General features: G+C 50.1%; 1 protein-coding gene across 1 annotated transcript; it reads left to right on the top strand.

Moving 5' to 3' along the window:
* Positions 1-24,148: 24,148 nt before the first annotated feature.
* Positions 24,149-55,255, top strand: LOC119449292 (galactose-3-O-sulfotransferase 3). The gene is made up of 2 exons (XM_037712465.2): positions 24,149-24,462; positions 54,751-55,255. Exons 1-2 carry the CDS (start codon positions 24,166-24,168, stop codon positions 55,249-55,251), a joined length of 798 nt encoding a protein of 265 aa, XP_037568393.1. The 5' UTR covers positions 24,149-24,165; the 3' UTR covers positions 55,252-55,255.
* The last annotated feature ends 16,834 nt before the right edge of the window (positions 55,256-72,089 follow it).

Below are 72,089 nucleotides of genomic sequence, written 5' to 3'. Positions count from 1 at the left end.
GTAGTCACCCCACTTGGTATATGCACACTCCGAGTTAGCATTCGTGGAAGTACGTTTCTCTCCAGTTGCCCTGTACTTCGCGAATGTTCCCTTGACATAATCCTGGGAATTGACTTTCTACGGGAATATGGCGCTATTATCGACCTGCGGGAGCGCACCGTGACCTTCTCGACAGAGAGAGCAGCAGACAAAACCGACGACAGCCATCTCAGCACGTTTCGCGTTTATGCCGACAATGTCGCGTTACCTCCGCGTTCGAGTGTCCTCGTTGATGTCGTGTGTGACAAGTTACGTGACGGTGAGGCTGTCGCTGAAGGCAGCATGTCGCTCTTGCTCACACTAGGTCTCTGTGCCACTCGCAGCCTCGTCACGCTTCGTGACGGACGTTCTACGCTGCTTGTGACGCATTTTACTAATGAGCACCGTCACCTTTTTCGTCGCACTTCCATCGCTGTCGCCTTCCCCATAATAGAGACTGCTGAATGTTTTACGTCTGCATTACTGGAAAATGCTCTCCAATCGACACCGGGGGCTGCGACGGCATCACTAGGCAAAGTAGACATTAATTCGACTCTACCGGAGGAACCACAAATAGCGCTGCATGAATTACTCCTTCAATTCCAAGAATGTTTCGCCTCGTCCTCTAAGGTGCGTCGGACGCCCATCACGAAACACCGAATCATTACGTATACCGACGTCTCGCCCATAAAACAACAGCCTTACCGAGTTTCGGCCAAAGAAAAGGACGCGGTACATACGCAAGTCGAAGAGATGCTTCAGGACGATGTTATACAGCCTTCCCAAAGTCCCTGGTCATCGCCGGTCGTCCTCGTGAAGAAGAAGGACGGAACGCTACGTTTCTGCGTTGACTGCAGGCGGCTAAACAGCGTGACTAAAAAAGATGTCTATCCACTGCCCCGCATAGATGCTTCACTCGACAGACTGCGACGCGCCAAGTATTTTTCATCTATAGACTTGAAAAGCGGATGCTGGCAGATTGAAGTTGATGAACGAGATGGCGAGAAAATTGTCTTTGTTACACCGGATGGCCTTTATGAATTCAAAGTGCTCCCTTTCGGCTTGTGTTCTGCACCTGCGACATTCCAGAGAATGATGGGCACTGTTCTCACCGGTTTGAAGTGGCATACTTGCCTCGTTTATCTTGATGACGTCGTCGTATTTTCGGCGACCTTTGAGCAACACCTGAATCGTATGAAGACTGTGCTGGACGCCCTCCGCGCCACTAACCTCACGCTGAAGCCAGAGGAATGCAACTTCGGTTATAAAGAACTTAAGTTTCTCGGCCATGTGGTGAGCGCGGATGGCGTTCGGCCTGACCCTGACAAGACCACCACCGTGGCCTCGTTTCCTGTTCCCCGTGACAAGAAAGCAGTCCGTCGCTTTCTGGGGCTCTGCGCATACTATCGCCGCTTCATCGCCAATTTTTCTAGGATTGCCGAACCTCTGACTCGCCTCACACGAGAAGATGTACCATTTGTATAGAATGAAGAGCAGGACGCGGCTTTCACCGAGCTGGGGGACCGTTTGCAGACACCACCAGTGCTTGCTCACTTTGACGAGGACGCTGATACTGAAGTCCATGCCGACGCCAGCAACGTGGGTCTTGGCGCCATCCTGGTCCAACCCCAAGAGGGCACAGAGCGCGTGATAGCTTACGCCAGCCGTACTCTTTCACGCGCAGAAGCAAACTATTCCACCTCAGAAAAAGAGTGCCTTGCAGTGGTATGGGCGACCATGAAGTTTCGGCCTTACCTCTACGGTCGCCCCTTCAAAGTAGCGACTGACCACCATTCATTGTGCTGGTTGACCAATATACGAGACCCCGCTGGACGACTCGCACTATGGAGCCTTCGTCTGCAAGAATTCGATCTGACCATCGTATACAGATCAGGCCGCAAGAACGAAGATGCGGATTCGTTGTCGCGTGCACCCACCGATGTTTGTGATCCGGCCGCTGAGGTTGACAGCGGATTCCTTGGGGCCCTCACCGCAACGGACCTGATTGCACGACAGCGCGAGGATGCCGAAATCCGCGCAGTCATCGAAGACCTCGAAGGACGCAGCTCTCCCATACCTCGACGCCTTTCTCGCAGTCTCTCGTCCTTCTGCCTATCGAAGTGGTGTCCTGTATAAGAAAAACTCGAACAGCAACGGCAAACCCTACCTTTTCGTCATACCTACTGACATGCGCGATGACCACCACCGTGGCCTCGTTTCCTGTTCCCCGTGACAAGAAAGCAGTCCGTCGCTTTCTGGGGCTCTGCGCATACTATCGCCGCTTCATCGCCAATTTTTCTAGGATTGCCGACATTCTTCTTGCCTGTCATGACGAGCCCACATCTGGTCACTTAGACTCCTCACGAACTCTCGCCAGAGTTCGACAGGCGTACTACTGGCCCATACTTTCTACATCTGTAAAGCGCTACGTCAAGAGTTGTCGTGAATGTCAACGCCGCAGATCCCCGCCATTGAAGCCCGCGGGGCTGCTGCAACCGATCGCACCACCCAGGGCACCATTCGATCAAATAGGAATGGATTTACTCGGGCCTTTTCCACTATCATCAGCCGGGAACAAGCGGATCGTAGTCGCCACAGACTACTTAACCAGATACGCCGAGACAAGGGCTCTACAACGCGCTACGGCTGCCGATGTTGCCCAGTTCTTTATAGACCAGGTCGTTCTTCGACATGGAGCCCCGTCTTACGTGATCACTGACAGAGGCACAGCTTTCACGGCCCAGCTGATTGATGACGTATTCAAGCTAAGCTACACGAGCCATCCCAAGACCACTGCATATCATCCGCAGACCAACGGGTTGACGGAACGATTGAACAAATGCATCGCCGACATGTTATCCTTGTACGCCGATGTACAACACAAGACATGGGATCAGGTTCTACCGTACGTAACATTTGCGTACAACTCTGCCATCCAGGAGACAACGCGATTCACGCTGTTTCGTCTTGTCTATGGACGTGAGGTTCAGACCATGGTGGATGCGATGCTTCCACACGATTACGACGCGTTGCTCACCCCTGACGCTGAGCAATTTACGCAGTACGCCGAAGAAGCTCGCCACATCACGCAATAGCAGAGTGTAGATGCACGCCGATACAATCTTCGCCATCGCCAAGTGGAATACCACCCGGGAGATCAAGTTTGGTTGTGGACGCCGGTGCGCCGCCAGGGGTTGTCAGAGAAACTGCTCAGTCGCTACTTTGGACCCTACAAAGTGCTGCGTCGCGTTAGTGACGTGAACTACGAGGTTCTCCCGCATAGTGACATATCGCACCAGCGTCGAAGGCACCACTCGGACATTGTGCACGTTGTACGACTCAAGCCTTATTTCGCGCGATAGTGCGACAGCATCTCAACTTTATGACGTACTTTATTTTTCTCTCCCTCACACCGCACTTGTGCATACTTTATGTTCGTTCCCTCTTTTTTCTTTCCCTCTACCTACATCGACTAGCGCTAGCATGGAGATGATGCCCGTTTTTTTTTTTCACAGGGGGAAAATGCCACCAGGTCACGAGCTGCGGCGAGCGCGAGCCAGTATTCAGGCAAGGAGAGAAGAAGAGGTTTTTGCGTTTTTGGGGTAAGCCATCTTCCTGGCTAGTACTCGTCTCTGCCAGTGCAGTACTTCTTGCTCTGAAGGCCTTCTGTTGCACGTGACAATATATATATATATATATATATATATATATATATATACGGGACGATCTTTTCGAAGCCGTGCGGGAATTAATCGAGGATAACGGGACTGTTGCCTTTCAGAACAAATGCGGAATTGCACTCGAGGTCTTTTCTAGAGCGTCTGAGTGTGTATTTGAGGTCCACCATCGTACTGCATGGCGACAAGTATGTGGTGCAAGAACAAGGCATCTGTATTGGTTCCAGTGTCGCGCTCATTCTGTGTAACGTGTTTTTGGCCAAGTTTGATTTAGCATTACGTGAAGTATTTCGTGATACGCGTGTTGTCAGGGTGTACAGATATGTTGATTTTTTAATCATACTAAATATTTCTCCAACTGACCAGCTATAACATGTGGCAGATCAGATTTTGAATGCTTTAGTGCCGGTTCAAAGAACATCGTTTTTACCAATGACGTACCAGGTGACAGGACCATTCGGTTCCTAGATTTAGAACTTCTGCTTTCATGTGACGGACACGTGTGTTGGAAATATGCTCCCAGGTCTAAAAAGGCACTTTTGCTTTTCCGGTCTGCCCACTCGAAGTTGCTGAAATGCAGCATTGCGAATATGTGTTTTATGAACGCACTGAAGAAAAGTTGCCCGCACGTTATGCAGCAAAGTCTTGCGGAGCAGGTGGATCGGCTAAAAGCTTCCCGTTTTCCTTCGTCTGTTCTGTTGACGGTTGGTGAAACCTTGGCAAGAAAAATGAAGAAATCGTCTGAGAATTCAGATCGCCCGTTAGAAGAGAGAAGAATTATTGAGGTGATTCCCTACTTCCATAAAATTTCCCACGGGCTGAAAAGAGTATCCCAAAAATTCTGTGTCAAGTTAGTGTTTTCAGCCGCACGCAAGCTTTCTGACCTTTGCGCCCGCATCTCCGGCCGTGAGCGAGATTCAGCCAGCAAAACCAAGCACCGAACACAGTTCACTAAGTGCGCGGTGGGGGTGGTTTATTCAATCGCCATTGCTTGTGGCAAAGTATATATTGGCCAGACAGGGCAGTGCTGAAATGAACGCCTCAGAGAACACGACAACACGCTTCAATGGGGTACAGGGAGCAACTTGGCGTTGCATGTGAAAGATTGTAACCGCTGCTCGCCTTTGTTTTACAGCACTAGCATCATCCGCAGGGGATGATGTCCAAGCATGAGCGCGAACTGCTTGAAGCGTATTACATCAAAAAGAACGAGCGGGTTTGCCTACGCGACCCTTCCGTTCTTATCACAGAGAAAGAGTGCATGGCGGTTTTTATCGGGGTCTGTGTGAATTTTTAATGTCTGATTGGTTTCCTTCTTGTGCACGTGCGCTTGCGCAGGAAAATCGGTGTATAAAAGTACGTGGATGCTTTAAATAAATCAGTTGTAAGTCCAGCGACTGTGTGTGTGCCTCCTTCTTGTCCTGCGTCTTGGTTTGCGCTGGTTTTTTTCGCTTTGGAACATGAACCAACTAGCCCAGCAATTCACGCTTCTAAATTAAAGTTCGCGCGTACTTCCAGAAAATGCTGGACTACGATCGCCCGGCTTCGCTGTTTCAAGCGTTGCGCGGCCGAGTGAAAGGTTACGCGTCTTTTTTCGAAATGGTGCCGTAGTAGCGGAGTTACACGCGTTTGATGATCGGAACACGACCCTCGCTCGTTTTGGTCTTTGCTACTCTCCTCGTCGGCTGGTCTATCCTCCTCGCCGAGTGCTCCTCAAGATGTCACGTGACCTACGTCATCGCCAACGCGCTTCTGAAAACACTGTACACTTCGGGTTAAGGCATGTCCACGCTAGCGGCAAATATAACGACGGCGAACCAGCCTCCAGTGCCGTAGAACGTCTGCCGTACGAGAGGTGTCCAAAGTAGACGGCAGTTCGGCCGGCGCACTGCCCGCCGCACGATCGACGACCGCGAAGCTGCGCGGCTCCGCCATCGGCTGCAGCTTCTGTTCAAAGCGAGGTAGAGATAAATTGATGTATAAATTGTACATTTTATGAAAACCGATATCCACGGTCAAACGTAAAACATGAACGAGAGCTGTGATACTTGTCGAACTTAGTTACAGTGCACGGGTACCGACGGCAGACGACCGGCTAGGCTGTGCTCGCATCGCAGCCGACGGCGCCCCTAATATCAGCTTATTTTCTTCTTTGTGTACAATTATTGCGAAGAGCGACAACAACAGTAAGAAAATATAGCGGCTTTTGAGCGTCGGCGATTCGTTCCGAAGCGCCGTCCGCTTTAACTTTGAAGTCGACCGGAGAAGGCTATATATAGCGACGATATCGGCGCCATCGAGCGATCAGCGGCGGTGAGGCTGCCGCACAAACGGCTCCCGGTCTCATCCTCACTACGGCAAGGAAATCTCGCCGTTCGCGAGCGATCCCGCCGTCGAATGGTGGCCCGCGAATGGCAAACGGCGTGCGGCGAGTTACCGTGACGGTAACGTGCACTAGTCTTAGCTGCGACTCAGCGCTTCTCGGCTGTCCGCTGTTGCTGCCAAGCCGGCCCGTGCTCACGCGAAGCGTGCCGCTATGGACCCTGTTTGGCCCGCACGTCTAGAAAGGCCAACACTGTCGCACTCTGTTCGCGCAGCAAATCAGAACGCAAGCATGACTGTGTTGAAACGGGACCGACTTGGCACTTGCGTTGCGGGCTGTAATTACCGATTCCCAAGTGCTCACAAGCTCGCAACACGACGAGGAAGAGCAGGGAGCGCGCGTACCTGCTAGAAGACTAACCAATAGTCGTAGGTTCTTGCTCTACCAATCGAAAGCGTAGCCCCCGGTAACATCACCAGATGCACCCTGGTGACGTTTCTACGACCGCTGGAGATACCGGAAAGGCCCGAAGAGGAGCATGGCATTGTCTTTTTTATTTTGTAGCGCCCACGGCGCGTAGCGCTGCAGCGTTTGGCATCGTTGATCGTGACGGCATTCTGAACAAGATGTGCGTGTTTGCTTGAAATCTTTAAAAATGTATAGGAGGTGGTTTAGGGGCCCTTCAATGGAACATAAGACGCATAATCAGAATAGTTGCAAATCAATTAAACGAAAAGTCGCAGTTTCGCCTAAAAACCGTGGGATCGATTGCAAAAGCAAACTAGTGGACAGCTATAAAAAAGGGCGAAAGCTTGCACTATATATATATCTATAGGCTGCGCAAAGCTCAAGACACCGCGTTCCACCGCGTTGCAATCCAGACAACGCGTTACAGCAAACCCCCTCTGTGAATGTCTCTCTCTCTCTCTCGGACCTACGGCCGTCACTGCGCGTTGCATAGCGCAGCTTGCAGCACCGACAGCGCGTTCCAATGCCGACACCGCGTTCCACCGCATTGCAATGCCGACAACGCGTTACAACAGACCCGCTCCGTGAATGCGTCTCTCTCTCGCTCACATTTTCTTTATCTCTCTCCCGAGCATAGCGCGCAAAACCTCTTCTTCACCTCGCAGAACATTGGCACGAGCGCGTGCGAACGCGCTAGCTGTGGACGAATACGACGACGCTCGAACGCAATCATATGGTTCGCATAATTGCATGTTCTGCAAGCGTGGCTGTATAGCCTAGTGGTTTTATTTTATTTCTTGTATTTCTTCATTGCTGATGATAGTTTCTTGATACGAACCACAAATTACTCCTGGCTTAAACAGCTTTACTGTTAAAAGCAAGAATAGTAGTTTCATCGGCCATATAAACTTCTAAGCATCGGTCTACTAGCCATGGTGTCACGCGCGCACAAGCAAACATCAGCGCATCTTACACGATGACCGCAGAAACTCGCCGTCAGTACACTGGAGTGAGTCAGCGCAGCAGCAGCAGCGAGCGAATTGAGCTTCGTGCCGGCGATCGCATCAACGCGATCTTACCGCGAAAACACCGAGAGGGTGGACTCAGCCCCAGCTACTGATGACTTTCAAGTTACAGCCGCGCGGGCGGCCGCTCGGCGGCGCACAACGCGCCCTGCCCCTAAAGCCTCCCCCTGGCCCCAGAGCCTTCCATCCCGGCGGAACCACGTGGCCTCTCCCCCCCCCCCCCCCCCCGGAGACTTCCGTCCCGGCGGGAGCGCGAGGTCACAGCGCCGCCCCTCCACCTGCCTTCCCTTCCTCCGGAGTATTGTGCGTGACAGGGAGACTGCGCGCTTCCTATCTGCTTCCTGCCCTTGTGTACGCGAGCAGTGATGGCCGGCTCACCGTCGCGTGCTTTCACTCGCACATACAGCGTACGGCGCGCAGCGAAGGCTTTATCGCCCGTGGACTTTATACGGAACCTCACGGAGACGGCGACGAAAACGCCGACGGCAAAAATTCGCCTCGAGTGACCATATAATTGCTATCGCAATAGAGATATTATGCATAACAATGATAACATACGCAATGCGCAGCCCGGCAGGCTGTTCGTGGCGCGACTCATGGCGCGGATACATGGCCCGCGCGCCTTCACTTGCAAATACTTTCTGGGTGCAAAGCTTCTGCAAGCCGAAATGGCTGGTTGCTTCATGTGCGCTTAGTGGTGCAGATCGCGTAACCTCAAGTTCCTGAGTCGCGTCGAAGGGAGATGCAGCACACCTGAGCGAGATCTCTTCACGTTTGCTTGTGCGCGTTTGGTACCATGCTTTTATTGCGATAGCAATTATATGGACACTTCAACCGGATTTCTGCCGTCGGCGTCGCCGTCGTCGTCGCCGTCGACGCGAGGTTCCGTATAGATTCTAAGGGCGATAAAATCGTCACCGCGCGCCGTATGCGCCAGCGAAAGAGCGCGGGGGACGCGCGCTATCACGGAGGGCGAACTCCCCCGCGCGCTATCACGGAGAGCGAACGCACGGTGGAAAGCAAACGCAACCGTCGCCCGAAAGGCTGTGGGGGTATGGGAGGGAGGGGGGTGGGGCGGCGCTGTGCTCCGGCACCAAAGGCGTATCTTGCCACTCAATCTCCCACGCGAAAGCAAGAAACGGGAAGAGGGGGGGGGGGGGGGGGGCAGCTTCTCCTCTGTCAACAACTCCTTTGCCTGGCGGTGCCGGTCGCCCGCACCGTCTCTTATCTCCACACGGCTCTGACCTCTGTATGCTCTGTGCATTCGCCGCTCAGTTTCCGTTGAAGCGATAGACCGCGCGAACCTGCGCTTGCTGCCAGCGTTTTGACAGTCATTGGCTGCGATCATTCAGTGTGATCTATTCATGTTTGCTTGTGCGCGCTGACACCACGATTGTTAATTCAGTTAGTAAGCCAATATGTATAAGTTTATGCAGCCGATAAAACTACTATCCCTACTCCGAATTGCCCTCTACTAATTTGCTATCGCAATCGATGCTTGGCCTTTCGGGCGAAACTGCGACATTTTTTAGTTGATTTCTGAGCGAATGTTTGCTGAAATTTTTACGCTTGCTCAAAATATGAGTCTTACATCCTGTAGAATACTTTGTTATCGCTATCAATGTTTAGCCTATGGGGCAAAACAGCGACTTCCTTTAAATGAAATGTTTTTAGCTCCCGTTGTCGGCGACCTTCTGGTGACCTTGAGCCAAAAGCCAGAGCCGTTATGCGGGCATTCAAAACGAGAACTTGCCGCCAAGTTGCTAGAACAAAACGAGATCATCCGCGCAACCAGTCAAAACTTAAATGCGATCTCTGGCCCCCAGCCCTTTGTAAAGCACCGCACTATACACACGCTAGTTACTCTCCAAACAAGTTACTTTTTCCTTTTTTTATTTATTTGTTTCTTCTATCACCTTTTATTCCCTTTACCGCTTTCCCCAGTACAGGGTAGCCAGCCGGTATTTACACTGGCTAACCTCCTTGTCTGTCTTTCCCTTTCTTTCTCTCTCTCTCTCTCCAGACAAGTTACAAAAAATATTGTTTCCAAGTTCTTCCTAATGTTTCTTCATAATATCACTCAAGCTGTAACTTCTAGTACGCTGAAGTTTTATTTGTCACTTCCAATAGCGACGTTCAAAAGATACAGGGGACCTAATTAAGGCCGCACATTTGCAGCCGACCACTTCGATGCGACAAGAAGAACAGTGGCGACAGACGCTGAGCACGTTATGCTGTTGCAAAAAGAAACGCGGTTGAAGGCGGCGGCACCACAGGCAGCAAAAGACGCCATATGGTAGCCATTTTACGCTTACATCTACTCTCGATTACGAGAGAGCCAGCACTTAGTATATACCAAAATTGGAATGGAAGGGTGCGAATGTATGACTAACATGACTGATAAGTCATGACATCAGTAACATCACATGCTCGTCAGTTACGTTACGATAAACGATAACAAAATCACGTGTAGATATGCGGGCTTCCGCATTGGATACCCGCATATCCAATGGGGGCATGAGCTGGGGACAAGAATGAATGAAAGAAATAGAGAAAGAAAGGAAGAGAGAAAGAAGGAAAGAAAGGTAAGTAAGGCCCGCGTTGGATATGTGAGGGTACGAGCCGCCGAGGGCACGAGAGAATCTCGTCGGCGTCGCGCCAACGCCTGTGACGATGGGACGGACTTGGCGCTGCAAACGCACTACTTGGCGATCGCGCGGGGCGAAAACAAGACGCCGGTGTCCTTTCCTTTTGACGAACATGCCGAAGACGCTAACTATAGTCAACAATGATAATAATAAATGCACTATAGCAATATTCACTACAGCAGACCCACCAGTTCGCTGGCTTCCATCTTCACAGTAGTGGAAGGGCTCTGAATTTTTTCGTCAAATCTAACCTGGAATGAACACGTTCATAACACTTCAGGTAGGCCGCATTCTTAATGTCATTAAAAAAATTTAAGCATGCACCGCTTACGCTGAGGTAGTTCCTCTACTTTACCAGCGTCTACCCTATTCAGGAATACGCGTGTACTGTATAGAACTCCCATACCTAAATACTAATCAGCAGAATCGAAGTCATTCAAGATGGAGCGGCGCGTTTCGTGATTAGAACATATTCTATGCCAAGCTGCATTGCTGACAATAAACGTAGCCGGAATTGGGATGAGCTCGTTACACGTGGAAAACATTATCGCGTCGCATTCATTAGAAATATTTGACTGAAACGATCAATCCTCGATACAGATAAATATCTGTAGCCATCAACTTACTTGTCAAAATTAAAGTCCCTAGATTCTCTGCTCTTAAAAATAAAAATCACCAGACCTTCCCCTGTAGAGAAAATGGGGGTAAGCGAAGCTTGTGTGTGTGTATCTAACCTTAGTCAGGGTAACGAAAAGTTCGCGACATGTCACGATAATAAAACATAAACGTTTATAAATGTATACATCGACTGAAGGAAACGTACAACGCAACGGAAACGAAAGTTGCACGAAAGGGAAACAAAAGTAGAAGGGAACGAAAACTCTTTCTTTCCCTTTTTCTTTCTCTCTCTTTCTTTCTATCTTTCTCTTTCTCTCTGTCTTTCTCTCTCTCTTTCTCTCTATCTTTTTTTCGTTTCTGTCCATGGTATGTGCCATTGAGGTGGAACTCTTTCTGCCCTATGACCAGGATGCAACACTCCAATTGCTAGTAGATACAGCGTTCGACCGCTGGTGCCACGCTACGCCGCTCGCGCGTACCGCGTTTCTAGGTGGTTTCTTTCGCCGAGGGCGCTCGAACTCAATCATATGGTTCGTATGAATGCTACCCTTGCAAGCGTGGCTGCATCGCTGAGTGGTTACGCCGGTCGCTTCGGGATCATGCGTACGCGGGTTCGAATCCCGCCCTGGGTAGAATTTTTTTTATATCACGCTTTTCCTTTTATTGCGAAAGCAATTATATGGACACTTCAACCGGATTTCTGCCGTCGGCGTCGCCGTCGCCGCGAGGTTCCGTATAGATTCTAAGGGCGATAAAATCGTCACCGCGCGCCGTATGCGCCAGCGAAAGAGCGCGGGGGACGCGCGCTAAAACGGAGGGCGAACTCCCCCGCGCGCTATCACGGAGAGCGAACGCACGGTGGAAAGCAAACGCAACCGTCGCCCGCAAGGCTGTGGGGGTATGGGAGGGAGGGGGGTGGGGCGGCGCTGTGCTCCGGCACCAAAGGCGTATCTTAGGGATGGTCGATGAAATTTTTAATCGATTAACGATTAATCGTTCGTCGGTTTAGCGTATAATCGATTAATCGCTTTCGATGCGGGGTTTTTCGTCGATTAATCGATTAATCGACTTTTTTTCGGGCGCTTTAAAAAGGCTGAAACACAGTTACCTACTCACCTATTTTACCTATTTAACGTTTGAAAGGTGGAACCAGGATAAGAAATACAAGCGTATAAACTTTGATAAAGAATAATGTTCCATTTGTTAGAGGTCAACTATAATTGCCACTAGGGACTAGTGGCAGGGTGTTCATATTAACACGTGTACTTGTTTATCTTTCCCCGGTGACCACTTTTCACCGGCTAACAAATGTTAAACGTTATCGCTCGGCGCAGGGCGCAGGACGGAAGTTTCTCGAACGTTATCGATGCTTCTACCCGTTGTCTACTGTCACGGCCGCTTATGTAATCTGATTGTATGAGCGACGCAAATTGTCTAGCACTTTCTGGAAGACACGCGGGCACCAGGGCGACCCCAGTGCTTCGATGGGGTCGCCCTGGAACCTTCGATGACTTATGTATGTATGTATATGGATTGCGCTCTATCCGTTCACGTCTTTTTCCTGTGTTTGTCCGTTTGTACGCGCAACGCTTCCCGATACAGTTATGTATAAAAGCCGACGCGTTTCGCCGCTGATCAGATTTCGACGATCGCCGACTGTGTTCGCCGCTATCGTTGTGCTTCGAGTGCAACTTGCTTTTGTGGGCACAGGTTCGCCCAATAAAACATCTGTTTTGTCATTCACAGTTTTGCGACTGTTTCCTTCACCGTCACTACTACGTGACAATATTTAACTTTTACGGAATTTTTAAAAATCGCCTGTTGCAGGTAGCATTATTCTTACCGTTGAGTTGGGTTATTCGAAGAGGCGGACATCAGTAGCACGAGAAATCGAAAGACATAATCAACCAATTAACAAAAATTGACTAATGAACTTCTTAGTTAATTACTTTACGACACATATTGCAATTTACGAATTGTAGCGGTGAGTTCGCAAGACGCACCTACTTGAAATGAATTTGCAGGATGATACCAGTTTCGAGATATTATTTCTCAGAGGGTGGGACGAAATACATGGACGTTCCAGTTACTTTTGTGCTTCAATGTATTTTGGTAAAAAAGTAAGTGGCCCAACAGTGCATTTTTACGGCGAGTATATGATGCATATCACCAAGCTGGTGTCATTCGGTAAATTCATTCCAAGTGGATACGCCTGACAAGCTCACCGGCTACAATTCGTAAATTATTATATGTGTCGTAAAGTAAAAACTAAAGTTAATTAGTGATTTTTGTTAATTAGTTTAATATGTGTTTTGATTCTCGTGCTAATGTCCGCCTCATCGAATAACCCAGCTCAATGATAAAAATTACGCTACCTGTCACAGGCGATTTCTAAAAATTCCGTAAAACTTAAAAATGAACACCCTGCATGTTAAAAATGGCACTTACTGAGGAGGGTAGGCATGGAAGAAGGAGAAATTAGAAGAGAGCATCGCAGCACGACTGACATGTAGAAACGGCGCAACACGTGATCGCCACATCAGAGCGCGTGGTAGGTTTAATGCTGCCGGGTGCAGGGCAACAGCGCAGCTGAACGGGAGCGCACCCATTTGAAACTACTGCGAACCAAACATTATCGGCCAATACGCTGTCTCTCAGAGGTCACGTGCTGACTATATACTGCGAGGTAAAAGCGAAAGAAATGGCTTGACGGTGAGTTCGCTTGCCAAGACTTGCAGGCTCACGTAATGCTCTCTCCTAGTTCATTTCTTCCTCCACTGGGGCGGCTTCTCTCCGGCCTCAGGCACCTTGTGCGACGCGTGCGTAAAGCGGGGAAGCGCTTGGCCAGCTCGGCAGGACTCGGGAAAACAGTCAACAGTCGCTCTCAGTCTTCGCAGCCACGCTGCCGTTGCTCGTACTCCGCGTTCTATAGTACGATTTCAAAATTGTCACGCCACTTTAGTCAACTTCTGGAAAACGATTAATCGAACTGCTTTAATCGATTGAACCGATTAAATTAAAGGTAGACATCGATGACAATTAATCGTTTTGCGGCGTACTTTTAGTCGGTTAATCGATTAATCGTTCATCGATATTACCATCCCTAGCGTATCTTGCCACTCAATCTCCCACGCGAAAGCAAGAAACGGGAAGAGGGGGGGGGGCAGCTTCTCCTCTGCCAACAACTCCTTTGCCTGGCGGTGCCGGTCGCCCGCACCGTCTCTTATCTCCACACGGCTCTGACCTTTGTATGCTCTGTGCATTCGCCGCTCAGTTTCCGTTGAAGCGATAGACCGCGCGAACCTGCGCTTGCTGCCAGCGTTTTGACAGTCATTGGCTGCGATCATTCAGTGTGATCTATTCATGTTTGCTTGTGCGCGCTGACACCACGATTGTTAATTCAGTTAGTAAGCCAATATGTATAAGTTTATGCAGCCGATAAAACTACTATCCCTACTCCGAATTGCCCTCTACTAATTTGCGATCGCAATCGATGCTTCGCCTTTCGGGCGAAACTGCGACATTTTTTAGTTGATTTCTGAGCGAATGTTTGCTGAAATTTTTACGCTTGCTCAAAATATGAGTCTTACATCCTGTAGAATACTTTGTTATCGCTATCAATGTTTAGCCTATGGGGCAAGACAGCGACTTCCTTTAAATGAAATGTCTTTAGCTCCCGTTGTCGGCGACCTTCTGGTGACCTTGAGCCAAAAGCCAGAGCCGTTATGCGGGCATTCAAAACGAGAACTTACCGCCAAGTTGCTATAACAAAACGAGATCATCCGCGCAACCAGTCAAAACTTAAATGCGATCTCTGGCCCCCAGCCCTTTGTAAAGCACCGCACTACACACGCTGGTTACTCTCCAAACAAGTTACTTTTTCCTTTTTTTATTTATTTGTTTCTTCTATCACCTTTTATTCCCTTTACCGCTTTCCCCAGTACAGGGTAGCCAGCCGGTATTTACACTGGCTAACCTCCTTGTCTGTCTTTCCCTTTCTTTCTCTCTCTCTCTCTCCAAACAAGTTACAAAAAATATTGTTTCCAAGTTCTTCCTAATGTTTCTTCATAATATCACTCAAGCTGTAACTTCTAGTACGCTGAAGTTTTATTTGTCACTTCCAATAGCGACGTTCAAAAGATACAGGGGACCTAATTAAGGCCGCACATTTGCAGCCGACCGACCACTTCGATGCGACAAGAAGAACAGTGGCGACATACGCTAAGCACGTTATGCTGTTGCAAAAAGAAACGCGGTTGAAGGTGGCGGCACCACAGGCAGCAAAAGACGCCATATGGTAGCCATTTTACGCTTACATCTACTCTCGATTACGAGAGAGCCAGCACTTAGTATATACCAAAATTGGAATGGAAGGGTGGGAATGTATGACTAACATGACTGATAAGTCATGACATCAGTAACATCACATGCTCGTCAGTTACGTTACGATAAACGATAACAAAATCACGTGTAGATATGCGGGCTTCCGCATTGGATACCCGCATATCCAATGGGGGCATGAGCTGGGGACAAGAATGAATGAAAGAAATAGAGAAAGAAAGGAAGAGAGAAAGAAGGAAAGAAAGGTAAGTAAGGCCCGCGTTGGATATGTGAGGGTACGAGCCGCCGAGGGCACGAGAGAATCTCGTCGGCATCGCGCCAACGCCTGTGACGATGGGACGGACTCGGCGCTGCAAACGCACTACTTGGCGATCGCGCGGGGCGAAAACAAGACGCCGGTGTCCTTTCCTTTTGACGAACATGCCGAAGACGCTAACTATAGTCAACAATGATAATAATAAATGCACTATAGCAATATTCACTACAGCAGACCCACCAGTTCGCTGGCTTCCATCTTCACAGTAGTGGAAGGGCTCTGAATTTTTTCGTCAAATCTAACCTGGAATGAACACGTTCATAACACTTCAGGTAGGCCGCATTCTTAATGTCATTAAAAAAATTTAAGCATGCACCGCTTACGCTGAGGTAGTTCCTCTACTTTACCAGCGTCTACCCTATTCAGGAATACGCGTGTACTGTATAGAACTCCCATACCTAAATACTAATCAGCAGAATCGAAGTCATTCAAGATGGAGCGGCGCGTTTCGTGATTAGAACATATTCTATGCCAAGCTGCATTGCTGACAATAAACGTAGCCGGAATTGGGATGAGCTCGTTACACGTGGAAAACATTATCGCGTCGCATTCATTAGAAATATTTGACTGAAACGATCAATCCTCGATACAGATAAATATCTGTAGCCATCAACTTACTTGTCAAAATTAAAGTCCCTAGATTCTCTGCTCTTAAAAATAAAAATCACCAGACCTTCCCCTGTAGAGAAAATGGGGGTAAGCGAAGCTTGTGTGTGTGTATCTAACCTTAGTCAGGGTAACGAAAAGTTCGCGACATGTCACGATAATAAAACATAAACGTTTATAAATGTATACATCGACTGAAGGAAACGTACAACGCAACGGAAACGAAAGTTGCACGAAAGGGAAACAAAAGTAGAAGGGAACGAAAACTCTTTCTTTCCCTTTTTCTTTCTCTCTCTTTCTTTCTATCTTTCTCTTTCTCTCTGTCTTTCTCTCTCTCTTTCTCTCTATCTTTTTTTCGTTTCTGTCCATGGTATGTGCCATTGAGGTGGAACTCTTTCTGCCCTATGACCAGGATGCAACACTCCAATTGCTAGTAGATACAGCGTTCGACCGCTGGTGCCACGCTACGCCGCTCGCGCGTACCGCGTTTCTAGGTGGTTTCTTTCGCCGAGGGCGCTCGAACTCAATCATATGGTTCGTATGAATGCTACCCTTGCAAGCGTGGCTGCATCGCTGAGTGGTTACGCCGGTCGCTTCGGGATCATGCGTACGCGGGTTCGAATCCCGCCCTGGGTAGAATTTTTTTTATATCACGCTTTTCCTTTTATTGCGAAAGCAATTATATGGACACTTCAACCGGATTTCTGCCGTCGGCGTCGCCGTCGCCGCGAGGTTCCGTATAGATTCTAAGGGCGATAAAATCGTCACCGCGCGCCGTATGCGCCAGCGAAAGAGCGCGGGGGACGCGCGCTAAAACGGAGGGCGAACTCCCCCGCGCGCTATCACGGAGAGCGAACGCACGGTGGAAAGCAAACGCAACCGTCGCCCGCAAGGCTGTGGGGGTATGGGAGGGAGGGGGGTGGGGCGGCGCTGTGCTCCGGCACCAAAGGCGTATCTTAGGGATGGTCGATGAAATTTTTAATCGATTAACGATTAATCGTTCGTCGGTTTAGCGTATAATCGATTAATCGCTTTCGATGCGGGGTTTTTCGTCGATTAATCGATTAATCGACTTTTTTTCGGGCGCTTTAAAAAGGCTGAAACACAGTTACCTACTCACCTATTTTACCTATTTAACGTTTGAAAGGTGGAACCAGGATAAGAAATACAAGCGTATAAACTTTGATAAAGAATAATGTTCCATTTGTTAGAGGTCAACTATAATTGCCACTAGGGACTAGTGGCAGGGTGTTCATATTAACACGTGTACTTGTTTATCTTTCCCCGGTGACCACTTTTCACCGGCTAACAAATGTTAAACGTTATCGCTCGGCGCAGGGCGCAGGACGGAAGTTTCTCGAACGTTATCGATGCTTCTACCCGTTGTCTACTGTCACGGCCGCTTATGTAATCTGATTGTATGAGCGACGCAAATTGTCTAGCACTTTCTGGAAGACACGCGGGCACCAGGGCGACCCCAGTGCTTCGATGGGGTCGCCCTGGAACCTTCGATGACTTATGTATGTATGTATATGGATTGCGCTCTATCCGTTCACGTCTTTTTCCTGTGTTTGTCCGTTTGTACGCGCAACGCTTCCCGATACAGTTATGTATAAAAGCCGACGCGTTTCGCCGCTGATCAGATTTCGACGATCGCCGACTGTGTTCGCCGCTATCGTTGTGCTTCGAGTGCAACTTGCTTTTGTGGGCACAGGTTCGCCCAATAAAACATCTGTTTTGTCATTCACAGTTTTGCGACTGTTTCCTTCACCGTCACTACTACGTGACAATATTTAACTTTTACGGAATTTTTAAAAATCGCCTGTTGCAGGTAGCATTATTCTTACCGTTGAGTTGGGTTATTCGAAGAGGCGGACATCAGTAGCACGAGAAATCGAAAGACATAATCAACCAATTAACAAAAATTGACTAATGAACTTCTTAGTTAATTACTTTACGACACATATTGCAATTTACGAATTGTAGCGGTGAGTTCGCAAGACGCACCTACTTGAAATGAATTTGCAGGATGATACCAGTTTCGAGATATTATTTCTCAGAGGGTGGGACGAAATACATGGACGTTCCAGTTACTTTTGTGCTTCAATGTATTTTGGTAAAAAAGTAAGTGGCCCAACAGTGCATTTTTACGGCGAGTATATGATGCATATCACCAAGCTGGTGTCATTCGGTAAATTCATTCCAAGTGGATACGCCTGACAAGCTCACCGGCTACAATTCGTAAATTATTATATGTGTCGTAAAGTAAAAACTAAAGTTAATTAGTGATTTTTGTTAATTAGTTTATTATGTGTTTTGATTCTCGTGCTAATGTCCGCCTCATCGAATAACCCAGCTCAATGATAAAAATTACGCTACCTGTCACAGGCGATTTCTAAAAATTCCGTAAAACTTAAAAATGAACACCCTGCATGTTAAAAATGGCACTTACTGAGGAGGGTAGGCATGGAAGAAGGAGAAATTAGAAGAGAGCATCGCAGCACGACTGACATGTAGAAACGGCGCAACACGTGATCGCCACATCAGAGCGCGTGGTAGGTTTAATGCTGCCGGGTGCAGGGCAACAGCGCAGCTGAACGGGAGCGCACCCATTTGAAACTACTGCGAACCAAACATTATCGGCCAATACGTTGTCTCTCAGGGTCACGTGCTGACTATATACTGCGAGGTAAAAGCGAAAGAAATGGCTTGACGGTGAGTTCGCTTGCCAAGACTTGCAGGCTCACGTAATGCTCTCTCCTAGTTCATTTCTTCCTCCACTGGGGCGGCTTCTCTCCGGCCTCAGGCACCTTGTGCGACGCGTGCGTAAAGCGGGGAAGCGCTTGGCCAGCTCGGCAGGACTCGGGAAAACAGTCAACAGTCGCTCTCAGTCTTCGCAGCCACGCTGCCGTTGCTCGTACTCCGCGTTCTATAGTACGATTTCAAAATTGTCACGCCACTTTAGTCAACTTCTGGAAAACGATTAATCGAACTGCTTTAATCGATTGAACCGATTAAATTAAAGGTAGACATCGATGACAATTAATCGTTTTGCGGCGTACTTTTAGTCGGTTAATCGATTAATCGTTCATCGATATTACCATCCCTAGCGTATCTTGCCACTCAATCTCCCACGCGAAAGCAAGAAACGGGAAGAGGGGGGGGGGCAGCTTCTCCTCTGCCAACAACTCCTTTGCCTGGCGGTGCCGGTCGCCCGCACCGTCTCTTATCTCCACACGGCTCTGACCTTTGTATGCTCTGTGCATTCGCCGCTCAGTTTCCGTTGAAGCGATAGACCGCGCGAACCTGCGCTTGCTGCCAGCGTTTTGACAGTCATTGGCTGCGATCATTCAGTGTGATCTATTCATGTTTGCTTGTGCGCGCTGACACCACGATTGTTAATTCAGTTAGTAAGCCAATATGTATAAGTTTATGCAGCCGATAAAACTACTATCCCTACTCCGAATTGCCCTCTACTAATTTGCGATCGCAATCGATGCTTCGCCTTTCGGGCGAAACTGCGACATTTTTTAGTTGATTTCTGAGCGAATGTTTGCTGAAATTTTTACGCTTGCTCAAAATATGAGTCTTACATCCTGTAGAATACTTTGTTATCGCTATCAATGTTTAGCCTATGGGGCAAGACAGCGACTTCCTTTAAATGAAATGTCTTTAGCTCCCGTTGTCGGCGACCTTCTGGTGACCTTGAGCCAAAAGCCAGAGCCGTTATGCGGGCATTCAAAACGAGAACTTACCGCCAAGTTGCTATAACAAAACGAGATCATCCGCGCAACCAGTCAAAACTTAAATGCGATCTCTGGCCCCCAGCCCTTTGTAAAGCACCGCACTACACACGCTGGTTACTCTCCAAACAAGTTACTTTTTCCTTTTTTTATTTATTTGTTTCTTCTATCACCTTTTATTCCCTTTACCGCTTTCCCCAGTACAGGGTAGCCAGCCGGTATTTACACTGGCTAACCTCCTTGTCTGTCTTTCCCTTTCTTTCTCTCTCTCTCTCTCCAAACAAGTTACAAAAAATATTGTTTCCAAGTTCTTCCTAATGTTTCTTCATAATATCACTCAAGCTGTAACTTCTAGTACGCTGAAGTTTTATTTGTCACTTCCAATAGCGACGTTCAAAAGATACAGGGGACCTAATTAAGGCCGCACATTTGCAGCCGACCGACCACTTCGATGCGACAAGAAGAACAGTGGCGACATACGCTAAGCACGTTATGCTGTTGCAAAAAGAAACGCGGTTGAAGGTGGCGGCACCACAGGCAGCAAAAGACGCCATATGGTAGCCATTTTACGCTTACATCTACTCTCGATTACGAGAGAGCCAGCACTTAGTATATACCAAAATTGGAATGGAAGGGTGGGAATGTATGACTAACATGACTGATAAGTCATGACATCAGTAACATCACATGCTCGTCAGTTACGTTACGATAAACGATAACAAAATCACGTGTAGATATGCGGGCTTCCGCATTGGATACCCGCATATCCAATGGGGGCATGAGCTGGGGACAAGAATGAATGAAAGAAATAGAGAAAGAAAGGAAGAGAGAAAGAAAGGAAGAGAGAAAGAAGGAAAGAAAGGTAAGTAAGGCCCGCGTTGGATATGTGAGGGTACGAGCCGCCGAGGGCACGAGAGAATCTCGTCGGCATCGCGCCAACGCCTGTGACGATGGGACGGACTCGGCGCTGCAAACGCACTACTTGGCGATCGCGCGGGGCGAAAACAAGACGCCGGTGTCCTTTCCTTTTGACGAACATGCCGAAGACGCTAACTATAGTCAACAATGATAATAATAAATGCACTATAGCAATATTCACTACAGCAGACCCACCAGTTCGCTGGCTTCCATCTTCACAGTAGTGGAAGGGCTCTGAATTTTTTCGTCAAATCTAACCTGGAATGAACACGTTCATAACACTTCAGGTAGGCCGCATTCTTAATGTCATTAAAAAAATTTAAGCATGCACCGCTTACGCTGAGGTAGTTCCTCTACTTTACCAACGTCTACCCTATTCAGGAATACGCGTGTACTGTATAGAACTCCCATACCTAAATACTAATCAGCAGAATCGAAGTCATTCAAGATGGAGCGGCGCGTTTCGTGATTAGAACATATTCTATGCCAAGCTGCATTGCTGACAATAAACGTAGCCTGAATTGGGATGAGCTCGTTACACGTGGAAAACATTATCGCGTCGCATTCATTAGAAATATTTGACTGAAACGATCAATCCTCGCTACAGATAAATATCTGTAGCCATCAACTTACTTGTCAAAATTAAGGTCCCTAGATTCTCTGCTCTTAAAAATAAAAATCACCAGACCTTCCCCTGTAGAGAAAATGGGGGTAAGCGAAACTTGTGTGTGTGTGTGTATCTAACCTTAGTCAGGGTAACGAAAAGTTCGCGACATGTCACGATAATAAAACATAAACGTTTATTAAATGTATACATCGACTGAAAGCAACGTACAACGCAACGGAAACGAAAGTTGCACGAAAGGGAAACAAAAGTAGAAGGGAACGAAAACTCTTTCTTTCCCTTTTTCTTTCTCTCTCTTTCTTTCTATCTTTCTTTTTCTCTCTGTCTTTCTCTCTCTCTTTCTCTCTATCTTTTTTTCGTTTCTGTCCATGGTATGTGCCATTGAGGTGGAACTCTTTCTGCCCTATGACCAGGATGCAAAACTCCAATTGCTAGTAGATACAGCGTTCGACCGCTGGTGCCACGCTACGCCACTCGCGCGTACCGCGTTTCTAGGTGGTTTCTTTCGCCGAGGGCGCTCGAACGCAATCATATGGTTCGTATGAATGCTACCCTTGCAAGCGTGGCTGCATCGCTGAGTGGTTACGCCGTCGCTTCGGGATCATGCGTACGCGGGTTCGAATCCCGCCTAGGCTCGAATTTTTTTTATATCACGCTTTTCCTTTTATTGCGAAAGCAATTATATGGACACTTCAACCGGATTTCTGCCGTCGGCGTCGCCGTCGTTGTCGCCGTCGCCGTGAGGTTCCGTATAGATAAAATCTTCGCCGCGCGCCGTATGCCCGAGCGGAAGCGTGCGGGGACGTGCGCTATCACGGAGAGCGAACGCACTCATCTCCCACGCGCAAGCAAGGAAGCAGAAAGCCAGCACCGGAGGAAGCGGGGGGGGGGGGGCACTTCTACTCTGCCAACAACCGCGCTTGTCGCTCGTCCGCACCGTCTCTTATCTCCACATGGCTCTGACCTTTATGCGCCGTGCATTCGCCGCTCAGTTTCCGTTGAAGCGATAGACCGCACGTACCTTCGACCGCTGCGGCGTATGCTTGCTGCCAGCGTTTTGACAGTCGTTGTCTGCAGTCATTCAGTGTGATCTATTCGTGTTTGTTTGTGCGCGCTCACACCACGCTTGTTCATTCAGTTAGCACTAGTCGGGCGACATTTTCCAACGCACGCTACACATGCAATGCTGCCCGGATCGGCAGTGCAGGATATAGGTGTGTCCCTTCGCACGCCCTGCCCACGGGAAGCGCTTCTCATCAACACCACCGTTTCACACGCGTCTTCTCGTGGTCATCGAGTCTCTCTTCATTTCGGTCTACTTACGCCGCAGCACTCCTGCTTACTTAATCAGCTCATGTTTACTACAATTCATATTGCTACCAAAGCCGCTCACCTTACTTTGTATGACATTGCTGTGTTGCTATCGCATTCATTGCATCGCCCTTAGGGCGAAACTGTGACATTTTTTTCCCTCTCTGTTTGCCAGCGCAGTCGTTTGAACCCCGATGCCACGGCGGCAGCCGTGGTGCCGAGCGCCGACGCGAAGCGGTGGTCGTTGGGGTGTTGCGGAGCGCAGCGTAGCAACACCCCAAATAAAAAAATAACTGCTCCAGTCAGGTAGACTGCTCCCTCCCTGATAGTGAGATTATATTTGGATCATCAAAACAGTGATGTGTTTATAATACCACCGATCCCAACAGCAGGCTAGTCACCCCAGCGTTTTCTCCGTCAACGCCTCCTCCGTTCGAACGGCGGCGGCTAGAAACATGGTACGCGCGAGCGGCGCAGCGTGGCGCCAGCGGTCGAGCGCTGTAGCAATGGGAAATACGCGACCAGGATCGGCCCACTTTTCAGCGTGGCACCACCACCACCGCCGAAACATATGTGAGCCTATAAAGTTCAAAAATGTCTAAATATTTCTTAATTTTAACAGCGGAGCTGTTCTTAGTCGAGCCTGCGCCATCGATGACGTCACGCAGCAGCAGAGCCGGAGAGGGCACGTGACCGGTGAGCGCTTCTCTTGCCGCGCACCCTTCGCGCATTGATGCACCAATGACTGTCTACCACAGCGATCGCAAGGCCGTGCTCTTACAGGGCAAAAAAATCACCCGACGTCACACATGTGCAAGCCCAAGCAATGGGAGGGATTAAACAGTGAATAAAAGCGTTTCCTACCCTGCACTTGATGTTCATGTCTGACTAATAAAATGCTGCCAGTTCCACGAAGTGAAATCTGTCAGAACAGCTGAGATGTGGTCGGTTCCTTCGGTCTAAAACGAAGACTACCACAGCGAAAAAAAGAAACATACGCGACAATCGCAGAAACAGAACGACCACAGCTCCGCTGTTTCGACAGATTTCACTTCCTGGCACTGGCTGCCTTTTATTTTATTTCGTTGCATGACGCCTCAGCTGGAAAGCGCCTTTCGGCTCACATGACCATTGTCTAGCACACAATGTCATACACGGACAATTGAAAGAAATACTATGCAAGGGGCATCCTGAAATATCATCTTGCATGAAAATGAATGGAGTGAAAATTATCATACGCATAAAATGCAAGGTGGATTTAACAACTCAATTGAGTAGAGAGGAGAAAAAAACAACGATGCTGATAACCCATCGCTGTTATTCTTGGCATGATATGTAATGCATTAGCAGCTCGCGCTTTAGTGTGCATCATGAAGCATTGGTGTGTACAATGTGGCGCTCTTGCGTGCCCAAGTTCTCTCGTAGCGCTAGCTACTAATGCATAACAAGTGTTGCGTGCCGGAGCACGTAAATATTGCCTTTAATTTGGCTGGCCTTCGTGCAGTTGCTGAACCTCACCGCGGCCGGAATGCACCCAAGTCTCGTGGCTATGCACATGCGCATGGACCGAGAGGCGCTATTGTCGGTGATGTTAAACGAGACGCGGTTTGTGACCATCATGAGACGTCCGGTCGACCTGTTTCGCTCGCTGTACGACTACTATGCGCTCCAGCGCCACTTCGGCGACGAGCCACTCGAGGAGTTTGTCTTCAACGAGGACCACGTGCGTTTCCTGCAAGAAACGCGCTTCGCCGGCAACCTCGGCTTCAACCAGATGGCCTTCGATCTAGGCATGAATCAGGCGGATTTCGAAAACCGTGACAAGGTGCGTGTCACCATCTTCTTTCGCTTGCTTTACTCCGACAACTAAACATAAACAAGCAGGAATACCTACAGAAGCACGTTGGCAACGTTACTCGCTACAAACACAATCAAAAGAGAAAACGTATTTTGTTTGTCTTCGGTCTTTCCTAAAATTTTCTACTAATGAAACGCATTACAAGCGAATCCCGCACTCCTAACCCCACCCTGTCGATATTTCTTGTTCTTTAGCGATTACAGCATTGTTACAAATGTAGCAGTTTCGTGCCTGCTTTTACAGCTTTCTTCTGTTCCCTTCAAATATTCTCTAATCCATATATGTCCAACTATTCATGTTTAATTTGGGTCACCAGTAGGCGTGTTGCGCTCTAAGTGACGTCAACTTGGGCAACCATGTAGTGCCACTGCCGCTCTGCAATGACGATCCCTTAAGTTTCTCCGATGCTGAGTCGCCCACGTCATAAGAGAAGGACTGACGCAGGCTGCGCCACAAATGTAGTGGGTATGGAACGCTATTCACGTGAACGCTTTAGCGAGCTGCACCATTAATGCACTGCGTGTATGCCACCCTTTAATGAACCTTTCGACAGCTTAGGTCACTGAGTATGTGCGGCCAAGCGAGGGAATCAGCGTTCGATGGCACCGGTGCATCACGCGCGGACTTCTCGGATGTGCCATGAGATCGAGCAGCATGTCCCGAAAGGAACCTTATAGCGATTAACAGGGAGTGGCATGGAAATAGGCAGTCATGTATCCATCATGCCTTAGTCTCAAAAACGGTCTACGAACGACTTGCCCAAGGGATGAACACGCAAAAGAAAGCCTAGGTAGTGATCATAAACGTTTAACCTTAAAATCTGGGAGATATACTTACGCAAAACACCAACTAATAGCATCATTATTTCTCAATCAAGATTAATGAAAAGCAAATAACAGAGATTGCAAAAACAGTAGAGAAGAATGGAGGCGTTTCCTAAAACAGTCTGGGAATATCAGGAACTGGTAGATGTTATGCAGAAATAGATAATACAGACAAGGAAAAAACTGTTGGATTGGAAAGAGGAAACCACGTAAGTGGTGGAACAAGGAAATAAAACAAGCTATAAGAGAGAGTAAGCAGGCATCTAGGGATCATCGAGAAGCCTAAAAGTTGGGATTGCACGAAGATTGCACTCCTTAGATGGAACAAATACCGAGAAAAAAAGAGTGGCGAGCGAGCTCATATGAGAGAAATATAAATACACAAGTGAACGTTGGGTGCATAACATTTGCAAAAGAGACAAACGCGCACCGTAAAGATTCTGGAACCATGTAAAGGCACTCGAAGCTCCAACTAAAATTTTGCATACGGCTATAATAGACGAAGATGGTAACATCCTCGAAGGATACGATGCGCAGCGGTACAACACATACACTGTTATGGCTAACTTCGGCACAAATAAAAACATCGTTCATACCCAACCATATCGAGCATAAACAAAAAAGATCAAAATTTGCCATAAAAAGCATTTCCTACAAAAAAAAAACGGAAGAAAACGTCCTTAATAACACCTCCGCCGGACCCTATGAAATACCCATACAGCTGATCAAAAATCTCGGTCCAAAAAGCAAGGCATTGCTGACTTATGCCAATGAAGAAATGATTAAAACGAAGACAATTGAATTTCGATGGCATGAAAGCAAGATGAACCTCATCTACAAAGTCAAAAGTGATAAAGATATGACGAGCCCTACAAGCCACCTACGGTAACGTCGGTGTTATATAGAATGGCAATGCAAACCATAAAATTCGAACTGTCATAATGGGCGGAAACAAAATATGTACTGGGGGAACTACAGAATGGAGTCCGACCAGGCAGACGCTTAGCAGATAATATTTTACAGCAAAGCTGTTAAGGGCTGTCTCTTCAATGGTCGCGTCCGGCAATAGAAAAAAAATTACTCCATCTCCCGCTAAAGAGAACCATGTGGGCATGCGAAGCAGCGGGGAGATGGTTTCGCGGCAGCGGCCCGAGCGCTCATCGCGGCGCTGCACAGGAGAGAGAATGAGGCGCACGCGCTCCGTGGAGCCCCCAGCGGAGTATGCAGCTGTCGCACCACCACCCTCCCCTGTGCGCCGCTCCGGATTCCTAGAGGTGAGACAGGCAGGGGGGAGCGTAGGAGAGGAGAGAGAGGGGGAGGGGACGCGCATGCGCTGTGGGTGTGTGGGACGCGGGCGCCGCTCCGTACAGGTAGAGTGTACTAGAAGGGGGAGTGGGTCCAGCGGACGCCTTAGCAAGCGGCGAGGGTGAAGCAAAAATGTCACAGTTTCGTCCTAAGGGCGAAGCAATGAATGCGATAGCAACACAGTAATGTCATAGGAAGTAAGGTGAGCGGCTTTGGTAGCAATATGAATTGTAGTAAACATGAGCTGATTAAGTAAGCAGGTGTGCTGCGGCGTAAGTAGACCGACATGAAGAGAGACTCGATGACCACGAGAAGGCGCGTGTGAAACGGTGGTGTTGATGAGAAGCGCTTCCTGTGGGCAGCGCGTGCGAAGGGACACACCTGTAGCGCTGCACTGCCGATCCGGGCAGCATTTCATGTGTAGCGTGCGTTGGAAAATGTGGCCCGACTATTACTAACTGAACGAACAAGCGTGGTGTGAGCGCGCACAAACAAACATGAATAGATCACACTGAATGACTGCAGACAACGACTGTCAAAACGCTGGCAGCAAGCATACGCCACAGCGGGCGAAGGTACGTGCGGTCTATCGCTTCAACGGAAACTGAGCGGCGAATCCACGGCGCATAAAGCGCGAGACTCACGGTCCGATTCGGTGTCCGATCCGGCGTCCGACGCGCCGGAACGGCAGCCGAACTGAGGCGTTTTGCCGTGCCGAAGCGCCGGATCGCATGCCCGGCGTGCGACAAACTGGACAGATTTTCACCGTCCGACGCGTCCGACAATCGCACCGTCGTTTGGCCGCAGCCAATGACAGCGCGCCTGGCATGTGGCGTTCTCTGACGCTCCCTCCAGAGAGGCGGGGCCGGCGGGCCGGTTTCTCGTCGCTTTTTTTTCATGCCGGCTGCAACAGCATTGCTACAATTCGTCTGTGACACGAAATAGTTACCAGTTCGGTAAAATTAACTCGACCCTGTTCCTGTTCTGCAAAACAGCGTCTAGTACTAGCACCCAGCTACTTGCGAGATTGGCCGGGAGCCGCGATGCGACAGCATTTCGCAGGTAGTCAGCACACACCGACTGTCTGAGCGAGGCTACTCAGTTAGCTTGCACGCTTGCCCTTCGCATCGACGGCATCGAGTAATGCGAGAGCATTTAATTACGGGTAACCTACGCGTACAGTGTTAATCGTGTTGGCAAAAATAAGCGCACTTCGACGAGCTCGGACTGGATCGCAAGAGCCGCCGGCCGTGGCGTCCGCCGAGCTAGGCCTGCCGGCCCTATCGCTGGCTGTCGGCGGAGCCGTCAGTGGAGAACACACCGCTGCGAAGTGTTTTGTTGTTCCCAAAGACGTAATTTTAGTGACAGTGTTCGCGTAAAGCGAAGCCGCATTGCGCAAAGTTGTTTATTTTGTATTTCTCCACGAGGATACGAAGTCTTACGAGCGTACAAGCTGGGGCGCAAGATCTGGGCAGAGCTTAGGTGCCGCTTGCTCGTTCGGATGCCCGTCCCGTGTGCCCCAAATCGTCGTATGCCGCATGCCGGAGCATGCGGCGTCGCACATCGGATCGGACGCCGAATCGTACCGTGTGTCTCCTGCTTAAAGGTCAGAGCCGTGTGGAGATAAGAGGCGGTGCGGACGAGCGACGAGCGCGGTTGTTGGCAGAGTAGAAGTGCGACCCCCCCCCCCTCCCCGCTCCCTCCGGCGCTGGCTTCCGGCTTCCTTGCTTGCGCGTGGGAGATGAGTGCGTTCGCTCTCCGTGATAGCGCGCGTCCCCGCCCGCTTCCGCTCGGGCATACGGCGCGCGGCGAAGATTTTATCTATAGGGAACTTCACGGCGACGGCAGAAATCCAGTTGAAGTGTCCATATAATTGAATAAAAACACGGAAAACATGGCGGCCCTGCCATCGCCATCTTCTGAATCTGCAGCCAACAAACATTGGCTCCGGCTGTTTCGGCAGCACTCATTGGCTGAGGCGAGCTCGCGGGCTGAGTAGCTGTCGTCAGCTCGACGCACCGTCGTTGTTGCGTCGTTTGCGTTCTTTCCGCCGCTGTTTCTCCATTTTATTTACAATGGATCGGTGGGGAATATTTCAGTGTTACCGCCACCGAGTATCCGCCTGTCAATGCTCAATGCAGTTGCGGTAGGGTCTCCGACGCGACAAGTCCGGCTGGTGAGCGGGGCCGCTCATTCGGAAGAAAGTAACGGTGGCGCCACCTCTATTTTCAATAAAAAATTGTCACAGTTTCGCCCTAAGGGCGAAGCAATGAATGCGATAGCAACACAGCAATGTCATACGAAGTAAGGTGAGCGGCTTTGGTAGCCATACGAATTGTAGTAAACATGAGCTGATTAAGTAAGGTGTGCAGCGGCGTAAGTAGGCCTACATGGAGAAAGACTCGATGACCACGAGAAGGCGCGTGTGAAACGGTGGTGTTGATGAGAAGCGCTGCCCGTGAGCAGCGCGTGCGAAGGGACACACATGTAGCGCTGCACTGCAGATCCGGGCAGCATTGCATGTGTAGCGTGCGTTGGAAAATGTGGCCCGACTATTACCAACTGTGGTGTGAGCGCGCACAAACAAACATGAATAGATCACACTGAATGATTGCAGAAAACGACTGTCAAAACGCTGGCAGCAAGCGCATATACGCCGCAGCGGGCGAAGGTACGTGCGGTCTATCGCTTCAACGGAAACTGAGCGGCGAATGCACAGCGCATAAAGGTCAGAGCAGTGTGGAGATAAGAGACGGTGCGGGGCGAGCGACGAGTGCGGTTGTTGGCAGAGTAGAAGTGCGCCCCCCCCCCCTCGCTCCCTCCGGCGCTCGCTTCCCGCTTCCTTGCTTGCCCGTGAGAGATTGAGTGCGTTCGCTCTCTGTGACAGCGTGCGTCCCCGCACGCTGCCGCTCGAGCATACGGCGCGCGGCGAAGCTTTTATCTATACGGAACCTCACGGCGACGACGACGGCGACGGCAACGCCGACGGCAGAAATCCGGTGGAAGTGTCCATATAATTGCTATCGCAATAAAATGCCTCAGCGCAGAGCCCTCGTTGGACCCACTCCCGCAATCTAATACACTCTAGTACAGGATTCCTAGAGGAGAGAAAGGGAGGAGAGGGGGAGGGGACGCACATGCGCTGTGGGGGTGTGGTGCGACGCGGAAGGGACGGACAGAGCCGCCGGCAAGAAATGCATTTAAAACTATTTGGCCGCATGCTGTATGTGCGAGTGAAAGCGCGCAAGGGGTGCTTGCTTCCTCGGGGTGCTTTCTTCCACTCCGGGCGCTCTGGCTGCTACGTACATGTTAAGCTTTCGCTGGTTCTGAAACTGAGACGCGTCGGAATATCCTCGGGGCGCTTTCTTGCGCTGCGCGCGATGGCTGCAACAAGATGAAGCGAAACTGAGATGCGTCGCTTAACACTCGGGGTTCTTTCTTGCGTAGCAGGCGCTATGGCTGCTACGTACCTTTTGAAGCTTTCGCTGGATCTGAAACTGAGACGCGCCGCACAATCCTCGGGGCTCTTTCTTGCGCAGCGCGCCATGGTTGCAACGGGACGAAGCGAAACTGAGACGCAGCGCATAACAACACTTCGGGCGCTTTCTTGCGATGCGGACGCTATGGCTGCTACGTATGTGTTGAAGCTTTCGCTGGATCTGAAACTGAGACGCGTCGTACAATCCTCGGGGTGCTTTCTTGCGCGACGCGCGATGGTTGCAACGGGACGAAGCGAAACTGAGACCCGGCGCATAACAACACTTCGGGCGCTTTCTTGCGATGCGGACGCTATGGCTGCTACTTATGTGTTGAAGCTTTCGCTGGATCTGAAACTGAGACGCGTCGCACAATCCTCGGGGCGCTTTCTTGCGCAGCGCGCGATGGTTGCAACGGGATGAAGCGAAACTGAGACGTGGCGCATAACAACACTTCGGGCGCTTTCTTGCAGTGCGGACGCTATGGCTGCTACGTATGTGTTGAAGCTTTCGCTGGATCTGAAACTGAGACGCGTCGAAGAATCCTCGGGGTGCTTTCTAGCGCTGCGCGCGAAGGCTGCAACGGGACGAGGCGAAACTCAGACGCGTCGCATAACACTACGGGAGCTTTCTTGCGATGCGGGCGCTCTGGCTGCTACGTACATGTTCAAGGTTTCGCTGCGTCTGAAACTGAGACGCGTCGCACAATCCTCGGGGCGCTTGCTTGCGCTGCGCGCGATGGCTGCCACGGGACGAAGCGAAACTGAGACGCGTCGCCTAACACTCGAGCTTCTTTCTTGCGCTGCGCGCGATGGCTGCAACGGGACGAAGCGAAACTGAGACGCGTCGCTTAACACTCGAGGTTCTTTCTTGCGCTGCAGGCTCTATGGCTGCTACGTACGTGTTGAAGCTATCGCTGGATCTGAAACTGAGACAAATCGCACAATCCTCGGGGCACTTTCTTGCGCTGCACGCGATGGCTGCAACGGGACGAAGCGAAACTGAGACGTGGCGCATAACAACACTTCGGGCGCTTTCTTGCAGTGCGGACGCTATGGCTGCTACGTATGTGTTGAAGCTTTCGCTGGATCTGAAACTGACACGCGTCGTACAATGCTCGGGGTGCTTTCTTGCGCTGCACGCCATGGCTGCAACGGGACGAAGCGAAACTTAGATGCGTCGCTTTACACTCGGGGTGCTTTCTTTCGCTGCGGGCGCTATGGCTGCTACATACGTGTTGAAGCTTTCACTGGAACTGAAACTGAGACAAATCGCACAATCCTCGGGGGGCTTTCTTGCGCTGCGCGATGTCTGCAACGGGATGAAGCAAAACTGAGACGCGTTGCTTAACACTCGGGGTGCTTTCTTTGCTGCGGGCGCTATGGCTGCTACGTACATGTAGAAGCTATCGCTGGATCTGAAACTGAGACAAATCGCGCAATCCTCGGGGCGCTTTCTTGCGCTGCACGATGTCTGCAACGGGACAAAGCGAAACTGAGACGCGTCGCTTAACACTCGGGGTGATTTCTTGCGCTGCAGGCGCTATGGCTGCTAATTACGTGTTGAAGCTATCGCTGGATCTGAAACTGAGACAAATCGCACAATCCTCGGGGCGCTTTCTTGCGCTGCACGATGGCTGCAACGGGACGAAGCGAAACTGAGACGCGTCGCTTAACACTCGGGGTGCTTTCTTTGCCTGCGGGCGCTATGGCTGCTACGTACGTGTTGAAGCTATCGCTGGATCTGAAACTGAGACAAATCAGCACAATCCTCGGGGGCTTTCTTGCGCTGCACGATGGCTGCAACGGGACGAAGCGAAACTGAGACGCGTCGCTTAACACTCGGGGTGCTTTCTTTGCTGCAGGCGCTATGGCTGCTACGTACATGTAGAAGCTATTCGCTGGATCTGAAACTGAGACAAATCGCACAATCCTCGGGGGGCTTTCTTGCGCTGCACGGATGGCTGCAACGGGACGAAGCGAAACTGAGACGCGTCGCTTAACACTAGGGGTGCTTTCTTGCACTGCAGGCGCTATGGCTGCTACGTACGTGTTGAAGCTATCGCTGGATCTGAAACTGAGACAAATCGCACAATCCTCGGGGGGCTTTCTTGCGCTGCACGATGTCTGCAACGGGACGAAGCGAAACTGAGACGCGTTCGCTTAACACTCGGGGTGCTTTCTTTGCTGCGGGCGCTATGGCTGCTACGTACATGTAGAAGCTATCGCTGGATCTGAAACTGAGACAAATCGCACAATCCTCGGGGGCTTTCTTGCGCTGCACCGATGGCTGCAACGGGACGAAGCGAAACTGAGACGCGTCGCTTAACACTAGGGGTGCTTTCTTGCGATGCAGGCGCTATGGCTGCTACGTACGTGTTGAAGCTATCGCTGGATCTGAAACTGAGACAAATCACACCATCCTCGGGGCGCTTTCTTGCACTGCACGATGGCTGCAACGGGACGAAGCGAAACTGAGACGCGTCTGCTTAACACTCGGGGTGCTTTCTTTGCTGCAGGCGCTATGGCTGCTACGTACATGTTGAAGCTATCGCTGGATCTGAAACTGAGACAAATCGCACAATCCTCGGGGGGCTTTCATGCGCTGCACGATGTCTGCAACGGGACGAAGCGAAACTGAGATGCGTCGCTTAACACTCGGGGTGATTTCTTGCGCTGCAGGCGCTATGGCTGCTATGTACGCGTTGAAGCTATCGCTGGATCTGAAACTGAGACAAATCGCACAATCCTCGGGGCACTTTCTTGCGCTGCACGCGATGGCTGCAACGCGACGAAGCGAAACTCAGACGCTACGCTTAACATTAGGGGTGCTTTCTTGCACTGCAGGCGCTATGGCTGCTACGTACGTGTTGAAGCTATCGCTGGATCTGAAACTGAGACAAACCACACAATCCTCGGGGCGCTTTCTTGCACTGCACGATGGCTGCAACAGGACGAAGCGAAACTGAGACGCGTCAGTTAACACTCGGGGTGCTTTCTTTGCTGCAGGCGCTATGGCTGCTACGTACATGTAGAAGCTATTGCTGGATCTGAAACTGAGACAAATCGCACAATCCTCGGGGGGGGGCTTTCTTGCGCTGCACGATGGCTGCAACGGGACGAAGCGAAACTGAGACGCGTCGCTTAACATTAGGGGTGCTTTCTTGCACTGCAGGCGCTATGGCTGCTACGTACGTGTTGAAGCTATCGCTGGATCTGAAACTGAGACAAATCACACAATCCTCGGGGCGCTTTCTTGCACTGCACGATGGCTGCAACAGGACGAAGCGAAACTGAGACGCGTCGCTTAACACTCGGGGTGCTTTCTTTGCTGCAGGCGCTATGGCTGCTACGTACATGTAGAAGCTATCGCTGGATCTGAAACTGAGACAAATCGCACAATCCTCGGGGGGCTTTCTTGCGCTGCACGATGGCTGCAACGGGACGAAGCGAAACTGAGACGCGTCGCTTAACATTAGGGGTGCTTTCTTGCACTGCAGGCGCTATGGCTGCTACGTTCGTGTTAAAGCTATTGCTGGATCTGAAACTGAGACAAATCACACAATCCTCGGGGCGCTTTCTTGCACTGCACGATGGCTGCAACGGAACGAAGCGAAACTGAGACGCGTCACTTAACACTAGGGGTGCTTTCTTTTGCTGTGGGCCCTATGGCTGCTACATACGTGTTGAAGCTATCGCTGGATCTGAAACTGAGACAAATCGCACAATCCTCGGGGGGGCTTTCTTGCGCTGCATGATCGCTGCAACGGGACGAAGCGAAACTGAGACGCGTCGCTTAACACTCTGGGTGCTTTCTTGCACTGCAGGCGCTATGGCTGCTACGTACGTGTTGAAGCTATCGCTGGATCTGAAACTGAGACAAATCACACAATGCTCGGGGCGCTTTCTTGCGCTGCACGCGATGGCTGCAACGGGACGAAGCGAAACTGAGATGCGTCGTTTAACACTCAGGGTGCTTTCTTGCGCTGCAGGATCTATGGCTGCTACATAAGTGTTGATGCTTTACTGGAACTTAAACTAAGACAAATCGCACAATCCTCGGGGGCTTTCTTGCGCTGCACGATGTCTGCAACGGGACGAAGCGAAACTGAGACGCGTTGCTTAACACTTGGGGTGCTTTCTTTGCTGCGGGCGCTATGGCTGCTACGTACATGTAGAAGCTATCGCTGGATCTGAAACTGAGACAAATCGCACAGTCCTCGGGGGGGCTTTCTTGCACTGCACGATGGCTGCAACGGGACGAAGCGAAACTGAGACGCGTCGCTTAACATTAGGGGTGCTTTCTTGCACTGCAGGCGCTATGGCTGCTATGTACGCGTTGAAGCTATCGCTGGATCTGAAACTGAGACAAATCGCACAATCCTCGGGGCACTTTCTTGCGCTGCACGATGGCTGCAACGGGACGAAGCGAAACTGCAGACGCGTACGCTTAACATTAGGGGTGCTTTCTTGCACTGCAGGCGCTATGGCTGCTACGTACGTGTTGAAGCTATCGCTGGATCTGAAACTGAGACAAACCACACAATCCTCGGGGCGCTTTCTTGCACTGCACGATGGCTGCAACAGGACGAAGCGAAACTGAGACGCGTCGCTTAACACTCGGGGTGCTTTCTTTGCTGCAGGCGCTATGGCTGCTACGTACATGTAGAAGCTATCGCTGGATCTGAAACTGAGACAAATCGCACAATCCTCGGGGGGCTTTCTTGCGCTGCACGATGTCTGCAACGGGACGAAGCGAAACTGAGACGCGTCGCTTAACACTAGGGGTGCTTTCTTGCCTGCAGGCGCTATGGCTGCTACGTACGTGTTAGAAGCTATGCTGGATCTGAAACTGAGACAAATCGCACAATCCTCGGGGGCTTTCTTGCGCTGCACGATGGCTGCAACGGGACGAAGCGAAACTGAGACGCGTCGCTTAACACTAGGGGTGCTTTCTTTGCCTGCAGGCGCTATGGCTGCTACGTACGTGTTGAAGCTATCGCTGGATCTGAAACTGAGACAAATCGCACAATCCTCGGGGGGCTTTCTTGCGCTGCACGATGGCTGCAACGGGACGAAGCGAAACTGAGACGCGTCGCTTAACACTCGGGGTGCTTTCTTGCCTGCAGGCGCTATGACTGCTATATACGTGTTGAAGCTATCGCTGGATCTGAAACTGAGACAAATCGCACAATCCTCGGGGGCTTTCTTGCGCTGCACGATGTCTGCAACGGGACGAAGCGAAACTGAGACGCGTTGCTTAACACTTGGGGTGCTTTCTTTGCTGCGGGCGCTATGGCTGCTACGTACATGTAGAAGCTATCGCTGGATCTGAAACTGAGACAAATCGCACAGTCCTCGGGGGGGCTTTCTTGCACTGCACGATGGCTGCAACGGGACGAAGCGAAACTGAGACGCGTCGCTTAACATTAGGGGTGCTTTCTTGCACTGCAGGCGCTATGGCTACTACGTACGTGTTGAAGCTATCGCTGGATCTGAAACTGAGACAAACCACACAATCCTCGGGGCGCTTTCTTGCACTGCACGATGGCTGCAACAGGACGAAGCGAAACTGAGACGCGTCGCTTAACACTCGGGGTGCTTTCTTTGCTGCGGGCGCTATGGCTGCTACGTACATGTAGAAGCTATCGCTGGATCTGAAACTGAGACAAATCGCACAATCCTCGGGGGCTTTCTTGCGCTGCACGATGGCTGCAACGGGACGAAGCGAAACTGAGACGCGTCGCTTAACACTCGGGGTGCTTTCTTTGCTGCAGGCGCTATGGCTGCTACGTACATGTAGAAGCTAATGCTGGATATGAAACTGAGACAAATCGCACAATCCTCGGGGGGGCTTTCTTGCGCTGCACGATGGCTGCAACGGGACGAAGCGAAACTGAGACGCGTCGCTTAACATTAGGGGTGCTTTCTTGCACTGCAGGCGCTATGGCTGCTACGTACGTGTTGAAGCTATCGCTGGATCTGAAACTGAGACAAATCACACAATCCTCGGGGCGCTTTCTTGCACTGCACGATGGCTGCAACGGGACGAAGCGAAACTGAGACGCGTCGCTTAACACTCGGGGTGCTTTCTTTGCTGCAGGCGCTATGGCTGCTACGTACGTGTTAGAAGCTATTCGCTGGATCTGAAACTGAGACAAATCACACAATCCTCGGGGGCGCTTTCTTGCACTGCACGATGGCTGCAACGGGACGAAGCGAAACTGAGACGCGTCGCTTAACACTCGGGGTGCTTTCTTTGCTGCAGGCGCTATGGCTGCTACGTACATGTAGAAGCTATGCTGGATCTGAAACTGAGACAAATCACACAATCCTCGGGGGGCTTTCTTGCGCTGCACGATGGCTGCAACGGGACGAAGCGAAACTGAGACGCGTCGCTTAACATTAGGGGTGCTTTCTTGCACTGCAGGCGCTATGGCTGCTACGTACGTGTTGAAGCTATCGCTGGATCTGAAACTGAGACAAACCACACAATCCTCGGGGCGCTTTCTTGCACTGCACGATGGCTGCAACAGGACGAAGCGAAACTGAGACGCGCGCTGCACGATGGCTGCAACGGGACGAAGCGAAACTGAGAACGCGTCGCTTAACACTCTGGGTGCTTTCTTGCACTGCAGGCGCTATGGCTGCTACGTACGTGTTGAAGCTATCGCTGGATCTGAAACTGAGACAAATCGCACAATCCTCGGGGGGCTTTCTTGCGCTGCACTGATGGCTGCAACGGGACGAAGCGAAACTGAGACGCGTCGCTTAACACTCTGGGTGCTTTCTTGCACTGCAGGCGCTATGGCTGCTACGTACGTGTTGAAGCTATCGCTGGATCTGAAACTGAGACAAATCGCACAATCCTCGGGGGGCTTTCTTGCGCTGCACGGATGGCTGCAACGGGACGAAGCGAAACTGAGACGCGTCGCTTAACACTCGGGGTGCTTTCTTGCACTGCAGGCGCTATGGCTGCTACGTACGTGTGAAGCTATCGCTGGATCTGAAACTGAGACAAATCACACAATCCTCGGGGCGCTTTCTTGCGCTGCACCGATGGCTGCAACGGGACGAAGCGAAACTGAGACGCGTTGCTTAACACTCGGGGTGCTTTCTTTGCTGCAGGCGCTATGGCTGCTACGTACATGTAGAAGCTATCGCTGGATCTGAAACTGAGACAAATCGCACAATCCTCGGGGGCTTTCTTGCGCTGCACGATGGCTGCAACGGGACGAAGCGAAACTGAGACGCGTCGCTTAACACTTAGGGGTGCTTTCTTTGCTGCGGCGCTATGGCTGCTACGTACGTGTTGAAGCTATCGCTGGATCTGAAACTGAGACAAATCGCACAATCCTCGGGGGCGCTTTCTTGCGCTGCACGATGGCTGCAACGGGACGAAGCGAAACTGAGACGCGTCGCTTAACACTCGGGGTGCTTTCTTTGCCTGCAGGCGCTATGGCTGCTACGTACATGTTGAAGCTATCGCTGGATCTGAAACTGAGACAAATCACACAATCCTCGGGGCGCTTTCTTGCACTGCACGATGGCTGCAACGGGACGAAGCGAAACTGAGACGCGTCGCTTAACACTCGGGGTGCTTTCTTTGCTGCAGGGCGCTATGGCTGCTACGTACATGTTGAAGCTATCGCTGGATCTGAAACTGAGACAAATCGCACAATCCTCGGGGGGCTTTCTTGCGCTGCACGATGGCTGCAACGGGACGAAGCGAAACTGAGACGCGTCGCTTAACACTCTGGGTGCTTTCTTGCACTGCAGGCGCTATGGCTGCTACGTACGTGTTGAAGCTATCGCTGGATCTGAAACTGAGACAAATCGCACAATCCTCGGGGGGGCTTTCTTGCGCTGCATGATCGCTGCAACGGGACGAAGCGAAACTGAGACGCGTCGCTTAACACTCTGGGTGCTTTCTTGCACTGCAGGCGCTATGGCTGCTACGTACGTGTTGAAGCTATCGCTGGATCTGAAACTGAGACAAATCACACAATGCTCGGGGCGCTTTCTTGCGCTGCACGCGATGGCTGCAACGGGACGAAGCGAAACTGAGATGCGTCGTTTAACACTCGGGGTGCTTTCTTGCGCTGCAGGATCTATGGCTGCTACATAAGTGTTGATGCTTTACTGGAACTTAAACTAAGACAAATCGCACAATCCTCGGGGGGCTTTCTTGCGCTGCACGCGATGGCTGCAACGGCACGAAGCGACATGGAGACGCGTCGCTTAACAATAGGGGGGCTTTATTGCGATGCAGGCGCTATGACTGCTATGTACGTGTTGAAGCTATCGCCGGATCTGAAACTGAGACAAATCACACAATCCTCGGGGCGCTTTCTTGCACTGCACGCGATGTCTGCAACGGGACGAAGTGAAACTGAGACGCGTTGCTTAACACTCGGGGTGCTTTCTTTGCTGCGGGCGCTATGGCTGCTATGTACATGTAGAAGCTATCGCTGGATCTGAAACTGAGACAAATCGCACAATCCTCGGGGGCTTTCTTGCGCTGCACGATGTCTGCAACGGGACGAAGCGAAACTGAGACGCGTTGCTTAACACTTGGGGTGCTTTCTTTGCTGCGGGCGCTATGGCTGCTACGTACGTGTTGAAGCTATCGCTGGATCTGAAACTGAGACAAATAACACCATCCTCGGGGCGCTTTCTTGCACTGCACGATGGCTGCAACGGGACGAAGAGAAACTGAGACGCGTCGCTTAACAATCGGGGTGCTTTCTTTGCTGCAGGCGCTATGGCTGCTACGTACATGTTGAAGCTATCGCTGGATCTGAAACTGAGACAAATCGCACAATCCTCGGGGGGCTTTCATGCGCTGCACGATGTCTGCAACGGGACGAAGCGAAACTGAGATGCGTCGCTTAACACTCGGGGTGATTTCTTGCGCTGCAGGCGCTATGGCTGCTATGTACGCGTTGAAGCTATCGCTGGATCTGAAACTGAGACAAATCGCACAATCCTCGGGGGCTTTCTTGCGCTGCACGCGATGGCTGCAACGGACGAAGCGAAACTGAGACGCGTCGCTTAACATTAGGGGTGCTTTCTTGCACTGCAGGCGCTATGGCTGCTACGTACGTGTTGAAGCTATCGCTGGATCTGAAACTGAGACAAATCACACAATCCTCGGGGCGCTTTCTTGCACTGCACGATGGCTGCAACGGGACGAAGCGAAACTGAGACGCGTCGCTTAACACTCGGGGTGCTTTCTTTGCTGCAGGCGCTATGGCTGCTACGTACATGTAGAAGCTATCGCTGGATCTGAAACTGAGACAAATCGCACAATCCTCGGGGGGGCTTTCTTGCGCTGCACGATGGCTGCAACGGGACGAAGCGAAACTGAGACGCGTCGCTTAACATTAGGGGTGCTTTCTTGCACTGCAGGCGCTATGGCTGCTACGTACGTGTTGAAGCTATCGCTGGATCTGAAACTGAGACAAATCCACACAATCCTCGGGGGCTTTCTTGCACTGCACGATGGCTGCAACAGGGACGAAGCGAAACTGAGACGCGTCGCTTAACACTCGGGGTGCTTTCTTTGCTGCAGGCGCTATGGCTGCTACGTACATGTAGAAGCTATCGCTGGATCTGAAACTGAGACAAATCGCACAATCCTCGGGGGGGCTTTCTTGCGCTGCACGATGGCTGCAACGGGACGAAGCGAAACTGAGACGCGTCGCTTAACACTCGGGGTGCTTTCTTGCCTGCAGGCGCTATGGCTGCTACGTACGTGTTGAAGCTATCGCTGGATCTGAAACTGAGACAAATCGCACAATCCTCGGGGGCTTTCTTGCGCTGCACCGATGGCTGCAACGGGACGAAGCGAAACTGAGACGCGTCGCTTAACACTCGGGGTGCTTTCTTGCATGCAGGCGCTATGGCTGCTACGTACGTGTTAGAAGCTATCGCTGGATCTGAAACTGAGACAAATCGCACAATCCTCGGGGGCTTTCTTGCGCTGCACGATGTCTGCAACGGGACGAAGCGAAACTGAGACGCGTTGCATTAACACTCGGGGTGCTTTCTTTGCTGCAGGGCGCTATGGCTGCTACGTACATGTAGAAGCTATCGCTGGATCTGAAACTGAGACAAATCGCACAATCCTCGGGGGGGCTTTCTTGCGCTGCACGATGGCTGCAACGGGACAAAGCGAAACTGAGACGCGTCGCTTAAAACTCGGGGTGCTTTGTTGCGCTGCAGGCGCATTGGCTGCTATGTACGTGTTGAAGCTATCGCTGGATCTGAAACTGAGACAAATCGCACAATCCTCGGGGCGTTTTTTTGCGCTGCACGCGATGGCTGCAATGGGACGAAGCGAAACTGAGGCGCGTCGCTAAACACTCGGTGTGCTTTCTTGCGATGCAGGCGCTATGACTGCTATATACGTGTTGAAGCTATCGCTGGATCTGAAACTGAGACAAATCGCACAATCCTCGGGGGCTTTCTTGCGCTGCACGATGTCTGCAACGGGACGAAGCGAAACTGAGACGCGTTGCTTAACACTTGGGGTGCTTTCTTTGCTGCGGGCGCTATGGCTGCTACGTACATGTAGAAGCTATCGCTGGATCTGAAACTGAGACAAATCGCACAGTCCTCGGGGGGGCTTTCTTGCACTGCACGATGGCTGCAACGGGACGAAGCGAAACTGAGACGCGTCGCTTAACATTAGGGGTGCTTTCTTGCACTGCAGGCGCTATGGCTACTACGTACGTGTTGAAGCTATCGCTGGATCTGAACTGAGACAAACCACACAATCCTCGGGGCGCTTTCTTGCACTGCACGATGGCTGCAACAGGACGAAGCGAAACTGAGACGCGTCGCTTAACACTCGGGGTGCTTTCTTTGCTGCGGGCGCTATGGCTGCTACGTACATGTAGAAGCTATCGCTGGATCTGAAACTGAGACAAATCGCACAATCCTCGGGGGGCTTTCTTGCGCTGCACGATGTCTGCAACGGGACAAAGCGAAACTGAGACGCGTTGCTTAGGACTCGGGGTGCTTTCTTTGCTGCAGGCGCTATGGCTGCTACGTACATGTAGAAGCTAATGCTGGATATGAAACTGAGACAAATCGCACAATCCTCGGGGGGCTTTCTTGCGCTGCACGATGGCTGCAACGGGACGAAGCGAAACTGAGACGCGTCGCTTAACATTAGGGGTGCTTTCTTGCACTGCAGGCGCTATGGCTGCTACGTTCGTGTTAAAGCTATTGCTGGATCTGAAACTGAGACAAATCACACAATCCTCGGGGCGCTTTCTTGCACTGCACGATGGCTGCAACGGGACGAAGCGAAACTGAGACGCGTTGCTTAGGACTCGGGGTGCTTTCTTTGCTGCAGGCGCTATGGCTGCTACGTACATGTAGAAGCTAATGCTGGATATGAAACTGAGACAAATCGCACAATCCTCGGGGGGCTTTCTTGCGCTGCACGATGGCTGCAACGGGACGAAGCGAAACTGAGACGCGTCGCTTAACATTAGGGGTGCTTTCTTTTGCTGTGGGCCCTATGGCTGCTACATACGTGTTGAAGCTATCGCTGGATCTGAAACTGAGACAAATCGCACAATCCTCGGGGGGGCTTTCTTGCGCTGCATGATCGCTGCAACGGGACGAAGCGAAACTGAGACACGTCGCTTAACACTCTGGGTGCTTTCTTGCACTGCAGGCGCTATGGCTGCTACGTACGTGTTGAAGCTATCGCTGGATCTGAAACTGAGACAAATCACACAATGCTCGGGGCGCTTTCTTGCGCTGCACGCGATGGCTGCAACGGGACGAAGCGAAACTGAGATGCGTCGTTTAACACTCGGGGTGCTTTCTTGCGCTGCAGGATCTATGGCTGCTACATAAGTGTTGATGCTTTACTGGAACTTAAACTAAGACAAATCGCACAATCCTCGGGGGGCTTTCTTGCGCTGCACGCGATGGCTGCAACGGCACGAAGCGACATGGAGACGCGTCGCTTAACAATAGGGGGGCTTTATTGCGATGCAGGCGCTATGACTGCTATGTACGTGTTGAAGCTATCGCCGGATCTGAAACTGAGACAAATCACACAATCCTCGGGGCGCTTTCTTGCACTGCACGCGATGTCTGCAACGGGACGAAGTGAAACTGAGACGCGTTGCTTAACACTCGGGGTGCTTTCTTTGCTGCGGGCGCTATGGCTGCTATGTACATGTAGAAGCTATCGCTGGATCTGAAACTGAGACAAATCGCACAATCCTCGGGGGCTTTCTTGCGCTGCACGATGTCTGCAACGGGACGAAGCGAAACTGAGACGCGTTGCTTAACACTTGGGGTGCTTTCTTTGCTGCGGGCGCTATGGCTGCTACGTACGTGTTGAAGCTATCGCTGGATCTGAAACACACAAATAACACCATCCTCGGGGCGCTTTCTTGCACTGCACGATGGCTGCAACGGGACGAAGAGAAACTGAGACGCGTCGCTTAACAATCGGGGTGCTTTCTTTGCTGCAGGCGCTATGGCTGCTACGTACATGTTGAAGCTATCGCTGAATCTGAAACTGAGACAAATCGCACAATCCTCGGGGGGCTTTCATGCGCTGCACGATGTCTGCAACGGGACGAAGCGAAACTGAGATGCGTCGCTTAACACTCGGGGTGATTTCTTGCACTGCAGGCGCTATGGCTGCTACGTACGTGTTGAAGCTATCGCTGGATCTGAAACTGAGACAAACCACACAATCCTCGGGGCGCTTTCTTGCACTGCACGATGGCTGCAACAGGACGAAGCGAAACTGAGACGCGTCAGTTAACACTCGGGGTGCTTTCTTTGCTGCAGGCGCTATGGCTGCTACGTACATGTAGAAGCTATTGCTGGATCTGAAACTGAGACAAATCGCACAATCCTCGGGGGGGGGGGCTTTCTTGCGCTGCACGATGGCTGCAACGGGACGAAGCGAAACTGAGACGCGTCGCTTAACATTAGGGGTGCTTTCTTTCACTGCAGGCGCTATGGCTACTACGTACGTGTTGAAGCTATCGCTGGATCTGAAACTGAGACAAACCACACAATCCTCGGGGGGGCTTTCTTGCGCTGCATGATCGCTGCAACGGGACGAAGCGAAACTGAGACACGTCGCTTAACACTCTGGGTGCTTTCTTGCACTGCAGGCGCTATGGCTGCTACGTACGTGTTGAAGCTATCGCTGGATCTGAAACTGAGACAAATCACACAATGCTCGGGGCGCTTTCTTGCGCTGCACGCGATGGCTGCAACGGGACGAAGCGAAACTGAGATGCGTCGTTTAGCACTCGGGGTGCTTTCTTGCGCTGCAGGATCTATGGCTGCTACATAAGTGTTGATGCTTTACTGGAACTTAAACTAAGACAAATCGCACAATCCTCGGGGGGCTTTCTTGCGCTGCACGCGATGGCTGCAACGGCACGAAGCGACATGGAGACGCGTCGCTTAACAATAGGGGGGCTTTATTGCGATGCAGGCGCTATGACTGCTATGTACGTGTTGAAGCTATCGCCGGATCTGAAACTGAGACAAATCACACAATCCTCGGGGCGCTTTCTTGCACTGCACGCGATGTCTGCAACGGGACGAAGTGAAACTGAGACGCGTTGCTTAACACTCGGGGTGCTTTCTTTGCTGCGGGCGCTATGGCTGCTATGTACATGTAGAAGCTATCGCTGGATCTGAAACTGAGACAAATCGCACAATCCTCGGGGGCTTTCTTGCGCTGCACGATGTCTGCAACGGGACGAAGCGAAACTGAGACGCGTTGCTTAACACTTGGGGTGCTTTCTTTGCTGCGGGCGCTATGGCTGCTACGTACGTGTTGAAGCTATCGCTGGATCTGAAACACACAAATAACACCATCCTCGGGGCGCTTTCTTGCACTGCACGATGGCTGCAACGGGACGAAGAGAAACTGAGACGCGTCGCTTAACAATCGGGGTGCTTTCTTTGCTGCAGGCGCTATGGCTGCTACGTACATGTTGAAGCTATCGCTGAATCTGAAACTGAGACAAATCGCACAATCCTCGGGGGGCTTTCATGCGCTGCACGATGTCTGCAACGGGACGAAGCGAAACTGAGATGCGTCGCTTAACACTCGGGGTGATTTCTTGCACTGCAGGCGCTATGGCTGCTACGTACGTGTTGAAGCTATCGCTGGATCTGAAACTGAGACAAACCACACAATCCTCGGGGCGCTTTCTTGCACTGCACGATGGCTGCAACAGGACGAAGCGAAACTGAGACGCGTCAGTTAACACTCGGGGTGCTTTCTTTGCTGCAGGCGCTATGGCTGCTACGTACATGTAGAAGCTATTGCTGGATCTGAAACTGAGACAAATCGCACAATCCTCGGGGGGGGGGCTTTCTTGCGCTGCACGATGGCTGCAACGGGACGAAGCGAAACTGAGACGCGTCGCTTAACATTAGGGGTGCTTTCTTTCACTGCAGGCGCTATGGCTACTACGTACGTGTTGAAGCTATCGCTGGATCTGAAACTGAGACAAACCACACAATCCTCGGGGGGGCTTTCTTGCGCTGCATGATCGCTGCAACGGGACGAAGCGAAACTGAGACACGTCGCTTAACACTCTGGGTGCTTTCTTGCACTGCAGGCGCTATGGCTGCTACGTACGTGTTGAAGCTATCGCTGGATCTGAAACTGAGACAAATCACACAATGCTCGGGGCGCTTTCTTGCGCTGCACGCGATGGCTGCAACGGGACGAAGCGAAACTGAGATGCGTCGTTTAGCACTCGGGGTGCTTTCTTGCGCTGCAGGATCTATGGCTGCTACATAAGTGTTGATGCTTTACTGGAACTTAAACTAAGACAAATCGCACAATCCTCGGGGGGCTTTCTTGCGCTGCACGCGATGGCTGCAACGGCACGAAGCGACATGGAGACGCGTCGCTTAACAATAGGGGGGCTTTATTGCGATGCAGGCGCTATGACTGCTATGTACGTGTTGAAGCTATCGCCGGATCTGAAACTGAGACAAATCACACAATCCTCGGGGCGCTTTCTTGCACTGCACGCGATGTCTGCAACGGGACGAAGTGAAACTGAGACGCGTTGCTTAACACTCGGGGTGCTTTCTTTGCTGCGGGCGCTATGGCTGCTATGTACATGTAGAAGCTATCGCTGGATCTGAAACTGAGACAAATCGCACAATCCTCGGGGGCTTTCTTGCGCTGCACGATGTCTGCAACGGGACGAAGCGAAACAGAGATGCGTTCCTTAACACTTGGGGTGCTTTCTTTGCTGCGGGCGCTATGGCTGCTACGTACGTGTTGAAGCTATCGCTGGATCTGAAACACACAAATAACACCATCCTCGGGGCGCTTTCTTGCACTGCACGATGGCTGCAACGGGACGAAGAGAAACTGAGACGCGTCCCTTAACAATCGGGGTGCTTTCTTTGCTGCAGGCGCTATGGCTGCTACGTACATGTTGAAGCTATCGCTGGATCTGAAACTGAGACAAATCGCACAATCCTCGGGGGGCTTTCATGCGCTGCACGCGATGGCTGCAACGGGACGAAGCGAAACTCAGACGCTACGCTTAACATTAGGGGTGCTTTCTTGCACTGCAGGCGCTATGGCTGCTACGTACGTGTTGAAGCTATCGCTGGATCTGAAACTGAGACAAACCACACAATCCTCGGGGCGCTTTCTTGCACTGCACGATGGCTGCAACAGGACGAAGCGAAACTGAGACGCGTCAGTTAACACTCGGGGTGCTTTCTTTGCTGCAGGCGCTATGGCTGCTACGTACATGTAGAAGCTATTGCTGGATCTGAAACTGAGACAAATCGCACAATCCTCGGGGGGGGGGGGCTTTCTTGCGCTGCACGATGGCTGCAACGGGACGAAGCGAAACTGAGACGCGTCGCTTAACATTAGGGGTGCTTTCTTTCACTGCAGGCGCTATGGCTACTACGTACGTGTTGAAGCTATCGCTGGATCTGAAGCTGAGACAAACCACACAATCCTCGGGGCGCTTTCTTGCACTGCACGATGGCTGCAACAGGACGAAGCGAAACTGAGACGCGTTGCTTAACACTCGGGGTGCTTTCTTTGCTGCGGGCGCTATGGCTGCTATGTACATGTAGAAGCTATCGCTGGATCTGAAACTGAGACAAATCGCACAATCCTCGGGGGCTTTCTTGCGCTGCACGATGTCTGCAACGGGACGAACCGAAACTGAGACGCGTTGCTTAACACTAGGGGTGCTTTCTTTTGCTGCGGGCCCTATGGCTGCTACATACTTGTTGAAGCTATCGCTGGATCTGAAACTGAGACAAATCACACAATGCTCGGGGTGCTTTCTTGCACTGCACGATGGCTGCAACGGGACGAAGCGAAACTGAGACGCGTCGCTTAAGACTAGGGGTGCTTTCTTTTGCTGTGGGCCCTATGGCTGCTACATACGTGTTGAAGCTATCGCTGGATCTGAAACTGAGACAAATCGCACAATCCTCGGGGGGGCTTTCTTGCGCTGCATGATCGCTGCAACGGGACGAAGCGAAACTGAGACGCGTCGCTTAACACTCTGGGTGCTTTCTTGCACTGCAGGCGCTATGGCTGCTACATACGTGTTGAAGCTATCGCTGGATCTGAAACTGAGACAAATCGCACAATCCTCGGGGGCTTTCTTGCGCTGCATGATCGCTGCAACGGGACGAAGCGAAACTGAGACGCGTCGCTTAACACTCTGGGTGCTTTCTTGAAGTGCAGGCGCTATGGCTGCTACGTACGTGTTGAAGCTATCGCTGGATCTGAAACTGAGACAAATCACACAATGCTCGGGGCGCTTTCTTGCGCTGCACGCGATGGCTGCAACGGGACGAAGCGAAACTGAGATGCGTCGTTTAACACTCGGGGTGCTTTCTTGCGCTGCAGGAGCTATGGCTGCTACATACGTATTGATGCTTTACTGGAACTTAAACTGAGACAAATCGCACAATCCTCGGGGGGCTTTCTTGCGCTCCACGCGATGGCTGCAACGGCACGAAGCGACATGGAGACGCGTCGCTTAACAATAGAGGGGCTTTCTTGCGATGCAGGCGCTATGACTGCTACGTACGTGTTGAAGCTATCGCTGGATCTGAAACTGAGACAAATCACACAATCCTCGCGGCGCTTTCTTGCACTGCACGCGATGTCTGCAACGGGACGAAGTGAAACTGAGACGCGTTGCATAACACTCGGGGTGCTTTCTTTGCTGCGGGCGCTATGGCTGCTATGTACATGTAGAAGCTATCGCTGGATCTGAAACTGAGACAAATCGCACAATCCTCGGGGGCTTTCTTGCGCTGCACGATGTCTGCAACGGGACGAAGCGAAACTGAGACGCGCTGCTTAACACTCGGGGTGCTTTCTTTGCTGCGGGCACTATGGCTGCTACGTACATGTAGAAGCTATCGCTGGATCTGAAACTGAGACAAATCACACAATCCTCGCGGCGCTTTCTTGCACTGCACGCGATGTCTGCAACGGGACGAAGTGAAACTGAGACGCGTTGCATAACACTCGGGGTGCTTTCTTTGCTGCGGGCGCTATGGCTGCTATGTACATGTAGAAGCTATCGCTGGATCTGAAACTGAGACAAATCGCACAATCCTCGGGGGCTTTCTTGCGCTGCACGATGTCTGCAACGGGACGAAGCGAAACTGAGACGCGTTGCTTAACACTCGGGGTGCTTTCTTTGCTGCGGGCACTATGGCTGCTACGTACATGTAGAAGCTATCGCTGGATCTGAAACTGCGACAAATCGCACCGTCCTCGGGGGGGGGGGGCTTTCTTGCGCTGCACGATGGCTGCAACGGGACGAAGCGAAACTGAGACGCGTCGCTTAACATTAGGGGTGCTTTCTTGCACTGCAGGCGCTATGGCTGCTACGTACGTGTTGAAGCTATCGCTGGATCTGAAACACACAAATCACACCATCCTCGGGGCGCTTTCTTGCACTGCACGATGGCTGCAACGGGACGAAGCGAAACTGAGACGCGTCGCTTAACACTCGGGGTGCTTTCTTTGCTGCAGGCGCTATGGCTGCTACGTACATGTAGAAGCTATCGCTGGATCTGAAACTGAGACAAATCACACAATCCTCGGGGGGCTTTCATGCGCTGCACGATGTCTGCAACGGGACGAAGCGAAACTTAGACGCGTCGCTTAACACTCGGGGTGATTTCTTGCGCTGCAGGCGCTATGGCTGCTATGTACGCGTTGAAGCTATCGCTGGATCTGAAACTGAGACAAATCCCACAATCCTCGGGGCGATTTTTTGCGCTGCTCGCGATGGCAGTAGCGGGACGAAGCGAAACTGAGATGCGTCGTTTAACACTCGGGGTGCTTTCTTGCGCTGCAGGAGCTATGGCTGCTACATACGTATTGATGCTTTACTGGAACTTAAACTGAGACAAATCGCACAATCCTCGGGGGGCTTTCTTGCGCTCCACGCGATGGCTGCAACGGCACGAAGCGACATGGAGACGCGTCGCTTAACAATAGGGGGGCTTTCTTGCGATGCAGGCGCTATGACTGCTACGTACGTGTTGAAGCTATCGCTGGATCTGAAACTAAGACAAATCACACAATCCTCGGGGCGCTTTCTTGCACTGCACGCGATGTCTGCAACGGGACGAAGTGAAACTGAGACGCGTTGCATAACACTCGGGGTGCTTTCTTTGCTGCGGGCGCTATGGCTGCTATGTACATGTAGAAGCTATCGCTGGATCTGAAACTGCGACAAATCGCACCGTCCTCGGGGGGGGGGCTTTCTTGCGCTGCACGATGGCTGCAACGGGACGAAGCGAAACTGAGACGCGTCGCTTAACATTAGGGGTGCTTTCTTGCACTGCAGGCGCTATGGCTGCTACGTACGTGTTGAAGCTATCGCTGGATCTGAAACACACAAATCACACCATCCTCGGGGCGCTTTCTTGCACTGCACGATGGCTGCAACGGGACGAAGCGAAACTGAGACGCGTCGCTTAACACTCGGGGTGCTTTCTTTGCTGCAGGCGCTATGGCTGCTACGTACATGTAGAAGCTATCGCTGGATCTGAAACTGAGACAAATCGCACAATCCTCGGGGGGCTTTCATGCGCTGCACGATGTCTGCAACGGGACGAAGCGAAACTTAGACGCGTCGCTTAACACTCGGGGTGATTTCTTGCGCTGCAGGCGCTATGGCTGCTATGTACGCGTTGAAGCTATCGCTGGATCTGAAACTGAGACAAATCCCACAATCCTCGGGGCGATTTTTTACGCTGCTCGCGATGGCAGTAGCGGGACGAAGCGAAACTCAGACGCTACGCTTAACATTAGGGGTGCTTTCTTGCACTGCAGGCGCTATGGCTGCTACGTACGTGTTGAAGCTATCGCTGGATCTGCAACTGAGACAAACCACACAATCCTCGGGGCGCTTTCTTGCACTGCACGATGGCTGCAACAGGACGAAGCGAAACTGAGACGCGTCGCTTAACACTCGGGGTGCTTTCTTTGCTGCGGGCGCTATGGCTGCTACGTACATGTGGAAGCTATCGCTGGATCTGAAACTGAGACAAATAGCACAATCCTCGGGGGGCTTTCTTGCGCTGCACGATGTCTGCAACGGGACGAAGCAAAACTGAGACGCGTTGCTTAACACTCGGGGTGCTTTCTATGCTGCAGGCGCTATGGCTGCTACGTACATGTAGAAGCTATTGCTGGATCTGAAACTGAGACAAATCGCACAATCCTCGGGGGGGCTTTCTTGCGCTGCACGATGGCTGCAACGGGACGAAGCGAAACTGAGACGCGTCGCTTAACACTCGGGGTGCTTTGTTGCGCTGCAGGCGCATTGGCTGCTATGTACGTGTTAAGCTATCGCTGGATCTGAAACTGAGACAAATCGCACAATCCTCGGGGCGTTTTCTTGCGCTGCACGCGATGGCTGCAATGGGACGAAGCGAAACTGAGGCGCGTCGCTAAACACTCGGTGTGCTTTCTTGCGATGCAGGCGCTATGACTGCTATATACGTGTTGAAGCTATCGCTGGATCTGAAACTTACGTACGCCTTACCTTCTTTCATGATGAATCCATACGAACTAGCTCAAGTTTTCGTAGATTTAAACTTGGCAGAGTTCAGCTGAAGAGTGTCGCTACGGAAAACGGCTAGAACTGTCGATAAACGTTCGTGGTGGCTGTCAAAGGTAGGCAAGTAGACAATGGCAGCGTCTGAACAGCATCGATAGATGTACCACTTATAATCCCATATCAGCGTCCATTCCATCATAATTTCGAAAGTTGCTTGGGCATTACACAGTCCGAATGACATGACCTTGAATGGTATAGGCCATCTGGCAGAATGGAATGGAAAAACTTTATTGAGGTCCTTCGGAACGTGCACTAGGACGTAGCGGGCCGCTCCCATGTCTGGGCAGGAAGGCCTAGCCTCTCCGCCAGAATAATGGCACTTTTTTTGCCATCCAAAGGGTCGACTGAAATCTGCCAATTGCCGGGCCGAATGTTGATGGGCGAAAAATATTGGGCTTCATCAAGGCAGGCGAAGGCGTCGTCGATGCGAGGAAAAGGGTCGATGCCTTTATGGGTGTATTTGTTCCAATTCCGATAATTAAACCAGAAACGTCAGCTGTAGTGCCTCTTTCTCACGAGAAAGACGGGGGGCCTACGGGCTAGACGAAGGTTCGATGACGTCTTTTGTAATCATTTTCTCAACCTCGTTCTGGATGATTAGGCGTTCGTGATGTGATACGCGTGTCGGCGATAGGATTGGCGTCACCAGTGTTGAATCCATGAGTCACGACAAAGGCAACTACAAGAAGCTCCATCAATTTACCAGATATTTTAAAACGTGATCTACAACTATTGAATTGATACCTTCTTGATGAAGTCAGTGTTTAAAAAGTTAGTTAATGAGTTATACTAATTAACCGACTTTGCAGACTAGGCCGCGCAATTCTCAACACCACTGAGTTAGTTTCAGCCCCCTAGCACACTCCGTCATCTTTAAAACATTGCTTAGTTTTAGCTAGGACGCCCTGTATATGTATGCATATATACAGGGGATCTCAACTATCATGCACCAAGCTTTAAAAATATGCAAATTCCACGTAGCTGGACAGAACCAAGGTAATGTTGTTTGCCGTCACTTGGAGATACCTGAACACTTGTGTTACAGGCGTGTCTACTAACTTATCGGTGATAGCATTGTCAAGAGATTATAAAAATATGTCACACAAAATGGGAGCTATGGCTGAACCTATAGATTCCGGTTCGCTGTATGAAAAAATGGCCTTCAAATTCGACGACCGTTGAATCAGATAACATTCTAAAAGCGCTAAAAAGTTTTTGCTGCTAATGCCCACGGAATTCTGAAACTTCACTCTCCAAAATCCTCCATTCTTTCACGCACAGCTGACATAAGACGATCATGCGCCAGTGAATAATACAAGATGTCCTGGACATCTTTTAAAAATGCAGTTTGATCAGTCCCTCGAGCTTCCTTGATTGCCAAAATAACTTCATCTGAACTTCTTACCAATAATGGGTCCTTTAATGGCAGCTTTTTGAGATGAGTCTGTAGAAACTTTCCCAGATGGCACTGCCAAGATGTCTTCTTGGATACAATTACCCTAAGAGGGTGAATCAGGCTTATGGGTTTTGCATGTGAAAAACACTTCCAAGAACTCTGCACTTGCTGTGTTGACAAGCTGCCTAAACGACTTCAGGTGCATATCCTTGAGTAGCTTCAGGGCGGCTTTCTTCTGTTTCTTCGGTTCGAATGAAATTTTTTTGAAGTTCAAGACAGCGTACCTAGATTTTTCTTTCATGAACGTTTCGGGCAGAACGCCGAAACGACCTTCTTTTTCTGCCTGTATCACTTGAAGTGCATCTTTCTTTAGGCAAGTGATAACTTTCTTCAAGGGCGCTGTTCCTGAATTCTTCCTGGGAGTATGCTTGAGAACACAGTCCTCGGCCTCTCCGATGACTCGCTCGCGGTCTTGGTCATCCGCTCTGTCTCCAATGGCAAGAAGCTGCGGTGCGTTCAACCGTGGCTGAAAACTGTACTTCGGTCCTTTTTTCAGAATTTTCTCCACATGGTCTGGAATTTTGCGCCCCCAAGCGTAGTTACCACATTTGTGCTAGTGGTCTTTGCTGGCGGCTTTGTTAGAAAGAGCCAAAGGAATTCCGTGGTCTGCCCTGCTAGTCTCCTGTGGGCTCGCAGCATTTGGTCCTTTTGGCAGGGGTCCTTTCCTTCTTCAACAAGAACTTTCAGCCAATCCTTGTAAAGTCGAATCTGGCGCCATTTTTCAGACTTGAAAACCTTGCATACCCTTTTTTCATGTCCCCATGAAGGTTCCACAATAGGGCGTTCATCTCGGGTGGAACTATTCGTCTTCTCAGGTAGTAGCCTAAAGATCGCGACTGACACGTAGTGACTGCGATAAGGTTCTACAGCAGCGACGAACTTCAGCAGGTGAAATGGTCAGATTGAAGTGGCAAGAGCACATTATTAAAAAAAGGGAAAGCCGCCTTGACGAGACGTTGACGACCAAGTTAGCGTTCTCAGTGCTGCGCCGTTCACCATCTCTACCTGTAAGGGGGTAGGCCACACGAAACATAAATTTAGGAAAGTCGGAAGCCAAGATTTAAATAACTTTCTTTCCCTGCATAGGCATGTCTTACTTAACTTGTTCAGCTGTTTAAAGTGCAGAAGATGATTCATTTTATTTTTGGCAGGTAATATTTTTCATAAAATGGGGTAAAAGTGCTAGTCGCGCCTGCAGTGATAAGTAACTAATGAATTGCTGAATGAGTACAAATTTGGCATTTATGTAGCTATATGTAGGACCATGCAATGATTTAGGATACATGTAATGTGATAAATATTAAGGAAGTAATGATCGAAAAATTAAGCCAAGTGAAAAAGATTGCCAATTTGGACCAAATGCGTTTGCAAAATGAGATGTAAATGCAAATATATTGCATCGATTTCTTTTGTTCAAGTTGGTTGCACACATCTCTATGTGAGGAGTGAGTGCGCAGAATTTCATATCAACATATTCACTCATAAAAATGTTATAAACATTTGCGTAACATGATGTGGAGCAATATCTTGTTCTTGAGAAAAACGTGAAGAATTCTTTGAAATTTTGTGAAAAATGACAAAAACAACAGAGAGGCCTAAAATGCACCAGCATCATCGCTAGAGCCCCCGTGCCATGCGCTAGTCTCCTTTTGTTCGTGTGGCTGCTCGTCGACAAAATAAAATGAAAAAAAGGTATTCTGAATAGTATTTATATAAAAGAAATAACACAGATTTTTGGTTTCGTAATACGAGGGTATGGGTCACTCCCTATAACTCCCAAAGTAATGATCATAGGAAGATAATTTATTTTGCAACCTCTTGCGAAACATTTCGGCGTACATAAAATGTGAAAACAAGAAAAAATTAATATCGTGCAAAAATTTTGACCTTTAAGTCTGGTCTCCCACCGTGCCACCAGTTTGCTTTCATAGGAAGACCCGCAGCGGTGGCTTAGCGGCTATAGTGTGGCGCTTGCTAAGCACGAGGTCGCGGGATCAAATCCGTTTGAAAAGTACTCCGTTTCGTTACCTCAAAACACGTCGTACCTACTAATAGAGCCGAGGAAAGCGCTTTGATCCTCTTAGGAGTAGCTACATGCATTCAAGGAAAACATCTTGGAAACCTTTCAGATTGACTAAGATTGACTGATTTTAATGGGGGCGAAATGCAAAAACGCCCGTGTTTCGTGCATTGGGGGCACGTTAAAGATCTGGTGTTGAGTATTAATCCGGATTCGCCCACTAAGGCGTGCCTCATAATAAAATCGTAAGACTTTGACTGATTGACTGCAATTTAATGAGAGCGAAATGCAAAAACGCCCGTGTTTCGTGCATTGGGGGCACGTTAAATCTGGTGCTGAGTATTAATCCGGATTCCCCCACTAAGGCGTGCCTCATAATAAAATCGTAAGACTCCGGAACTCTATTAAGTTCAATTCATGCGAAGCTCGCTGTCTTTGAACGGCAGTTGCGGCTGTGTTTCGTGCGAAATGATCCAGAGATACAAACATGTCGTGCATTCAATGTTCAAGGTGTCGTCGGGGAAAGAAGTAGAAAGAAGAAGAAAGAAGCGGCCTTCCGCTGTGTGCACGAGGCGCTTCAGCCGAAGGCTTCGAGGTACCACGCTCATCTCCCGGCAGGACCTTTTGAAGTGGATGTGGAGATACTGCGGGTTTCGTTCATGCACTGGTTTGCAAGGAGCATTCCTCAAAGAGGCAGCACGTGTGTCGGGTCAGCTCCAGCTTTGCAATGAGATGAACGCGGTTTAATTCATGAAACCGGGACCTGAAAAAGGTGCGACGTAATGCTACCACATTTCTCTCCCATGTGCCATTGAATTTGTTTTTTTCATAAGTCTCGTCATAACACACTCATAAGCTGGGAGTTTCTTTCAGTCAATCTGAAAGGTCACCAAGATGTTTTTCTTGAATGAACGTAGTTGCTCCTGAGATGATCAAAGCGCTTTCCTGGTGCCCTTTTAGTAGGTACGAGGTGCTGTGAGGTAAACCCGACTGCACTCAACTCACTGCAGGTGGATGAGCTCATTTCCACCGTCGAGTCTACATTCGACGTGGTGATGGTAGCCGAGCGGTTCACCGAGTCTCTCGTGTTGCTGCGCAAGAAGCTGTGCCTACCAAACCTACGCAGTGTGATTGCGTTCCGGAAGAACGCACTACAGAACCGCACCACCTTGACACCACGGGTGGCGGCTCGACTCGCGCAGCTAAACGCGGCCGACACGTACATCTACGAGCACTTCGCGCGACGCCTGGAACGTCAGCTGCAGGCTCTTGGAGTCCAGCATGTTGCCTCAGAGGTGGCCCACATCGAGGCCACGACACGGCGCTGGCTGGAGCGCTGCGTCGAGTCCACAACCACTGGCCGCCGTGTAGTGGCGCACAGGCTGCGTGAAGGCATGGACTATGATCCAGTCTGCCACCGCCTGGCTCTCTCCGAGATCGAGTTTACAAAGGAGCTGCGCTGGACGCAGACACGCTTAGCAAGACAGAGAACTGGCTTCTTCTACCATTGACAGTATCTGCGTAACATTTTCGAATATGCTCTATAACAACTTATTTTTTCCGAGCACACCCTTTTCTTTATGTTTTGCCTCAATGAATACTACGGAATCCTAAACTATTTTTGTGGTCACTTTAGTGCGTTTGTAAGAAGTTGGGTATTTTCTGCAAAAGAACGTAGTGATCTAGAAATACGTAAACGCACTAACTGTTAACAAGAAGATGAGCAACGCTAGGTTATATCTCTGATGCATATTGAGTATTAGAAGATATGAGGAGGTATGAGCATTACCTGTATGAAAATTTTCTGAGTAACTTTCAGAGCTAGAAAAAATATCGCAATGACACTTGAACTGCAATGTAGTATGCGCAATAATTAGTAAGTACAATTATGTAGATAAGTCATAAACACACAATTTTGTGTTTGTACTATAACACAAGGAAATGCGAACGCTACCTTCAAGTCGAAATACCAGGCGCTCCGGAGGACATTGCGTTGCATAGCAAACAGACGTTCCAAATCGCCTGTGCAGTAGAAGGAAAACTGAAAATTGAGCCGGATATACAAGACACATGCACTGTATGGATAATATTCAGTGACAACTTGCATCAAAAGTTGAAACAGCCGCCGTTGCGGTGTAGTAGCTTTGGCTTTGAGCTGCTAAGCCCAAGGGCGCGGTATCAAATCCCTGTGGCCGCACTTTGATGGGGGCGAGAACGACAGTGCATTGGGTGCACGTTACAAAGCTCCAGGTGATAAAAACAAGCTCGGCAACATGATATAGTCCTGCAACGCGTGAACTCGAAAGCCTGATGATGATGAGTGTTTATTGGCGCAAGGGCCAGTTATGGCCAAAGACCGCCATGCCAGTGTTTGTGAGTTTGCAGTGGAGCGATGAATTCTGAGAAGTAGATGAGGCGTGGCTGTAAAGGGGCCTAAATAATCGCTTTAAAGTGCGTAAAATATACATGTACTAAAATCATGGCAGTGACCAATGAGGTGTACTATGAAAATGAAGAATGCATTGAGGAAGAATGATACGATTTACAAGCGGATTTCTGCCGTCGTCGTCGGTGTCGCCGTGAGGTTCCGTATAGAGTCCAGCGCCAATGAAATCGACGCCGCGCACTGTATGCTGTATGTGCGCGAGGGACGTGCGCTTTCACGGGGAGCGAACGCACGGCGGAGCACACACGACTTCTTCCGTCGCTCTAAAGGCTGTGAGGGGACGGGAGGGAGCCGGGGTAGGCGACGTTTAGCTGCGGAACCAAATGGGTATTTGTGTAAGAACGTTGCGAGGCGAGAAGCTGGTAAAGACATCCGACGCTGCTCGACGAGTGTCCCATTCTGAACTCGTCGAAAACCTCCCAGCCGCCCCCAGAGGCACCGGCAGCAGTCACCAACGCCGCGCGTGTGCGAACGCGGGCAAAACGCCGACGGGGTCAACAACAGTTCTTCGCGTTGCTGGTGCTGCTGCATGTCCAAGTTTATACAGCTGATAAAACTACTATCCTTACTCCGTACAGCTCTCTCCAATTTTGCTATCGCAATTGATGCTTCGCCTTTCGGGTGAAACTGCGACATTTTACTTCACTTGAATTAGTACAATATAACTCTACTCGTTTCATTATTTATAATTATAACCGTACCGCGTGTATAACCTCAATATAAACTAACCTAGCACTTATTCCACTAGCTAATCGCCGCAAGGTCACCCGTCTTTTGCTATTTCATAAAATTTTCCCCCACACTATATGACGGCTTCATACTGCAGCCTCAGTACATTTCAAACCGCGTCGATCATCGCAGTAAGGTAGAAATTGATTCATGTAACACGAAGTCCCTCCTTCAATATTTCATCCCCCGTACATCTCAGAAATGTAACCACCAAGGATCTTAGCCATCGGATAGCAAACTGTTCTGGAAAACATTAGCTAAAATTGTATATTCAAGAGAATCATTATGCTGCAAGAAATCACTGCACTTGTTTTACTCTTCTGGTTTGTAACCACTCCCCTCTTTAATGCCATGTGGCTCTGAGGGTATTTTAAATAAAAAATAAAATATTAAAAAGCAGAGTGACTGCCAGAGTTTCAGTCAGCATGCAGTATCATTTTCTTAAAATTGCATTAAAAATGCATTGAGCGCTTTTGATCGGTTTAAACTTCTTTGCATTTTCATGTAATAAATTATCGTTGTGAGGGAGCATGTGATACTTCGTGGTACTAATGCCCGTCAAACTGATTTGCAAAGAGCAGATGATATAGTTTGTGCATTAGCAAGCAGGAGCTTGGTACATTGTTTCTGTGCTGGTCGTCATGGCTATAGTGACTGGAAAAAAAACAAGTTCGGAATCAACATGTTACTACTCCGATAGTCATAAAACGCCCTTAAAAGCAACTAAGCATGTATGTCAAATTTCTCACTCCTGCTCGGTACGATGCAACACTGTATACTGCCGCTTTCCCTAATAGGGATCACACCTCTCTATCTGGTAAACTTGCAAACATTTCATGGTGAGGCACGTAGTTCAAGAGGACCCGTTGCCATTATGGTGACAGTTGAGCTTCTTGTGGCTTAGCATGGGCAGCTTGCAGACCACTAATCTCTCTTTCTCCGTCTTTATGAAAAGAGAAATTACGAATTACGAAATTACGAATTATGACACACACGCAAGCGAAATTTGGTGAAAGAAAGTTAGTCCTATAGAGAGAGAGATATAAGTTAGTCCTATAGACAGAGAGAGGCAGGGAGATTAGCTGGAAGGTAGATATCCAGTTTGCTACCCTACATTGGGGAAGGGCTAAGGGGAGACAGAGAGATGAAGAAAAATGCACACACTTAGAAAGAGAGAGATATTAAAAAAATCACATCATCTCACCCTACCGGCAACCATGGTGGGATGCGAAAGCATCGCGGGGGGTGCGCATTGAGTTTCCGTCTCGTTTCACTTGGCAACACAACCCAATGAAAGTTAGAGTGAGAGAATGCATAGGCGGAAAGTTTTCATATTTTCCGGGGGAGGGGGCAGCCCAGCTTGCCTAAGCGGTCATATATATATATATATATATATATATATATATATATATATATATATATATATATATATATATATATATTATGGCGTCTCTGTTGGCACGACGTTTATTCGGCCCGAGTACTCAGCAGCGAACCAGCAAAAGCACACACCCGATGATGATGATCACACATAACTGAAGATGAGGATCGCGCAACGTAGGATGATGATGATAATATACAGATGAAGAAGACGTGCGTAATAAATGCCCACACTAATTTCCCCCCCACGTGGAAGCGGCCATCCTGGCCGCAAGTCAAGGCGACGAAGACCGCCGCGTGAACGGTTTCATGCGGGAGACATGAACGACCTCGGTGCTGCGACAACGGCGGTCTGTGGCGGCGACAACAGGAGTCGCGCGATAATTGACGGGTGATGTCTGCTCCAGGACGATGTAGGGCCCGATGAAACGCGGCTGGAACTTGTCGCACAAACCAGACGTGCGAAGGGGCGTCAATAGAAGTATTTCGTCACCAGGTCGGAAGGACACAACGCGATGGAGGGTGTCATAAATGATCTTCCGGTCGTGTTGCCTGGCCGCCGTGTTGACGCAAGCACGCTGGCGACACTGGGCGAGTCGTGAAAGGAATTCTTCGCTAGACGATGCAGATGGATTGACAGGAGCATCGAAGAAAGAAACGTCTAGAAGGGAAGTAGGCGACCGTCCGTAAACTAAGTAAAATGGCGAGTAGCCGGTGGTACGCTGAACGGCCGTGTTGTAGGCGAAAGTGACGAAAGGTAGAATTTTGTCCCAATTCTTGTGATCAGGCTGAATATATACGGCGATCATGTCGGCAAGCTTGCGATGAAATCGTTCTGTCAAGCCGTTAGTCTGTGGATGGTAACTCGACGCTGTTTTGTGGGTGGTACCAGAGGCGCGCAGGACTTCGTTTAAAAGTTGCGAGAGAAAGACCTTTCCTCGGTCGCTGAGCAGTACTCGAGGAGCACCATGGCGCAGAATTATAGCTTGAAGGACGAAGTCGGCAACCTCCGAAGCTGAGACAGTGATCACCGATGTTGTCTCAGCGTAGCGCGTCAGGTGGTCGATGGCGGTCACTATCCACCAATTTCCAGCTGCACTAACAGGAAGGGGCCCGTAAAGGTCGATACCAACAACCTCAAATGGTGCGTCAGGACACGGAATAGGCAGTAATTCGCCGGCAGGAGCAGAGGTTGGGAGTTTGCGACGCTGACACGGAGAACAGGAACCGACGTATCTCGCCACACTAGTAGAAAGGCCAGGCCAATAGTAACGGCTTCGAATGCGATCGTAGGTTTTGTGGAAACCGAGATGGCCAGCAGTCATGTCATCGTGGAATGCTCTGAGGACATGGGCTCGAAGAGAGCGTGGTAGAACGGGCACCCAGCGTTGACCGTCAAGGTGGTAAATGCGCCGATACAGCACGTGATTGTTCAGCTTGAATTGTGCGAGTTGGCGTCGAAGCCGCGCGTTAGGTGGGCGAGAAGCGCCAGAGAGGTGGTCTATCATACGCCGACAATATGGGTCAGCCCTTTGGCGAAATGCAAATGTTTGATCGTCGTCCGGAGAAAGGCGGTCTATGGTGGCTAGAGAGGAAACCGGCGCAGAAGTGACATCCGAAGAGCTGCTTTGTGACGCAGTTGCCGAGGTGTCAAGTGGGTGCGCAGGAAGCGGGCAACGAGAAAGAGCGTCAGCATCTTGGTGTTTTTTGCCTGACTTATGAATAATGTCAAAGTCATATTCTTGCAGGCGGAGAACCCAGCGACCCAGCCGTCCAGTCAAGTTCTTGAGAGTGGAGAGCCAGCATAATGCGTGGTGGTCCGTAACAATTGTAAAATGACGCCCATGCAAATAGGGACGAAACTTCTGTACGGACCAAACAATCGCCAGGCACTCCTGCTCAGTTATTGTATAGTTCTTCTCGGCATCGGTGAGTACGCGGCTGGCGTATGCAACGACTCTCTCGTGCCAAGAGTTGTTGCGTTGCAGAAGAATGGCACCGATGCCGTGGCCGCTAGCGTCTGTGTGCAAGAGAGTCGGTGCAGTCTCATTAAAATGGCAAAGCACAGGTTCAGACGTGAGGGCGCCCTTCAACATGCCAAAGGCTGCTTCACAATCTTGAGACCAGTGAAAGGGTACACCGGAAGCAAGGAGTTTGTGTAGTGGCGCAGCGATGGAGGCAAAGTTCCGTATAAAGCGACGGAAATAAGAAGCGAGGCCAAGGAAGCTTCGCAAGTCTTTAGGCTTTTCTGGGCGAGAGAAGCGAAGGACCGCAGCAATCTTGTCAGGGTCAGGACGTATGCCCTCCTTGCTCACGACATGCCCCAGGACCTTAATTGATCTGCTGGCGAAATGGCATTTCTTCGTGTTGAGCTGAAGACCAGCGCCGGCAAGGCACGTCAGAACTTCATCTAAGCGTTGCAGGTGCTGAGGAAACGTGGATGAAAAGACGACAATGTCATCCAGGTAGCAGAGGCAAGTTTTCCATTTCAGGCCACGCAGCACGCTATCAATCATGCGTTCAAAAGTCGCAGGTGCATTGCATAGCCCGAAAGTCATGACGTTGAATTCGTAAAGTCCATCAGGGGTGGCAAACGCTGTTTTTTCTTTATCGTCTTCGTGCATGGGAATTTGCCAATAGCCAGAACGCAGATCGAGGCTCGAAAAGTATTCTGCACCTTGTAGTGAATCAAGGGCGTCGTCAATGCGAGGCATAGGGTATACGTCCTTTCGAGTGATCTTATTGAGGGCCCGGTAATCGACGCAAAAACGCACGGAACCATCTCTTTTTCGCACCAAAACAACCGGAGATGACCAAGGGCTAGCTGAGGGCCGGATGACCTTCTGTTGTAACATGTCCGCGACATTTTCTTCTATGATTTTCCGCTCGGCTAGGGACACGCGGTACGGGCGTCGGCGCACTATCGACGCTTCGTCTGTCTGAATGCGATGCGCTGCAGCTGTGGTTTGGCCCAGAGTCGACGAATGGACATCAAATAAATTTGCGTGTTTGTTCAACAAAGCAAGCAGCTGCTGCATATGTGAAGGTGGCAAGTCACTGCTGATGGCTGCAGTAAGGGCGGAGGGAGAAGCAGTAGCACAAGTAGAAGGGTCTTTGGAAGACATAGTCGTAAGGGGCACGACGCATACAGGCCCTGGGTCGGCCGCGCAAGCCACTGTGGTGCTTTGCGGAAGGAGAATTTTCTCCGATGTCGCGTTCGTGGCGGTGACAAGCGCCGAGCCATTGTAAAATCGAACCACACCTGGCGCAAAAGCGATGCCTTTATGAAGGCAACGGGAAGAGGGCAAGACCAAGACGTCACCATGGTCGATATCGGTCGACATAATGGTAATAATGCGCTGTCGGCCGGGAGGCAGTTCGGCATCTTCCGCAGCGAGCAGGTGCAACGGCGTGTACCTGTCTTCCCCAAGTAAGTAGTCAGTGTCCGTAAGATGGACGACACGTTGGCCACAACAAATAGCCGCGGAAGCAGAAGAGAGAAAATCCCACCCTAAAATAAGTTGATGAGCGCACGGGGACAGCACAGCTAATTGTATATGGTGCAGGATATCATCGATCAAAACACGGGCAGTGCAAAGAGCGGAAGGTCGAACAGGGTCTCCTTGGGCTGCAACTAGCGTCGGTCCATCGTATGGCGTCGTGACTTTTCTGAGACGGGAACATAAATCAGCGTGAATAACAGAAATTGTCGCACCTGTGTCCACCAAAGCATCGACGGGCACTCCTTGGACAAACACCGAGAGCATATTGGACGGGCGCGCTGGAGGAATATCAGTCCTGGTGTCGTATGCAGTTTGTCCTCCAAAAACTGCATCGCTTAGTTTTCCGGACGAATGTTAGAGTTGAGGGAGACGGGCCGTAGTGGTGACGTGGATCGGCGGAACGGCGAAGGGGAGCGGCGTCTGGCTGAATGGTAAGTGCTTCGGTCTTCAGTCGATGCGGGCGGAGAAGTAGAGCGGAGCGGAGGCGAAGAGAAACGCCGGCGTTGGGAAGAGACTCCACCGGAAAAGTTGCGTTCGGAGATGTCGTATCCCCGACGCTCGTCCTGCTGGCGCTTGCGGCAGAAACGTGAAATATGGCCGCGATAGCCGCAGTAATAGCACGTGGGACGTGACGGACGCCATGGCGGATAGTACAGGGGGCTAGGTGATCCGGGAGTCAGTGCACTCAAATGGGCTGATGAAAGCTATGGCGGCATCGTCGAAATGTTTACTGGAGGCGCGGCAGCAACCGACGCGTACGTGCGCAGCGGCACCGTGGAGTTGACGTTGCCTGGAGGCGTGGCAGCAATTTCCGCGTACGTTGGCAGGGGACGAGAGACGGAGGGTTGCACGTGCGTGGAGCAGGTCAAGGACGCCAGTTCATCCCTGATGATGTCACGCAAGGCTGCGCTAGAAGGCGCGCTGGGGCACACGGATGGTGACGACAAGCCCATTGACTGTAATTCTTCGCGTATCATTGCTCGTATCACGACACGCAGATGTGGGTCCGCCGTAGAAGAATAGTCACCAACGTCCGGCTGAAGGCGAACAGACTCGAGTTCGTCCAGGCGCTGACACGTTGTAACAACGTCAGCGATTGTAGCGGGGTTCTTAATGGCAAGGGCAATGAAGGCGACTGATCTAATGCCTTTCAGAATGTGGCGCACTTTGTCTGACTCTGGCATAGATGAACTCATACGGCGGCAAAGCGCAAGAACATCCTCTATGTATGATGTGTAAGACTCGCCTGGCTGTTGTTGGCGAGTATCGAGGGTTTTCTTTGCGATGGTAGAACGAACGGCCGGTGTACCAAATACTTGGCGCGGCCGCTGCTTGAAGGCAGCCCAGTCAGTAAAGTCGATCTCGTGGTTGAAGAACCATGTCTTCGCCACACCCGTCAGGTAGAAGGAGACGTGGCGGAGCTTGTTAAGGTCGTCCCAACGATTAGCCGAACTGACTCGCTCGTAGTCGTCGAGCCAGTCCTCCACATCTTCTTCACGAAGACCAGCGAAGAGATGGGGGTCACGCTGGTGGCTGCTGAGGATGTAAGGGGTGGCTGGTGGTTTCAGAACGGTAGCGGTAGAAGTGGAAGGTGGTGCGTCCTCAGACATGCTAGCGGACAGTGGGCCCAAGCGGCGGCCTGAACGTAGCTCCAGGGGGTAGACTGAGCGGCCAGAGAACTGAGGATCGAAGAGCACCTCCACCACTTATGGCGTCTCTGTTGGCACGACGTTTATTCGGCCCGAGTACTCGGCAGCGAACCAGCAAAAGCACACACCCGATGATGATGATGATCACACATAACTGAAGATGAGGATCGCGCAACGTAGGATGATGAAAATATACAGATGAAGAAGACGTGCGTAATAAATGCCCACAATATATATATATATATATATATATATATATATATATATATATATTCAAAGAAGGAAAAAAAGACGAACGTTTATGGCATATTTACTGACTGACGTTTCGGCCGGCGGACCGGCCTTCGTCGGAGTGAAAAATGATATGTATAGGTATGTATATATATATAGTTCAATTTCAAAACCTGAGTCCTCTCGTACCACAAAGCGACCCGCGTCTCTCGGATGAGCCATCCGAAAAGCCGATTAAGTTATTCTCGTTAGGGAGATATGTGTGTTTTGTGCCTATAAGTCGCACAACTACACATAAATGAAAACAGCCATGTAACGATTTGTGAAAGTTTTCAGATACAAAGACACAGTCAAGAAATATTTTCCTGACTAAAGGTCAGTTGAAAAGATAAGACATAACATATATAAAACATACACAATAAATAACAATTTCAGTACACAACTTATGACTACAATTATTAGCATAAAACAACGTGACTCCATGACGCAATACATTATTGTCAAAGCATGCATTATGCCACTGGTTTCATTTATTTCCCGGCGACGGAATAAATGATTATAGAGTAATAAATTATCAGGCGCAGAAATACACAGTCATATTAACAAATAAATAAATAAGACACAGCAATATCTTAACAGTGGGAAAGGGCACGAGAGGAAGTAGTAAGAGCGTGGATTGCGTTCTTGAGCAGCTAATGCAGCATATGAAAAATAAATATTAATAAGGAAAAAGCACAGCACAGATTGGGAAGCTTTAGAAATAGCGCAACGAAGCGTCTTTGCGTACCCAAAAGGCCTCACCCTACTTGCCCTGTCATGCACCCCGTTTTCTTTCCTGGAAATAACTTTTTGCTTTGTTTTCTGAGCCAAATGGTTAGCTTTAACTTGTGAGTTGGCAACTTTCTCTTTCCTATTAAAGACATCATTTCGTTGTCTGATGGGATGGTTTCACCTTGAGGGAAAATGTGTTCATTCGGGCACTTGTTCTAGCAATGAAGTCGTCGGCAATTTTATTTAAATTGATGTTGCGGGAGAGTTCTTTGTAAGTATGCAAAATGGCCAGATGGTTCAAACGGGCTTGTCCAGTCGTCGACCGCAGGTACGTTTTCAGTCGACGAAGACAAAAAAAGGACCTCGCGGATGTGCTTGACGAGACCGGTATGGTCAACGCAATTTTTGTTAGCTTGGCCATTTCCGGCAAAAGGTTTCACAGGTGTTCGCCCTTCTCCCCGGAAAACATCTGCACGACTTCCTCTAATGTGTGCAATGGTGCCGACTTTTGTTGGCTTACGATGTCAATGAGCATGTCTCTGTGCAAAATCAGCCGTCCTCGTTCAAGGTCGTCACCGTAGAACTTTGTAATGTATGCTTCGTTTTGCTTTCCTGTGGCAAACTGCTCAATGTGTGACGTATGCTGCCACATCTCAGGTGGATATCTGTCGCTTAACGAGGACAGTACAGTGTCGAGTACTTCGTAGTACCTCTGGCGGTACATGTCCTCCGCTGATGTGAACACGTGAGCTGAGGAACCTTCTTGATAGCGGTGTGGAGTTTTCTTTCGCCTAGCAGCTGGAACACACGGGTCCTCAACTCCTACTTTTCCTGCCTCTGCCAACACCTCCTCCCAAACCAAGGGAAAACTTTGCCTCAGTTCAGCGACGCTTGCAGTGACGGATTTCACCATTTTCTCCGCTTTGTCAAACCTGAGCGTTCTTTTTTGTAAGGCGGTATTCAGTGCTTCCATTCGTGAAAACACTTTTGTCAGAAGCGTCAACATGAAAAACGATTCAAACTTGAACAGCATCCTTAAAAATCCGCTGGCTTTCGCACCGGCCTCAGTTCGCTCTTCGGATGCTGTTTCAGAGAAAAACGTTATGAGACTGCTATAATTTGAAAAAACTGATCGCAGTGATGAAGCCTTTAGCGTCCACCTTGTCGGGCAGAATTTTCGCAAGTTCACATCCTCTTATACCTGAATCTCTTGAAAAGAAGCAACGCACTTTGGAGAGCGTCTACTTTCTGGCCGACATCATGCAAAACCAAATTCAGGATGTGCGCTAGGCAGTGTACATATAGCGCGCGAGGTTCCTGTTCTTGCATGAGAGCTTGTACTCCTCGGTGCTTTCCTCTCATGTTTGCCGCACCATCATAGCACTGCCCGCGGCACTTTTCAATTGGCAGATTAAATCTACAAAGAATGTCTTTCAATATAGCAAGGAGGCTCGTCGCTGTGGTGTCCGTCGTGTTGAAAAACCCACAGAACAGCTCCTCTACTTCCAGGCTTTCTGTGACCACCCGAAAACAAACTGAAAGTTGTTTGACAGAAATGTCTGCTGTCTCGTCCATAATGACAGCGTAGTGCTCTGCCGCACGAACTTCGTCTGTGAGTGAACGAAGGATGTCATGTGCCATGAGTTCCACTGTCTCGTTTAAAATCTCGTGAGAAATCCATTTGTATTTTGTTCTTAAAAGCCACGATCGCAATGAAGGAATATCATTAGCCCGGAGTTCCAGCAGCTGCCTCAAATTACTCTCTGTGTCTTCGTGGCCACGTATTGCTCAGCCTTGGGTCTACAGGTACAGTAGTGACGACAGTGTTGCTAGGAGAGCCTGTCGGGCGTCGTCCATTTCTTTCGCCTCTCCCTTGCGCAAGCATATGCCACATTCGCGCTGCCTTTTGCAGCTACGACGGCATTACATGCCTCCTTATTAAAATTATACCTCTCATGGGATTTAAATCTGTCGATTGCCCTTTTCCAGTTTGAGAAACCATCTTTCACAAATGCAAGGTAAGAATCCTTGTCTTGGGAAGTGTTAGGGAGCGGCAGTTTCATCTCTGATGCTGTGCAACAGGTCTCGCAAAACGCCTTGTCACTGTGGACATTGTAAGATAACCACTTGTAGGTACTTTTCCAGGTAGGCTGGAAGCGCCGCCCTTGTTTTTCTGTAGATGGTGCATCAGAAACCTCGCCTATGGATCGAATTTTGGAAGGACCGGCTTCTGCAGTGCACACAGAGCTTGGTGTGCTAGTGTCATCAGCGGGCGGTGGAGCTTCAGCGACTGAACTGGAAATGCTGGATGAGGGACGGCTCTCCTCGCAGTCTTCACCGGGGGCTTTCCGTTTCCTGATCAGATATTTTTCCATTGCTTTTGAACAGTCTGCAAGGGAAATGAATAAAATTCTGAATAGACGCTCGCATAAACATACAAAGTTTGGTATAATATTCATATTCAGAGTTGGTCAAGCGCGTAAGAACCCTGCTCAATTTGTAAAAAGACAAAAGAATCTTGACCAATTCTGGAAGCATGAAGAATTATCCCGCTGTAAAAAAACCCCAATTTTCACACAAAAAAATAGGATTTGCCAAGTCTGAATGACGGCGCCGCCTGTGGCAATGAGCTGTAAAAATTTTCGGCTACCCATAATATCATTTAGTGCGCGCAGCAATAAAGGTATGCGTCTTCTTGAAATTAGAAATACATTTCTTCAGAATATGGGCCGACCAGCATGCGAATAATTTTATACCCTCACGTGGCAGCGAATATGGGACGATCAACCTACATTTGTCTACAAGCTATACGCGAATACACATGGCATACGTACTATCACGATGAAAAGAAATGCGAACAGCGGAGCGCGTGGTCGAAGCATAACAAGCCTGAAGGTAAAAGGCGTGCCGTCCAGTTATCACCATTGACAGGCGCGGCGCGCACGTCCGGTTTGATCGTGCTGTGTGATGATGCACCTCCCATACTGCGATATTTTTGTTTGCGCTGTCCAATTTGCGATGTCATCATTACTGCGCCGTCAACTTTTCTCTTTTTGAAATAAAAGAGAAGCTGAACACAAACAAAAATATCACAGTATAATCATCGGTCGCGAATAACCAGGCACTTGTGATCTCTGCAGCTACATTATTATTGTCATCAAACAAAAATATAAAGCAGATAAGACGTTTCATGTAAAAAGAAGATGCAGGCGCTACATTTGTGAACTACATTCACACGTCATGTTATTTTAATTCTTTGAGCGCACTGCCGCACGACGGTGGCATAAGATAACACGCTCTATCTCCTGTTCCTAGTCCCTCAAAATGCCACCGGTCCATGATTGCCCCGTTAAATCTCTCACAGGCGTGCAGACGGTGCAGTTACTTTGTTTACAGGCGCCGTGACACCGCGGTACATTAAACCGCAGTCGGCGCGTTTCCTTTGCCGAGAGCCGCGAAAACGAATTGTTTCGATGAGCGATGCGCCAAGCGAATATGCAGCTTGCTTTTTCTTACGCCTGAGTGTCTACCCACTTTCGTTGCTGGCGCTCGCATGCGCGTTTTAACTTTCGTCATGGTAATGTGTGCTGGCTTCACTGCGAAGGAGCTCGGGCTCATAATTTGACACAGGAATGACTTTTCGGGCGCGGGAGCGGCATGAGGACGCTGAACAAAGTGTCACACGTTAAAGAACTACCACAAAGATGCAGATCACGGCTGTTGTGAAAATAGAAATAAGTTGTGTGGCTGTTAGCATGTTTGTGAATACGTTGTGCAGCATGACCATACATTTTGGAATACATTATTCAAACTACATTCAAAGCCATTTTGTCAATCTATTGCCACTTGAGCAAACTGTTGCTATTTTTAAAGGTTATTCTCTCAATTTCTTAAACTGGAATAATAGATCTGCCACTGCGAACCAATTTTGCGAGAACGAATAATCCTCAAAGGCCGATTCTCTACGCGATCAAGCATTCCGCGCCTACACGATCCTTACATAAACACAGTAGTTGTCTTACACAGTAATTGCTTTACACAATCAAAACCACGCACGTTCACTTTTCACTTGTTCCTCAAGGTTCCCTCACTGCCTCCTCGGCTCGTATTAGCGCCTGATAAGTTTTGCCAACTGAATACCTCGTACATGCCTTATTGTAGGAGCACTCTCTCTGTAAGACTGCCGTCCTGGTACAGAATGGCTCAGAACTATGCGATAGCTCCCACTTCTTCCTTTTATTAAAACTTACCGCCACGCAATGTTCATAAAGACGCACCCCTCCATTAGAACGGGATCAAACAATTTTCCGAATCAGTCAGTGCCGACCACTTTTGGTCACTCTGGGTGGCTTAAGCCGGGCACTTGCGCTCCTGCTGACGTGGTAGCCGACTTTGACGCCGCCAGATGCGCAAGGCTGCCATAAAGAACCATGTACGATCGCACGCCTATAGTATTATAGTTAACGCAAGTCAAAGTATCATGACGATGCACTTCACATTGCTATCGTGCTGACGACGCTTACTGCGACAGTGAACCTCTACTAAAGAAGTCGAGTATTCGAAGGGGTATGCGTTTATAATGGAAGACTTCACTCACCTGTTCGGACCGATCAGGTCGCAGACGTCAGTTGTCAACTTGTCTGCATAGGCAGGCACTCGCTTAATTTCACAAGTGAGACGAGTCAGGCGCATCCAAAGGGCCTGGACACGATGGTACTACCTCGTTGAAAAACCAGCGAGCTTTTTAAAGTGCTCTACATTTCCAAAGTTGTGCGCATGAAAACCACAACGGACACAATGGCGCTTCGCTTGGTTCTCCTATCTCGGATTCTCCACCTGCTCAAACGCAAAGGTGCCTCCTGCGAATGCTCACAAGACATCACTATAGACGGCGCAGTGGCAGCGCGCTTACCTTAGGGTTCTCGCAAGGCCCAGAGGAGAAGGCAGCGGCGCATGCGCAGAGTACAAGTTTTGAACGCGCGGTCACTAAATCGATAAAGCGTGCGCTTTGAAAAAAAAAGGGGGGGGGGACAAGCGCGGCGCGTATCTGCTAGTTTGTAGTGACTGCGGCTGTCCGTGCGCCTGGGGAGTACTACATACGCGGGTCGCGTGCTTTATTTTGTCTTACCGCGCGGCGCTCTGCTCTACTGAGCATGCGCTGCTTTGGCTACGGCCGCTGCGTCGGGCCGCGTCGCGTTGGACTATAGGGGAGGCGGATTTGCGCCTGGCGGGGCATCGCCGACGTGACGCGACGAAACGAACCCCGGCGCGCGCGCGCGTTGTGAACGCCGGAGTATAACAGAGCCCTTAGTGTCAGAGGTCATCGAGTGTGCTGTGTTCTTGTTTGCTTGGGCGCGCTGACAAACATGCTTGATAATTCAGTTAGTAAGCAAATGTTTGCAAGTTTATACGGCCGATAAAACTACTATCCTTACTTCATATAGCTGTCTACTAATTTTCTATTGCAATCGATGCTTCGCCGTTCGGGCGACACTTGCGCCTCTTTCTTTTTTTCTTCTTTTTACGTTTAGTGCGAGTATAAGCGCTGCTGCGCATGGCGGCTATTGATTCTGATTGCGAGTGAATCCGGCTTAGCCTCACTTCGGTTACTGAGTAAATTATTTTTATTTATGACCACTGCAGGCATGTGGGGATGTTTCCATCTCTAATAAATGTTGTAAATTATTAGAACACTTTTTGGTTGGTTTTTTTTTTTGTCGTGAGTCGTTAGCATTGCCTACTGGAAACAGTAGCGATACTCAGACACACAACAATCATGTGCATTTCACACGGCGCTGATAAAAGACTCTGCTGAAGGGGCCACTGAAGACTGCAGGTTTTTCTTTTTCAGGGTCAAAAAAAGCACGCAAAGCAATTTGAAGAGAGGTGAACATTCTTCTTCTTTTGGGGGTTTTACGTGCCAAAACCAGTTCTGATTACGAGACACGCCGTAGTGGAGGGCTCCGGATTAATTTTGATCACCTGGGGTTGTTTAACGTGCAGTAAAACGCAAGCACACGGGCGTTTTTGCATTTTGCCTCCACCGAATTACGGCTGCTGCAGCCGGGATTCGATCCCACGATCTCGTGTTCAGCAGCGCAACGCCTTAGCTGACTGAGCCACCGCGGCGGGTGAGAAGTGAACATCATCATCATCAGCCTATATTTTATGTCCACTGCAGGACGAAGGCCTCTCCCTGCGATCTCCAATTATCCCTGTATTCCAAGCGTATTCCAACTTGCAGGCGCAAGTAGGAATACGCCAGCGCAAGGCTGGGGTAATTGGAGGTGAACATAGAGCAACGTATTCATTCTCCAGGCATAACCTATCCTTACAATTAGAAATAATTGTTACTTGGCTAAATCCTTCTCTTTAAAAAATGTAACAAACTTATTCCTGTGTATATATTTAAATATATTGTATGTGTGTGAATAGTGTTCACAGTCGAAATTTAAAAAAAAAACGTTGAAGTGAGAAAAAGTGCTTATGAGGTAGCCGCCGCTGGCGCTTCTAATGCGCTTGTCGTCCTATGGTCAGGATTTGCAGAAATAAAGCGAAAGTGTGAATGTAAAGCCGTGCACGTCCGCGCTGATGCAGTAAGCTTTCAGCCACAATAAAATATTTAGTGAAACGTTGAGGAAACTCTAAAGAAACCGCAAATGATGTGGGCAACCGAACTCTGGTGATAAGACTTTGGAGAGAAATAGGGGGGGGGGGGGGGAGGGCCCCCGGGGGGGTCAGGCTTCAGATTTCTGGGGGGGGGGGGGGGGCTCGAGCCCCAGAGCCCCCCCGTAGTCGGCGCCTATGAGAGAATGTATTTAGAGGAGAGGAGACGTTTGTACGGGGTTGTTGCGTCTTTATTTAGAGATCGTACGTGATTCCTAGCGTCGCTGCGCGCGGTATCTTGAAGACGATCCCGCAGTTCGGGGTCCGCTTGCCGACGCTGACGTTTACGTTCGGCTTCCCGAGCCTTCCTCTGCTCCGCGGCGGTGGCGCTGCCGCTGCAACTAGCGCCGACGTTGACGCTGTTCATGGCGTTTCGCACATCGTTGCACAGAGAGAGAATGACGGAAGCACAGCGAACGCGCGCTTTATTGACCCTTTTCGCGGAGCAGTTTGCTCTAGAGGAACGAGATGGCGCTTTTGGCGGCGCGCCATACGTTGCCTCAGCGAATGCGCACGAATACGAAACCATTACTGCGTCTACCCTCCCATTGTGCGATCAGCTGTCGAAAATGCAACTGGGTGTGCGCTAATGCACTGTGCCCAATTTATACTGCAAAATGTGTAACGATAAAGGGAAGACGTGTGCGCGCTAGTTCACTGCAAAAATAGTGATTCACATATTAATGAATGGAATCAACCTGTGTCGCAGCTGCTGCATAAGGACTGCTTGTGTTGGCGCCCTTCGCGATGCACCGCTTTCCTCAAGGATAAAGAAATATAATTCATCCACCTGCGCTGTATTGCTAACCTCCACAGAAATTAAGGACTTCAATTCCGGAACGTCGGCACTTGCTAGTGAGTACCGCTCGTTACAAAATGAAGTAGTGCCACTTACTGGCATTGTATGTTTCCCGCACGTTATCTACACACATCCACCCGTACTCACACGAAAACTTACGCCCACCCTATCGCCA

Source organism: Dermacentor silvarum, chromosome 4 (genome assembly GCF_013339745.2).
Source record: "Dermacentor silvarum isolate Dsil-2018 chromosome 4, BIME_Dsil_1.4, whole genome shotgun sequence".
In the NCBI taxonomy this organism is placed as follows: Eukaryota; Metazoa; Arthropoda; class Arachnida; order Ixodida; family Ixodidae; genus Dermacentor; species Dermacentor silvarum.
This window is presented reverse-complemented; position numbering and strand designations above follow the sequence as displayed.

What these genes read in the sequence shown, in the direction of transcription:
- LOC119449292 (XM_037712465.2), top strand. Translation starts at nt 24,166, where the DNA reads ATGCACCCAAGTCTCGTGGCTATGCACATGCGCATGGACCGAGAGGCG. An exon ending in ATTTCGAAAACCGTGACAAG is followed by an intron (nt 24,463 to 54,750) that starts GTGCGTGTCACC and finishes AACTCACTGCAG; the next exon opens with GTGGATGAGCTCATTTCCAC.